At 39.3% G+C, this 60,948-nt stretch overlaps 4 protein-coding genes across 10 annotated transcripts in view; 2 read left to right on the forward strand and 2 right to left on the reverse strand.

The window, feature by feature from the left end:
• Window positions 1-827, forward strand: part of LOC113069647 (putative nuclease HARBI1) — a 2,483-nt gene extending 1,656 nt beyond the window's left edge. For both annotated transcript variants that reach the window (XM_026242807.1, XM_026242808.1), the window contains one exon: window positions 55-827. In XM_026242807.1, coding sequence (XP_026098592.1) covers window positions 55-425 — 371 coding nt within the window. In that variant the 3' untranslated portion in view covers window positions 426-827. The remainder of the gene's footprint in view (window positions 1-54) is intronic.
• Window positions 828-30,796: 29,969 nt separating this feature from the next.
• On the reverse strand, window positions 30,797-44,037 carry LOC113069650 (uncharacterized). The gene is made up of 7 exons (XM_026242814.1): window positions 44,011-44,037; window positions 43,146-43,206; window positions 37,145-37,176; window positions 34,930-35,247; window positions 33,417-33,563; window positions 32,913-33,040; window positions 30,797-31,713 (listed from the first exon to the last, which is right to left on the reverse strand). The coding sequence occupies exons 3-7, from the start codon at window positions 37,167-37,169 to the stop codon at window positions 31,621-31,623; spliced, it is 711 nt and encodes a 236-aa protein (XP_026098599.1). The 5' UTR covers window positions 37,170-37,176; window positions 43,146-43,206; window positions 44,011-44,037; the 3' UTR covers window positions 30,797-31,620.
• Window positions 38,570-42,454, reverse strand: LOC113069637 (zinc finger MYM-type protein 1-like). Its single transcript, XM_026242802.1, has 2 exons — window positions 41,769-42,454; window positions 38,570-40,397 (listed from the first exon to the last, which is right to left on the reverse strand). Exons 1-2 carry the CDS (start codon window positions 42,201-42,203, stop codon window positions 39,129-39,131), a joined length of 1,704 nt encoding a protein of 567 aa, XP_026098587.1. The 5' UTR covers window positions 42,204-42,454; the 3' UTR covers window positions 38,570-39,128.
• A 1,295-nt stretch (window positions 44,038-45,332) lies between the features above and the next one.
• Window positions 45,333-48,352, forward strand: LOC113069651 (uncharacterized). 6 transcript variants are annotated; one of them, XM_026242818.1, is made up of 9 exons: window positions 45,333-46,434; window positions 46,527-46,586; window positions 46,681-46,731; window positions 46,836-46,907; window positions 47,011-47,088; window positions 47,193-47,275; window positions 47,339-47,375; window positions 47,459-47,542; window positions 47,684-48,352. In XM_026242818.1, the coding sequence occupies exons 1-9, from the start codon at window positions 45,975-45,977 to the stop codon at window positions 47,851-47,853; spliced, it is 1,095 nt and encodes a 364-aa protein (XP_026098603.1). In that variant the 5' UTR covers window positions 45,333-45,974; the 3' UTR covers window positions 47,854-48,352. The 6 variants fall into 6 exon arrangements, with proteins under 6 accessions (XP_026098603.1, XP_026098605.1, XP_026098601.1 ...); XM_026242820.1 differs by having other exon boundaries at window positions 47,193-47,254; XM_026242816.1 differs by having other exon boundaries at window positions 45,334-46,434; window positions 47,318-47,375.
• Window positions 48,353-60,948: the final 12,596 nt, after the last annotated feature.

The raw sequence follows: 60,948 nt of genomic DNA on the forward strand, positions 1-60,948 counted from the left end.
TCAAGAATATCACTGTGTTTATGAGGTAGTAATGATGAGATTTTGTGTTGACAGGTGAATTCTCTGGTGTGTTGCTGGGAGACCGGGGATATGGCTGCCAGCCTTTTCTCCTGACACCTTTCACAGACCCCCAGGAAGCACAGCAGGCCTACAACCATGCCCATGCCAGGACCAGGGCCAGAGTTGAAATGACCTTTGGCCTCCTGAAGGCACGCTTTCACTGCCTTCACAAATTAAGGGTCAACCCTGTTCGGGCATGTGATATTACTGTGGCTTGTGCTGTCCTCCACAATGTGGCCTGCCTGAGGAAGGAGAGGGCCCCCAGAGTGCCACCAGCCATGGACTGGGACAATCCGGCAATCTTCCCTGATGACGACAGTGGTCGGCTGCTGAGGGACCAATATGTGTTGAATTATTTTAGTTAGTATGTGTGCTTCCAATTTAGGTAAAAAATGTCCTGCTGTGGCAGAGGAAATAGGGTTTTTTTGGGTTGGTTTTTCTACGAATTTGGCCTCTTATGATGTTTGTGCGGTATACTGTGTGTAATACAAGGCTGCAGGGAGGCTACTGCATCCATTCATTTGTCTGTTCAGTTGATGTGTATGGATTTGCCCTGCATTTATTTTAGTGTGCAGACATGCAGGGTGTGTTATATACATACCTTTGAATGTGTATGTATCATTTTGTATAATATGCTTTGATTCTGTGCTTTCCATCTTGTAGAGTCACTGTGACTTCAGTTTCGAAAGGAGCTGATAGTTTACCTGCTTTGTTTTGTCCTTATTCAATAAAGGAACATAATGTTACACATTGTGTTTTTATATTCATATGGAATGTGTATTTGTTTATATGACAGAGTACTAGGGCCCCACTGAGGAAAAAGGATAAAGTCATAAATTTATGAGGCTGGTTCTTTCTGCAGAAAAGCAACATATTCTTTTTACAGTTTTGATAGTTATGACAATGTGATACTTCATATTCTTGCACATCAGCATGTCTTTGTTTATGAAACCATACTGAAGTACAATTTCATGAAATGCCCCACATCTGTCATTTTAACAACTGTCCTCCTTTAAAACAACTGGTTACAATATTATGACTTGTCTTTTTTTTTCCCTCTGTGGCCCTAATATTCTATCATTTTATAAATAGCCTTATAGTCTATGGGAAACTGTAAATTATCTAATGATAGCAACATCATCTAAAAATCATTATCCAAAATGATTGAAATTAATGATCACAAACGTTTAAATAATGACAGTGGGTCTAGTTATATGTGATAACAATGTATAGTGAGCAGTGAAATAACTATTGGTTTCCATTTGTGGCGACTGCTGACTGACATTAGGGATGAGATTAAATAGATCCTGAAATTTAGCCTGGTCTGGAGCAGGCTAGCTCCACAGAATAAATCTCCATGGTAATTTATACCATAACATATCCTCCTGCCCCCTATCCAGCTTTAGTGCAACCGGATTAGGGATCAATTGAGCCAGGATCACCAAAATATCCTGGCTTAATCCCTTATCCTACTTTTGTGCAACAGGCCCCAGAATACGAGATCCTCATATATAGATTAAAAAACAACAACAACAACAAAAAAACATTCTATTTATCAAAATCAATAACCCTTTTTACAACATCAAGTGCAATAATAAACAATGATTTTTTTTTTCATGATATTTCAGCTGGACTCCTGTGTTTTTCATGTCTAGGCTATTTCCATTATGTAGTTTTTGAGTAAATACAAGTACATGATCAGAATTTAACCACCTGTGTAAATCATTTCAAATGCAGTCTATAGTATTGTGCTTGGCTGAAGAAACTGGTTTGATTTAAATAATAATAATAATGAATAATTCCTTACATTTATATAGTGGTTTTCTGGGCACTCAAAGTGCTTTACATACAGTAGAAGAAGGAAAACAAAAATGTCAGAAATATTTAATAAGGTAATTAATTTTAATTATATTAAATTATATTGTTATAAAAATTACCCATACAAAGGTAAAAATGCTCCTGGAAGTATATTCCAGGGAGAGAGAGAGAGAACGCAAGAGAGAGAGAAAGAGGTTTAAAAAAAGCAGGGTGATTCTAGCCATTCATTTAGGGCCGTTCAGGGTCTTAACCACAGACTGTATAAAAATAGGTTCTAACCAGTACAAACACAACATTAGGCTGTGGAATTATAGCCTTGACTCTTAGAAATGCAGAAAACAGACTTTCTTAAATTTTCCTTAAGCCTTTCCTTGTCCTGTTTGCAATTGACTAAAAAGGAAAATAAATATAATCAGTTCACAGATAAGCTGTGAAATCCTTCTAATCAAGTGCTGATAAACGTAATCTCTGTAAATAAGTAACGTTAGTGAAATTAAAGAGAGATGCTTTAGCTCCATCACTAATGCTGACAGTCCGACGTTGCCTTGTCAAAGTGCTCACTGTACAGTACATCTTGTGCTCATAACACCATTTAGCTTATGATATAATCTACCCTACAAGTTAAAACTTAATCAGAATTCATTTAAACTTGCGATTTCTTATAAAGTCTCTGTTTTCACAACTAACTGTGGGCTAATTAAGCTGTCAACATAATATTAAAAATGACAACAACAACAAAAAAAATCTGTTGAGTCTTACCTGTGAAAGATAATACTCCGAGATCTGTTTTTATAATCGTGTGACGGTTTGTAGATGCCCAAGCTGCCGATGAGTCAGGTATGGTTTCCTCTGTCCAAATATGAGAGTTATGGAGAGTTGCCCGCTTCAATATGGCAGCTATGCTATCGTGTGGTCGAGCAGCTAATGAGGGGTCTAGGTATTTATGTCTATGACACAGAGTGTGAGAATGGACTGAAACGTACAGGTTTTGATATTCATAACCCTTATTCAGAAAAAACCCTCTACGACACAAGAGAAGTTCCTGATTTCTGAAGGGAGCTGCTGACAGAGATAATGAAAACACAGGTGATCTGAGAAAGCTTATTAAATAACCTTACATGCATCTTTCACAATATTTCACTATTTTGCCTATTTCACCATGCATCTGTAATTATATATATGGGTCATTCTACAAAAATAAAATAGTCTTAAATGGTTTTCTTTTTATAACATTTAAACTTAGACCACATTATTAGTGTAAGACTCCTCTTGTAATGAGTCTCCAAGCCACTAGGGAGCGCTGTCTGCTACCATGTGTAATTACTCTCCCAACCATTGGTGGGCACCCCCCTGCACCTTAATGAGAGAACTTTCCAGGCCACTGGGTGGCACTAATGGCCGTGAACTCTTTAATTAAGACTGCTCATTAAGTTAATGTGTTCCACCTGTTCTTTGACCTATTTAAGTTTGGCAGTTTCATTGTGCTGTGTTCAGTCTTGAGCCTACCCAGTATGTATTACCTGTGTTGTAGACCTGTTAAGTTTCATTTTCCAGTTGCTTATTGGATTACCTTCTGTTTTGTGCTGTAAAGCTGTAACTGATATTCTGTTTATATTTAACTACTGAGATCAAGTAAAGACTGCCTGCCTTTGGGTTACCTGAGCCTCTGAGTTTGCCCTTCCTTCTGCACATGGGTCTTCTAAGCAACTGTTTTTCCCAGTAGACCAGAGGTAGAGAACTAACTTACCCTGACTGGGAGACCCGGGTTCGAGACCCACCTCAGACACCTCGTGCCAGTCCACCGTGACAGCAAGACTGAACCATGGAAGTAGACCCAGCAGAGGAACAGACTCCTCCCTCCAATGTGGAACAGATACTATCTGAGCTCTCTAGTAAAGCTGCGGCCATTCATAAGCATGAACAAATCCTGACTGAGATTCTGCAGCGTCTGAGACTTCAATCTGTATCTCAAGCCTCTACATACCAACAAACCCAGTCCATACCTCAAAATACTCCAGTTCTGCCAGTCCTGTCCCAAGGTACTGCTCCACCACCTGGTCCCCTGCTTGAGCCTAGACTTCCAGCCCCTGAGAGGTATGATGGGAACCCAGAGAGGTGTCGAGGATTCATTACCCAGTGTACCCTTGCTTTCCAACTGCAGCCTAACAGTTTCCCTACAGAGAGCTGCAGAGTGGCTTATATGACAACCCTTCTTGTGGGAAAGGCACTGGATTGGGCTACAGCTCTCTGGGAGAGGAGGTCTCCTCTCACGTCCAACAGTGATCTCTTCATAGCTGAGATGAGGAAGGTCTTCCACCACCCTGTTAGTGGAGCAGAGGTTGATCATCGACTTCTTCAACTTGCACAAGGAACCCGCAGTGTTGCAGAGTTTGCTATCGAGTTCCGCACCCTGGCTGCCGAAAGTGAGTGGGATCAGCGGGCCCTGAAAGCTGCATTCCATCGTGCTCTATCACATGAGTTAAATGATGAGCTGGCCTACAGAGACCCAGCCCCTGATTTGGAGTCTCTAATTGATGTTGCCATCAGACTGGACAACCGCATTCGAGATCGTCAAAGTGAACGTTGTCATGAGACTCGACTACCCGCGATCCACACCCCCACTGTTTTTGTGGAACGTTCCTCACTGATTGGGTGTCCTGAGGAGCCAATGCAACTGGGAAGAACCCGGTTATCACAGGCTGAGAGGGAGAGACGAATGAGAGATGTGTTGCCTGTACTGTGGTGAGTCCGGTCACTTCTGGTCCAATTGTCCTGAACTGGCGGGAAAAGGCAGCTCTCGCCCAAGAAGAGGGCGCCTGGAACGAGAGTAATTACTTACCCCCGACCAGCAGCTTCTGGCCTTTTGATTGATGTTTCAATTTCCTGGGGCAATGAACGTCACGAGCTCATGGCTTTCATAGACTCTGGTGCTGCCGGAAACTTCATGGATTCCGCATTGGCAACACAGTTAAAGATCCAGCCCATTATTTTCCATGATCCTTTGACTGTTACCGCATTGGATGGAAGGCCCCTAGGTTCCGGCCAGGTAAGCCAGTGCACCACATTGCTCCATTTTCAAGTAGGTTCTCATAGAGAAGAGATACAGTTTTTTTTTAATTAATTCTCCCGAGTTCCCTTTGATCCTTGGGTATCCTTGGCTAGCTCTGCATAATCCAAGAATTGACTGGTCTTCCAACCAGATAAGTGGGTGGGGGCCTAATTGCTGTGTGTCTGGCTTGTCTCTCTGCCATTCTCTTGAGTCATAGGCAACCTTCCCATCCAAAGAGTGCCTGACTATATCTGGAATGAGACAAGTGGCTTCCACAGATCTCTCTACCTCTCCCGAGTTATCCCGTGTCCCCCAAGAGTATGCAGACCTCTGTGAAGTGTTCAGCAAGGAACGTGCTGCCTCTCTTCCTCCCCATAGACCTTATGATTGTGCCATTGAACTACTCCCTGGCACTTGTCCACCTCGAGGGAGGCTATTCTCTCTGTCTGCCCCAGAAAGAGCTGCTATGGAGGAATATATCAACAAGGCTGTTGACCGTGGATTCATCCACCCTTCAACCTCACCGGCAGGTGCTGGGTTTTTCTTTGTGGGAAAGAAGGATGGCAGTCTCCGTCCATGTATTGACTACCGGGGTTTAAATCGTATCACTGTAAAGAATCGTTACCCACTGCCATTGATGACCTCCGCCTTTGAACTTCTACAAGGTGCCACAATATTCACCAAACTGGATCTTAGGAATGCCTACCACCTGGTCAGGATCCGTGCCGGGGATGAGTGGAAGACTGCGTTCAACACCCCAACTGGCCATTATGAGTATCAGGTAATGCCCTTTGGTCTAGTCAATGCCCCAGCCATCTTCCAGACATTCATTAATGATGTTCTACTAGAGATGCTAAACAAATTTGTATTTGTTTATCTGGATGACATCTTAATCTTCTCCCGCTGTTACCAAGATCATGTCCAGCATGTCCGGCAGGTTTTGTCTCAACTATTAAGAAACAAGCTCTTTGTGAAGATTGAGAAAAGTGAGTTCCATGTATCAACTGTCTCATTCCTTGGGTTCATTGTCTCCAACGGCAGCATTCAGATGGATCCTAGCAAGACCCCGGCAGTTCTGAACTGGCCTCAGCCTTGCTCTGTCAAACAGGTACAGCGCTTCCTTGGTTTTGCAAATTTTTATAGGAGGTTTATAAGAAATTTCAGCTCTATTGCAGAACCCCTTACAGCCCTTACCAAAAAGACCTCAAAGCCATTTCAGTGGACTGAAGGGGCTAATCAGGCATTTGAGCTGCTCAAGCACCGCTTCACCTCTGCACCCATCCTGACCCTCCCTGATCCAGATTTGCCTTTTGTAGTAGAAGTGGATGCATCAGATGTCGGCGTGGGAGCTGTTTTGTCTCAAAAGGCCAAGAGGGACAATAAGCTTCATCCTTGTGCCTTTTTTTCACGTCGACTCACCCAAGCAGAAAAGAACTATGATATAGGTAACCGAGAGTTGCTGGCGGTGAAGCTAGCACTGCAGGAATGGAGACACTGGCTAGAGGGGGCCAAACACCCATTTGTCATTTGGACAGATCACCGGAACCTCACATACATCCGGGAGGCTAAGAGGCTGAACCGCTTTGAGTTAATCCTCTCTTATCGACCTGGCTCAAAGAACTCAAAACCTGATGCCCTTTCGAGACCGTTTGACATGCCAGATGTGGAGGACAGACCTGAGCCCATCATTCCCAGCTCCAAGGTGGTGGCAGGGGTTCAGTGGGGAATAGAAGTGGCAGTAAGGAAGGCTCAACGACAACAGCCTGACCCAGGTAATGGCCCCCCAGGCCGCCTTTTTGTTCCTAATGTTGTACGCTCTGATGTGTTGCAGTGGGGACATCTCTTCTTTTGGGTCACCCTGGAGTTGCAAGAATTTTGAAGCGCATCCAGACACGGTTTTGGTGGCCCAGTATGCAGGTGGATGTCCGAAGATTTGTGTCTGGCTGTTCTGTATGCGCCCAGAATAAAGAATCTAAAACCCACCCTCAAGGGCTACTCCATCCTTTGCCCATCCCAAGACGTCCATGGTCCCATATCTCCCTGGACTTTGTTACTGGACTTCCTAAATCACGAGGTAACACAGTCATCTTGGTGGTAGTAGACAGATTCTCAAAAGCATGTCATCTGATACCTCTGCCTAAGATCCCCACAGCTTGTCAGACCGCAGACCTCATGATGCAGCACGTCTTCAGGATCCACGGGTTTCCTCAAGACATGGTCTCTGATCGGGGGTCACAATTTACTTCTCGATTTTGGAAAGCTTTTGGCGGTCTGATTGGAGCATCCATCAGTCTGTCTTCTGGATTCCACCCTCAGTCTAATGGTCAGACAGAACGGGTCAACCAAGAGATTGAGAAGACCCTCAGGTGCCTGGTGTCCAATAATCAAAGCACCTGGAGCTCCCATCTGATCTGGGCCGAATTTGCTCATAACACCCTACACCATTCATCCTTGGGCATGACTCCATTCGAATGTCAATTTGGGTTTCCCCCAGTTTTGTTTTCTGAGCAGGAACTGGAGGTCCAGGTACCTGCTGCAACTCAACTAGTCAAGCGGTGTCGTCAGGCCTGGCGGAAAGCACGTACAGCCTTACTGAGAGCATCACAACAGCAGCAGAAACAGGCCAACAAGCACCGTAGAATTGGGCCATCACTACGTCAAGGTCAGAGGGTGTGGTTGTCAACTAAGGATCTTCCACTTCATCTAGAGTCTCGGAAACTGGCACCCCGATTCATTGGCCCTTTTAAGATCCTTAGGAAGATCAACCCTGTGTCCTACCAGCTACTCTTACCAAGGTCTATGCGCATCCACCCCACTTTTCACATTTCACGTTTGAAACCGGTTGTCTGTTCTCCTCTTTCCACAGCCAAGAAGCCCCCTCCATTACCCCAAGTCGTGGGTGGGCAGCCAGTGTATACGGTCCGTCGACTGCTAGATTCACGTCGAGTCTGTGGAAGTGTGCAATACCTAGTGGACTGTGAGGGTTATGGCCCAGAAGAGCGGTCCTGGGTGCCAGCTAAAGACATCCTAGATCCAAACCTGATCAGAGAGTTCCACCGCCATGACTCCAACCAAAGCCAACGTTCCGTCGGGAGCCGTTCCTGAGAGAGGGGCTCCTGTAAGTCTCCTCTTGTAATGACTCTCCAAGCCACTAGGGAGCGCTGTCTGCTACCATGTGTAATTACTCTCCCAACCATTGGTGGGCACCCCCCTGCACCTTAATGAGAGAAATTTCCAGGCCACTAGGTGGCACTAACGGCCGTGAACTCTTTAATTAAGACTGCTCATTAAGTTAATGTGTTCCACCTGTTCTTTGACCTATTTAAGTTTGGCAGTTTCATTGTGCTGTGTTCAGTCTTGAGCCTACCCAGTATGTATTACCTGTGTTGTAGACCTGTTAAGTTTCATTTTCCAGTTGCTTATTGGATTACCTTCTGTTTTGTGCTGTAAAGCTGTAACTGATATTCTGTTTATATTTAACTACTGAGATCAAGTAAAGACTGCCTGCCTTTGGGTTACCTGAGCCTCTGAGTTTGCCCTTCCTTCTGCACATGGGTCTTCTAAGCAACTGTTTTTCCCAGTAGACCAGAGGTAGAGAACTAACTTACCCTGACTGGGAGACCCGGGTTCGAGACCCACCTCAGACACCTCGTGCCAGTCCACCGTGACAATTAGATAAACTTTTGACTTTATGAATGCATATAAATGACAGCTTAATTATTATAGATTTTTTTTATTAATGTGAATTTTTTTCAAAACCACTTTCAACAATATTAAAAGAATTTTAGACAAATCTTTTCTCTTTTTTTTTTTCTGAACATGTATTCACTCATATGTTATTCTTTAACTATCTATGCATACTGCGATTCAAGTAGCACATTGATTACCCTAAAATATATCCAAGTTTAATTTCTATAGTATTGTCCCTTGAAAAGATGTTCTAAAATGGTTGCTGAGATGTGAGGGATGTACTCTCTTTTGTGAGACTTTTTTTATTTGTATATTCTGTAAATTATTATTTTTCTTTTCTACATTTCACCTCTTCTGTAGTTTATTTATAATAAGCCTGGAATTGTATAATATTGTTGGCTCTGTGACAGTATGTTTATGTTCCTAGATTCTTCCATGCTGATGTCTGTGTCCTAGACGCATCTCCTTAAAATTATAATTACATTTTTATAATACATTTTTAAATAATTTTTAACATTACTGTTTTTATTTATGATCAGATAAGTGCAGTTTTTCTTGGTGAACATGAGAATTATGTCTAAAACATTAAAAACGGACCACAAACTTTAATAACACGAGGGATTTGAATATTAGTCCATTTATTGTAATAAAGTGCAGGAAGCTCTTAAAAATAGCAATGTAAATAGTCATTTTTTAAACATGGTGTTAGAACTCTTATTAAAGGGGGGGTGAAATGCTATTTCATGCATACTGAGTTTTTTACACTGTTAAAGAATTGGATTCCCATGCTAAACATGGACAAAGTTTCAAAAATTAAGTTGTACGTTTGAAGGAGTATTTCTGTTCCAAAAAATACTCCTTCCGGTTTGTCACAAGTTTCGGAAAGTTTTTTTCGAGTATGGCTCTGTGTGACGTTAGATGGAGTGGAATTTCCTTATATGGGTCCTAAGGCACTTCTGCCGGAAGAGCGCGCGCTCCCGTATAGCAGAGCACTGAGAGCACAACAGGCATTCACTGATCAGAGCGAGAGCATCGCGAAATGTCACAAAAGAAGTGTGTTTTTGGTTGCCAGGGCAAGACAACCCTGCACAGATTACCAAAAGAGAAACAGCATTAAGGGGATGGAGTTTATTTTTACAGAGCATCAACGGAGTTGTGCAAGTGTTTGTGTTTGTTCCCTGCATTTCGAAGATGTTTGTTTTACAAACAAGGCCCAGTTTGATGCCGGATTTGCACATCGTTTAAAAAAAAAAAAAAAAAACGACAAAGTGGAACTTAGTCATTTTCCAAAACCGCTAAGCAAATATATACAGTTTCAATACATACCACATAGAGACGTTGTTGCTGATGCTGCTCTTGTTAAATTTCAGCCTCTTGATCTGATTCTGGATCATAAATATACACTGAATCTGACTGTTAGCCGTGGTTTGTTTTGGTTGGTTTTGTCCTCACGTAAAGTGACAGCTTCCAAACGCTCTCAACGCAAAAGCCTACTGGCACTCGTGATTCTTTAGCTCCGCCCACACGTCACGCCTACAGATGCTCGTGTTTTTCCGGGAAAAATCGATACAGACTATCTTTCTCTTATGAATATAATAAAACTAAAGACTTTTTGGAGTTATGAAGGATGCAGTACTACTCTATAGGTACTCAAGATTAACAGGAAATTGAGTGAAAACGAGCATTTCACCCCCCCCTTTAAATATTATTACATATGATGTATGTATGTGTTACGGATCACTCAGGAGACAGAGGAGTAACAGATGAAGATGTTATTTATTATAGACACCAACAGAAGAGCAGGTAGTGAGGAGTGGATGGGTGTTGGGATCCGTGCAGGGAAGGTAGTGACCTCGAGAAGGGTAGGTGAACCACACACACGCACTGTTGGGGAACTTGAGGACTTTGGAGGCAATCCTTGGAGAGAAGATAGAAGAGGAGTCTTCGGAGGTAATCCTTAGAGAGAGAGTAGAAGAGGAGTAAGTCCTAATAGTTTGCACACAGGAATGATCTTGTCGCGAACATGACCGGACGATGATTGAGTGCGTGTGTGTGGCTTTTGTGGTGTAGCGCTGATGAGTGGATGATGAGGAGGAGGTGGTGATGGTTCAGTATTCAGGTGAGGGTGTGCGCTGTGATTGTGTGGAGGTGGAACCTGGTGTGTTTGTAACAGTATGATGCCATCCATCATTGATAGATATTTTCTATTTTAACCAGGTGCATTGCACCTGAACACATATCAAGGTCTTCAGTTTTACTAACTATTAGTGTTGTCATGGTTTTCAGGATTCGGTACCAACACCTGCGAAAATCCATGGTTCTCTGTACCAATTTCAGTACCAAATTAAAACACAAAAAAATGCTAAACACATTTTTAGAATTATTATTATCATTATTATTAGCTGTGCTTACGCTAACGTTTACCTACTGTAATAACAGTGTTCATTTCAATCTGATTAATTAAAATATTGAATAGTATTTGTAACAGAAGCAGTGTTTATCACAGACTTGCACTCTATTTGTTGCGGCATATATACAGTATGCAAATTCATTCTCTGCCAGCAGGAGGCGCTTGTAGAGCAGGAGAGAGAAAGGTTTGGGTTTCCCAGTAACGGCTGTAATCAAACAACCACTGCTGAGGCATTACAGGCAAGGTGAAATGAAAATGACATCCATAATTTTCAGAAGACCGTTTACTTCAGAAATACAGTGTTATAAAAACACCCATACTAGGTTTTGACATTGGAAAATCTATTTGTGGCGGTCTGTTTTGATATTATGGCTGCCACAAATAAATCAATGTATGAGAAACACAATGAAACGTACCTGCTTGAACTCTTTCATTTGATCTGGGTGTCTGTCTTTAGCCTGCTAGCCAGCACCCCCCATTATGGGACTCACAGCTGAAAGTGCCCTACCTAACCTAAATTTGTAACAGTTCCTTACTTCAGTGTGTTACAAAAAGAGATTTGTTCCACCAACCAGAAACAAAATAGTAGAGTTGTTGTTGTAGTTGTTGATGTAGTAGAGAGAAAACTCCCAGGGCTGTACTTTTTATCAGCAAAAGTTATAGACGCTGAAGTGCCTTGAAAAATGGTGTACAACACTGAATTTATTTTATTTTATTATATAAAAATACCTGAAATCAGTCCTGGAGCAATTCAGAAAAGTAATGATTGAAAGTCACATGTCTCATGAGATTTTCTATTTCAAATCTGAAGAAGATACCATGACAAATGAGTTACAGTCAGTTCCGGTCCTGGGTTTTATTCTCTCGCCTAAAGGTATCCGAATGGATCTTGCCAAGGTAAAGGCAGTTGCTGATTGGCTCACCCCAGATAGTCATAGAGCGGTCCAGCTTTTTACAGGTGGTTCATTCGGAACTTTAGCCAGATCGTCCTTCCTCTGAAGGAAACGATTCTGTTGGTCGTCACAGGCCCAAGCTGTGTTTGAGAACCTTAAGAGTCTATTTATTTCTGCCCCCATTTTAGCAACCTCTGACCCATCTCGTCAGTTAATTGTGGAGGTGGATGCGTCGGAGGTGGGGGTTGGGGAAGTTTTGTCTCAAAGATCATCTTTGGACGAGAAAATACATCCCTGCACCTTCTTTTCTCATCGTTTAACCCCAGCGGAACGGAACTATGACATTGGGAATAGGGAGTTACTACTGTAGCTGTCAAGCTGGCCCTGGAGGAGTGGCATCACTGGTTAGAGGGAGCGCGATTTCCGTTTATCGTTTGGACTGATCATAAGAATCTTGAGTACATTCTCACCAGCAAGAGAATAAATTCTAGGCAGGCTCGCTGGGAATTATTTTTTGGACGTTTCAGTTTTACCAATTCTTATCGCCCGGGCTCTAAGAATGGAAAACCTGACGCCCTGTCGCGGGTTTTTGAGGCTGAGGCTAGTCCCACCCTCCTGGTGGCCATTTTGCAACTGATTTGTTCAACACATTGTAACGATATAACCTTTGTACTCATCGGGAAGAAGGAGGCGGGAAGAAGGAGGCGGGAACCGGCAGACAATCAAAACATTTTAATAATTCATAAATAAATACAAAATTTACATAAATAAAAAGCAAACACATAAAATATTGTCCAGGCCTGGTCCTCTCTCGTCCTTCACGGTCGTCGCTCCAGTTTTATATCCTTCCATCTCCTATGTGGGACTCGATACTGGCGGTGGGGCGCAGGTGCAGCTCATCTTCAATCACTACACCTGGCCTCACTCCTCGTTCCCACGCCTCTCGGCCCCGCCCCACTCGCCACATACCCCCATCGCCCCTCGCAGGCCGGGGGGTAGTCCCGAGACTGCGCTCTACTCCCCCCCCCCCTCCCTCCGGGGGGACCGCTCACTGGGACCTGCAGGAACCCGGGGGTAGGACAGACGAGGCGAGAGAAAAGGAGATGGAAGGAGGAGAGACAAGGACGAGAGAGGGGAGAAAAAAAAAAAAAAACGGCAACTCGCTCCAGCCCACCGCCTCGAGCGTCCATGGCGGCACATACCTCGCCTGCTCGAGGGCACCGCGGATTCACCACAGCGGCGAGGGATCTTCAGCAGCGCGTCCCTCCTTCTCCCGGGTTTCGGCACCACTGTAACGATATAACCTTTGTACTCATCGGGAAGAAGGAGGCGGGAACCAGCGGACAATCAAAACATTTTAATAATTCATAAATAAATACAAAACGGCGCACCAGCCCCTCACAGACGACTGGTGCGCATAAATAAAAAGCAAACACATAAAATATTGTCCAGGCCTGGTCCTCTCTCGTCCTTCACGGTCGTCACTCCAGTTTTATATCCTTCTATCTCCTACGTGGGACTCGATACTGGCGGTGGGGCGCAGGTGCAGCTCATCTTCAATCACTACACCTGGCCTCACTCCTCGTTCCCACGCCTCTCGGCCCCGCCCCACTCGCCACACACATCCAGGTGAATTATATCTATTAAATATCATGTTAACACTATATAGTTATAGTTACTGAAGGAAATGCCAGTGCTTGTAGGAAATAAATGGGCAGTGAAGAGTTTTCTGTTGCAGCTAAGTGTGTAAATTGAACACAGCAAAAAAAAAAAAAACATTCTGTCTGCGAGGTCAGCAGTTTGATGTAATCGGTACACTTTTTAAATATATCACCATAATATGGTTTAGTATTATTGAATGTATGTTATATAATGCATATGCATTCATCCTGAAATCAAGAATAAGTGAAAATCACAAATAATTGTTTTGTTTAGTTTATTTATTAAAAAGAGAACAGAAACACCAACTAATATTTTTATTTATTTATTTATTTATTTATTTTTGGAAATCCAACATTGTAGTTAAGCATAATATGGATCAATTCAAGATATTATGTAAAAATATAAAATCCAGTCACTATGAACCTCTTACATCATGAACATCTAGTTCTGCTACTGACACAAATCCTTCACTCAGTGGGTAAATGTCCACCTCAGTATACTGAAATATGATTTATCAAGCACGTTGCAGTTAAGAGACTGCAAAACTCTTATTTTATTTAATTTATTATTCTGAAATTAATAACTCATATTAATCCGACTTGCACATAATGTATCAGTGTTTGTGTTGAGTCTTCAAGTTGTTTGAGACTCATAAGAAGATCTGTATCTTCCGGGCGTTGTGGTCGTCTCTTACTTCCATCAGCAAAAACCTTTAATAGTCCTGATAATGCTAAGAAGAAACACATCTTAACACATTAAGAACAACTTAACCAATGTACCAAAATATGTATTATGTTTATATTTTACAGATGCTACGGTCATGCTTTACGTTTAATTGTAATAAGTCAGAATCCAACTCACCAAACATCCCAGCGACCAGAACAACACAGATCAGACCAAACACCAGAGAAACAGTCTGAATGGAGACCAAATCTATAACACAAAATTACAATTAGTACACATTAAATGACATCAGAAATTGGAAAGTAAAATCTATGACAATGATCAATGAATCTAATAAAATACTGAATTAAAAAATAAAAATAAACACATCGGTCGCTTGAAATGGGTTCAGAAATAGTTTGATATTTGAATTGAAATAAAAAAATAAAAAATAAATAAAAACAACACTAATTATTTTTTTTAATCATCAAAAACCAGACAGCTGACAGAGATCAGCTCAGTGAATAACACTTATATGATCAGTATTGTACCTGTACATGGCTGACAGAGATTAGCTCAGTGTATAACACTAATATGATCTCTGATGTACCTGCACACGGCTGACAGAGTTGACTGATGTCCAGATGTTTGGTCTGGTTGCTGATGTTGTTGTTCAGCACACAGCTGTAGCTGTTTTTATCCTGATGTTTCACGTCCAGAGGTAAAGCGAGACTGATACTGAGATCAGACACACTGATGCTGGAGATTAAACTGTTTCCTTTGAACCAGGAGAGAGTGACATGACTCACATTCAGCACTGAACACAGCAGTGCACATTTAGACTCTGATGAAGATGAAGATGATGAAGAGCATCGTGAAGAGTTACTGATGATGACAGGAACGGGAAGAAGAGCTGGACAATATCAGACCATGAAGATATGATCATAGACATGCAGAGGGGACAGAACTAATAAATCACTTTTTCCCTTGTATTTCATTCACTTCAATCATTCACTGATCATATGTGTTAAATATTTATGGTCAAAAAAAAGTTCTGGAGAGAAAAAGTCTACTGCTGTACTCACCATAGACAGTAACACTAAACATTATCTCTACTTCTTTATTTGTGGTGATCTCTACTTTGTAAAGTCCAGAGTGTGTGGTTCTGATGTTTGTGATGGTGAGAGATCCAGTCTGAATGTCCATCTTCACTCTGTCTCTGAATCTCACATCAGTAACATCACTGATATTTGCATCTCTGTTGATTTCAGCAATGACAATATCTGGGTTCTGAGCTCCAAACATCCACTGTATCACTGCATCATTTCTCTGTGTGTCAGTATCAGTGTGTAGAGTGACTGAATCTCCCTCCATCACTGACAGACTCTTCATTTCACCTGCTTCAACAAACACTCCTGAAACACATTCATACATGAAGTCTTAATTCTAAACATATTTTTTTTTTATCAAACTGAATGCAAGAATAACATTTTGGGGCTGTTTGGAGAAATGTAGAGAGAATCAAATGAAATATACTTTTACAAATGATTAAAGTGACCAAGTTTTACATAAGAAATCTATCCGCTTGTTAATATGTAGCTCCTTTCTGATTACATAATGTTATTTTAATCGTATTGCAAGAAGAATACAAAACTCACCATTAAAATGCCACAACCATAAATGCAGCAACACTAAAACAAGAATCATATTCCTTCAGCAGTTAAAAGTGTCAGAAACCTCTGATACAAACAACAAAGACATCGACTGAGGTTTCTAGACAGGACTGCACTTCCTACCACGTGAATGTGCACAAGCATGAAAAAGGTTCTTTTTTTATGCATCCTGCTGGTATTTAACTACTAACAGAAAACAAGCTTTAAATTCTTATGTTTAAACATTTACACATTTTGAACACTCAATATTTAGTAGGCTACACTACTGTTTGAAGCTTAGTTAGGAGCTTTATACAGAACCCTTAATTTTGAGTTTCATTTTAAAGTGGGAATAAATCGTTTTCAATTCTGCTTTATCTTTTTATTTTCACTATAGTGCTACCTTTACATTTTCAGTACATGGATAATTCACAAATAATTGTAAAACATCTATGAAATATCTGTCAGCTGACAGAAGCCTAGAGCCTTGCATCTTTTGGAAATATCTAATAGAACCATTAAATGGGAATCAGTTCCTCCAATCTTGCTTTAATCTTCATCATATAAACAGATTAACTCATTTTTTTACTCTACTCAGGTATCACTTGGATGGTTGTTGTTTTAAAAAAAAAACACATTCACATGTTTCATTTGTTCATCCAACTGAATAAACCACATTCATGTAGCTGAACTTGTGCTACACTTACCACAAAAAAAGCTCTGACCACAACAGGATTCTGTCTGACTCACAAACGATGCTGGTCAGAGAGCCCTCATATTTATGACCAACAAAATAAAAAAGAAGAAGAAGACTGAGAAGATTTTAACAGCTGTATTTACAATATTTGTTTAATTTATTAATAACTTTGGTGTCTGCATTTACCATAAAAAACAGAGCTTCATTAACTGTTCAAGGGATCTGGTCTTATTTTGTTAAGATTTAGTTATTCAAGAAATAAAAAATTATCTATAAGAAATACATAGGAAAAATATGAATAAAATCATAATAAATATTAATAAATACGAGATGACTAGTTGAAATATATAACATTTATGGTTAATAAAAAGGTCAAGCATAAATTAACTTAATAGAGTGCACCAGCCATGATGTCAAAATATAATATAGTTTTATGTTAAACAAGGCCTGTGGTAAAATATACATGAACGATACTTGGATGTTTTTCCCTGGAATGTAAATTGCCCACACCCATACTGAAAACACAATTGTTGTATTGATTAAGCTTATTAAAATAATAAATAAATAAATAAACAAATGTATACTTATGTATATAAGACTGTTGTGTGAATGTTGTGTCTGCTCCAGTTTATTGTAGTCTGAATGTGACTGGGTTTGACAGGGTTGTAGGTGTGTGAGATGTCAAATATAATCAGCCAACAGTGTGTTTACGTCTATCACTTGCCTTCTGAGTGAATGTGACCACAAACCTTCTTCATTTACTACACATTTTTTGATGAACATTTAAAAAGTGACAAGTTAACAATTGATGTCAGCACTCTTCAACGTGTACGTCCAAATATTCACAATAAATTGCATCAAACTGAGTTGACAAAAAAGACACTGTACTTGATAAAATGTTCCATGTTTGATTATTTGAGTTTTATTCTGTCTCTGATGTATTGAACCACCAAAAGTAGCAACGCCCACCCTAATAACACTAATATGATCTCTGATGTACCTGCACGCGGCTGACAGAGATCGGCTCAGTGTATAACACTAATATCATCACTGATGTACCTGCACACGGCTGACAGAGATCGGCTGAGTGTATAACACTAATATGATCACTGATGTACCTGCACACGGCTGACAGAGATCGGCTCAGTGTATAACACTAATATCATCACTGATGTACCTGCACGCGGCTGACAGAGATCGGCTGAGTGTATAACACTAATATGATCACTGATGTACCTGCACGCGGCTGACAGAGATCGGCTCAGTGTATAACACTAATATCATCACTGATGTACCTGCACGCGGCTGACAGAGATCGGCTCAGTGTATAACACTAATATGATCACTGATGTACCTGCACACGACTGACAGAGATCTGCTGAGTGTATAACACTAATATGATCACTGATGTACCTGCACACGGCTGACAGAGATCGGCTGAGTGTATAACACTAATATCATCACTGATGTACCTGCACACGGCTGACAGAGATCGGCTCAGTGTATAACACTAATATGATCACTGATGTACCTGCACACGGCTGACAGAGATCGGCTCAGCGTATGACACTAATATGATCACTGATGTACCTGCACACGGCTGACAGAGATCGGCTGAGTGTATAACACTAATATGATCACTGATGTTCCTGCACACGGCTGACAGAGATCGGCTGAGTGTATAACACTAATATGATCACTGATGTACCTGCACACGGCTGACAGAGATCAGCTCAGTGTATAACACTAATATCATCACTGATGTACCTGCACACGGCTGACAGAGTTGACTGATGTCCAGATGTTTGGTCTGGTTGCTGATGTTGTTGTTCAGCACACAGCTGTAGCAGTTTTTATCCTGATGTTTCACCTCCAGAGGTAAAGAGAGACTGATGCTGAGATCAGACACACTGATGCTGGAGATTAAACCGTTTCCTTTGAACCAGGAGAGAGTCACATGACTCACATTCAGCACTGAACATTTAGACACTGATGAAGAAGAAGATGATGGAGAGCATTGTGAAGAGTTACTGATGATGACAGGAACAGGGAGAAGAGCTGGAAATATCAGAGCATGAAGAAAATCAGTGAAAACTTTGTTGAGATCTCTTAGTCCACTCACTCAGGGGACAGTATTAATCATTTTTTCTTATATCTTATTAACAACAAAACAGCAATTTGTAATTCTATGAATGATCATATGTGGCAAAGGTTTGTCAAAACAGATCTGAAGAAAAAATACCAAATCCTGATGCTGTACTCACCATAGACAGTAACATTAAATGTTTTCTCTGCTTTTGGATTTGTGGTGATCTCTACTTTGTATAGTCCAGAGTCTGTGGTTCTGATGTTTATGGTGGTGAGAGATCCAGTCTGAATGTCCATCTTCACTCTGTCTCTGAAACACATTCATACATGAACAATCTTAACGCAGATAGACATGAATAAACTGAAAATTGATTTATAATTAATAGTAGCCCATTATTATTATTAATATTATTATTATTACTATTATTATGCTTTCTATGTATTAAAATGTAATTCCTGCAAGTTTACATAATGTTACTCACTGTTACGCAAGACAGAAGCAGGATGTAAATGCAAACCCAGACAGCAAGCAGTTTTGGCCCAGATCCGGCCCACATGGATTTCACGCGGGCCAGATGTGGGCCGGATCTGGGCCAAAACTATGTTGCTGTCTGGGAAGTGTAGTTTATTATTTCAGCACAAAAAAAATCAGATATGACGAAGTAACACAGCAGCACAGGCGGGCGGACACAAAAAAGGGGGGAATGGTGACACAGGGACTTCAGTGGACAACGGATGGTGGTGCTCAGTCCAGTGATGATCCCTCGAATGATTCCCGGTAAGTGAATAATCCTCGTGACGGTGCTCGGTGATCCAGTGCTGAGTGGAGATCCAGGGAAGAACGACGACAACACGGGGACTCCAGCTGACTAATACAGACACGGGAACAGGTACAGGAACAAACCGGGAAGAACAACGATCGGATAACATGAAACACAGGTTACTGAACTTATAAAGGAAACAAACAATTGAAACCAGCTGGCGCTGCTGATCATCGCTGATCAGTGACCACGCCCACGGACACACAAACTCAACAGCACGCTAGACGAGAGAGAGAGAGTGAATTCATGAACCGTGACACTCTACTGCAAGAAGCCTACTGCAAGAAGTGAATACAAAAAAACCTAAAATACTTACCTTTAAGATGCCACAACAATAAACGCAGCAAAACTAATACAAGAATCATATTCTTCAGCAGTTAGACATGTCAGAAACTTCTGATACAATCAGCGTAGACATCGCTTGAAGAGACAGGATTGCACGTTCTGTCGTGTGAACGCGCACAGGCGTCCTGCTGTTGTTGTTTGTTTGTTTTTTTAACTGAGCTGATATTTTATCACTAACAGAAAGCAAACTTTAAATTCTCATATTTAAATATGTTAACATTTTGAGCAACTGTGTATTACACAATACCATGGCGGCATTTATTTTGTTCAAATTTTACTTATGGCATTAGAAAATGTAGCCTATAAGCCTTATTAGACTTACTACACCCTAAACTTTGCTTGCTAGTCTATGAAAAAAAAAATATTTTAACAGCTTTTAATTACTCTGTTATATTACTAGGCCACATATTTACATTTTTAGATTAATCCTATCAGATGGTATACCTATGTAATGGCTGTCTTAATTTTTTTTTTACTGAAAAGCATAACAAATGAAATGTATTAAAAATATAACAGTGATCCGATGGCTGTAGTTCTCTAGTCAACAGCAGTATAGTGATAATGGTTCCCCCTATAATCATGAGTTGGTAAATGGTTGCAACAGCTCTTGAGTCAAGAATTAATTTAATCGAGGAAACAGTTCAGACTCAGACCAAAGAACTGATGAAATGCTGGTACAACCATTTGTGATCCGAGCACTGGAATAAAGGGGTGAAATTTGTTTTTATGACTTCTCATTTTTATGTAAAAAAAAATTGAGCTTATGAATTCAGGTTTATTCATCTTATTAATTTGATACAACTTTATGAGTGCTTTAATAAGAATTTTAAGACATTAATATATCATCATAAACTATGAGTATTGATTTTGTATTGCCTGTATATGCTTTTTTAACTCTCAAAGTGATGGCAGTCATGTACCTGTATAGCCATTTTCACACTGTGATTCCAGAAAAAACACGGGTAATGTGTCCCGGCAATTGTTCGTGGTTTTATGTTTATGCAGTGCCATACGCAATGCATAAAAACACGGAATAAGTGACGTGACATTCAGCCAAGTATGGTGACCCATACTCAGAATTTGTGCTCTGCATTTAACCCATCCGAAGTGCACACACACAGACCAGTGAACACACACACACACTGTGAACACACGCCTGGAGCAGGGGGCAGCCATTTATGCTGCGGCGCCCGGGGAGCAGTTGGGGGTTCGATGCCTTGCTCAAGGGCACCTAAGTCATAGTATTGAGGGTGGAGAGAGAACTGTACATGCATCTCCCCACCCACAATTCCTGCCAGCCCGGGACTCGAACTCACAACCTTTCCATTGGGAGTCCGACTCTCTAACCATTAGGCCACGACTTCCCTAATAACTAATTATAATCAGTAAATATGTCCCCACTGGATGCTACAAATGGCTCCTTTGTAATGGGTTTTATTGGTTTTGTCTCACCCTGCTGGGAGATGGCATCACAGTATGGTAAGTGGCATAAAAAAATTTTGTTACACACTTGCATTCGGCCAATCACAATGCACTGGATAGCTGTCCAATAAGCGTATACCTCATCTTTTTAGAATGATGAGCTTTGTAAAAATCGACACATTTCAGAAAGGCGGGGCATTTGGGAGTAACAATAATGTACATTATGTGGAAAATAATGGGTTTTTTTTTAAACCACATAAACACTGCATTACACCAAATACACCAAATAATGTTATTTTTACATAAACCATATGACTCCTTTAAAATATCTGTATTGATATATTTTTATCTTTATTTCATTGTAAAGCTGATTGTTTAGAGCAAAATACACATCAGACTGCAAGGTTTATGTTGACGGTTGGGCAAGATCTTTTACCTACAAACCATGCATGCAAACCAACCAACCACACACATCCATTAATAGACACACTATCAGGAACAACTACCATTTGTTCAACCAAAATAATTAACCACATTCATCTAGTTTTCTTCTGTGCTATGTTGACTCAAATAAAGCTCAGACCACAACAGGTTTCTTTTTGATTCAGAAACTTGTCAGAGTGCCTTCATATTCATGACAAATAAACAAACTAACTAACAAAAATAAGTAAATAAATAAATCATAGCACCTTTGTTTTAATGTGTGATCTCAGTACTTCTAAATGGGAAAGCTGAACCTTGATAATTGGTAAGATAAGCTTTGATTGACAAAGACTTTTTGTAAGCTTTATAAGAATTGTTATCAAGAAATAGACAGACATTGTTCTTCTTTTAGAGTATCTGGTTTGTCCATGTCTGATGATGGTAGTAGTTTTATTTTGGCTTGGATATCATGAACCAAAGCAGCAACATCAGACACACCACCGGTGTCTTTTGCTCCAGTTTACTGTAACGTAAATGTGACTGGTTTTGACAGGATTGTGTGTGAGAGACATCAAACACAATGACCCAGCAGTGTGTTTACTTGCCTTCTGTATGAATGTGACCACAAAGATATCATCCCATTTATGCTCAGTAGATTTTTATCCTCGATAGAGACCCTAAACATGATGTGCTGAGTATTTTTCTAAACCTAAAATCATTTAAAAGTAAAAAGTTGACATAGTGATCTCAGCCCTTATTAATGTGTAAGTTCTGCTTTTTTGCATTTATTTTGAACCTTGGTAAGGTAGAAACTCTAAAGCTAAACTTCTAAATCTAAATCTAAACCTGACCTAAACCATCAAAAACGGTTTCTGACGTAACCCTGGTTCCCCGAGATAAAGGAGTGTTGCATTATGGTCTGTCCTCCTGTTTACTCTGTTATTGAAGCCTGATTCTTTAATATTTGTGTAACTGCACAAACCAATGGTGTTTTAGCCCACCAGAAAGGGCAGAGCTGACCTCTGTGTAAGTCAGCTTAATGTGCCATTTCACCAGAATCACTTCGACTGAAGCGACAGTAATCAATTTGTGTGCAGATAATAGTACAGCAAGTAAATGGACTGCATTTATGGACTGGAAGTGACAAAATGCTATTTCCTTTCTCTCAGGGAATGGAGGTTATATCACCTTGTGTTACCTATTAAAAGTAGACTTCATGTTGTGTTATGGGAATGAAATCCAACCATGCTGTGCTATGAGCAGAAACATAACGATCTGCTCAACGAGCCCAGTATAGAAGCAATAATTCAAGGGCCCCTGAAACATGAGGACTAGACTCAGGATAATTAGCCAGGGATAGTTTCCATCTCTGGGAGAAACTAGCAGTTTTAATGGATAAGATCCATGACATAAGGGATGTCCATATTATGAAACTGACAAAATGTGGATGCTGACGACCAACCAACAGCCCCACAAATCTCACTTATGGAAATCCCGCTGGCCCACGCCCAGGAGGAGACCATTCCTCTAGTTGAATGGGCTCTCACGCCTATAGAGCACTGCGAGCCCACTGAGGAATAAGCCAGGGTGATCACATCTACAATCCAGTAAGATTGTCTCTGCTCTGTGACCGGCAAACCCTTAGAGTGGCGTCCAAAGCACACAAGAGCTACTCAAGACTGTTCTAACAACTTAAGAGTGCTCAAACTCTGAACTCTGAGTGCCCGGACCAGGCACAATAAGTTCTGACCCTGTTCAACCCACCACTACAGGAAAGGGCAGCAGGGAGACAACCTGGTCTCTGATTCGAGTTAAAAGCACCTTAGGCACATAACTTACTGGACCTGTCTGCTGCTTTTGACACTGTTAATCACAAGATTCTCCCGTCCACCCTCAGAAAGATGGGCATCTCTGGAACTGCTCTCCTGTGGGTTAAGTCCTACCTCTCTGACAGATCCTTCAGTGTGTCTTGGAGGGGTGATGTTTTAAAGTCACACCACCTTGCTACTGGGGTTCCCTCAAGGCTCAGTACTTGGACCACTTCTCTTCTCCATCTACATGACATCTTTAGGATTTGTCATTCAGAAGCAAGGCTTTTCTTATCACTGCTATGCTGATGACACCCAACTCTACTTCTATGAAAACAAGTGATGAGTTGTCCAGGAGGCCACAGCTTTGATGTCGAGATGGGTTACTCTGATGTGAAGTCGGCACAGGCACCAGGCGTGGATCGGTACATAGGTCTTCAGCCAATACTGAAGGGGCTGCATGTGAAGTAGGCCCAAGGGAATAACCATGGAGGCAGCTGCAATGAGACCAAGAATCCACTGAAATGTCTGGAGTGGATGTGTAATTCCCAACTTGAATGATGCTGCCACTCGCTGAATATTCAGGGAGGATTCCGGCTAAAGTCTATAATTGATCCCAGAAAGGAGACCCTCTTGTCTGGGAGTCAAAAAACTCTTGGTCGGGTTGATTTATCAACCTGAGGTGCTCCAGATGCTTGAGCAGCAAATAAGTTCCCATTCTGATCTGGCCAATCAATCAATCGTTGAGGTAATTCAAAATGTGTAGTCCCATCTGTCTCAGAGTACACATCTTTCAAATCCAATGTCAAGTCTCCAAGGCAAATTTGTGCAAGGATCTGTTTCAAAGTTAACATTCTGAATGACCGTGACATGAAAGCATGATTCAGAGATCGAGAAATGGTCTGAGCCCACCAAAATAGCAGCTGTAAAATCCTACCATGCTGTCTGCAAAGGGTAGCTGTTCTATGGCACCTTTTGCAAACAACGTGTTAACTTGCAACTGAAGAACATGAGAATTGTTGTTTAAAACCGAGGTTTGAATGACACCTCTGAGACATGGAGGCCAGCGAGCAAACTGAAGCAAGTATCCTTGTTTTATAATTATCAGAATTCATGTTGACATGCTGGGAACGACTTTCCTAGCCATCAGCTAGGTGGCAAAAGGTTCCATTTTTATGAATGAGAGCTCATTGTGTGAATATGGGGAACTGGCATGTGTGAGTGCAGCTAGAAGAATTTTGCTTTTTAAGTATGTGGGTCTGCTAACATAGTGATAATTTGATGCGGCACATGCTGGTTCAGCAGGACGTGCCCTGTTAGAAAACCTCCACCACTCAGAGATGTTCAAAGTCACAGGGAGTAAATGTGAACTTTCTTTGAGGGGGATCCAGCTTCTGTGAGAAAGAGCCCTCTCCTATTCTCAGCTCTGAGTCTGTACTGGGGCGCACAGTTTTAGATAGACTCAAGTGCTTCGTTGGAACCAACCCACTCTTCAATATTTTTTTTTTTTTTTTTTTTTTTGCTACAGCATTCAAATAATCATTGCACGCTGATTAACTTATATCACAGTTTATAGTTACATGGAAATAAAAGTGGTTAACATTCAACACGTTCTTTTTCATCAGTAGTAAGCTTATTATTTTTTTATTAGAATTTTGTTAACAGGAGTTCTTCTTTTGCTATGTTATAAGCGGGGCTTCAATGCTTTCACTTTCATTTTTGTGATCTTGTCATGTTTTACAATGAAATATAAATATTATTGTCCATTTTGTTTAAATCTATACACCTTTCACTTTTTTTCACACCACATGCTGTATTATATAATGACTAATAAATTATAGAAATCAATCAAATAAAAATAAATTAATAAAAGAGAGCCTCCATCGCATAACATGAGGTACAATGCAAAGATAACAAGCTTTTCAAAATGAAAACTAAAAGAAAAGTCAAACTAAACTTGCTGTTGGTGACAGTGTCCCCATGTTCACCTTCTCTGGTTTAAGAAACAGTCTTTTACTTTACTTTAGCGTGAAAACCAGCCATTGTTTCCTCAATATTTGTGTAATTTTTGCTGGGCTCAACTATGCGCTCCTGAGTATAAACCATGCTCTACACTTTTAAGCGTACAGTTCAAACAAATAGCACTTTTCGTTATGTGTTAGTTTCATTTGCCCTTTGATGTTTCTCACATGCAAGAGAAAATGGCAGCGCTTAGGAGTTGCACAACACGGTGGTCGCACCAGTGTGACCGCTCACAAAAAAATAAAAATAAAACGGTTATTATTATTTTTATATGAATAATAAAACAAATATAAAGGAAAACTACCCCACTAGATTTTTTTAATAGTTTTTAATTTTGTAGTCCATATGAAAAGGTGCATTTCTATTAAAGGCACATCCATGTGGAGATCACATCTGCATTCAACGTCTGCATTCAGCAACTTCACCTTTGCACCTGACACGACTCAGAAAGCACTAGTTTATTAATAAATAATTTAAAAAAAAATGTTTTCCATGATACATTCATAATATATACTATAGCCTAAAACACCAGCCTATATATTAAAGGATGGTTAATATATTTAATATAATCAATTTAATATAACATACGACTAGTTGACTAGAACAATTTTTAGTCAGGGACAGGCCTACTTAGCACAAGCAAACACTCCATTTTTAAAATAAAAAACTGTAATGGCATTACCAATGTGACACTGCAAATCACTTCGTTATTGAATTGCACGAGTTATGAATTAAATTTCAACTATTCTAAAAAAAAAATATATTATAATAGTAATTAAAATAGTAATTAAAAAATGAGGATAGAAGGGAAAACATGAGTTATTCTCTAAATTCCAGCCGGTTTAACATCTCATCCAAAGGACAGTGCTTTTTTACAGTATAGTGTCCCTGCCCCTATACTGGGCCCTTAGGACCCAGACAAACCACATTAATATATATTATAAAAAGTATTAATCTTAAAATAAAGGATAAATTATATACAAGTACTTTATTTATTTATTATATCAAAAAAATGGAACAGAGGAATAATATCAGCCAATAAACATTTTTGGAAATCCATCATTATAGTTGAGCAAAACATGAAGCAATTCAAGATATTATGCATATTAAATCCAATATGGAAAAATATCAACTTCAGTGATTTACTATGAACCTCGTACACCTTGATCATCTTGTTCTGCTAGCTAGGCTGAAATCGTTTACCCAATGTGTAAGTGTACATCATTATATTGAAATATATCAACTTTATCAAGCAAGTTGCAGTTAACAGACAGACAAATGAGCAACAAAACTCTGAAATATATTATTTGGAAATTAATAACTCATTAAATCACACTTGCACATAATGTATCCTTGTTTGTGTTGAATCTTCAAGTTGTTTGAGACTCATTAGAAGCTGCTGTAGATCTGTATCTTCAGGTTGCTGTGAGTGTTTCTTAATTCTAAAAGCAAATACCTTTGACAGACCTAAGAATGATAAGAAAAAGTAAACAAATCTCAACATGTAAAGAACAACTTAACCAATGTACTGGAAAAGAACATTATGTTCATAATTTTACAGATGTGTCATATTGCTGTACATTTAATTGATAAAGAAGAATTCAACTGACCTATTACCACAGTGACCAGAACAACACTGACCAGACCAATCACTAGAGAAATAGTCTGAACTGAGACAAGATCTACGAAACAAAATGGAAATCAATAATCATTAAATGAAATCATAAACAGTAAAAGAAATGGACACAGCGACCCCACTGGAACTCAATTGAGACAAGTGAAGCCCATTTTTAGTGTTTTTTAGCACTTCCGTTTCTGACGCGCAGACTCAAACGAAGCTTGACGACGTCAGCAACCTGTCTGCCAGATGTAAATCTTCTAGTGGCTGTGCGTGCAAACTGCCGTCGTTAATCTTGCAGAGACGGCGAGCTTGAGCGGGGAGTTCTTAGTCGTGAGTGAGTAGGAGTAAGTATTCTGATTAATTATTTTGTATAGTATTTTAAAATGTAACGCCAGTACGCCATATTAAGTTAATTGCCTGCGAGCTTCTCCTCCTGTCTGTACGGTAATGCGGCAGAGAGACGAGTGGTTATGACGCAATCGTTAGCCTATTTTTACAAAAACTGTTTATACGGGGCCATAATGTAACATAGAAGGTAATGGAGCCCTTTATATATTGTCGTGTATCTTTAGAAATAAATAATGGACAAACGGATTCTTTAAATACCTCAGATGTAAAGTTATTCGCTGTCAAAGTGACGCCAAAATGAATGGGAGTCAATGGGAATGCTAACGCAAGTAAAGTTCTGCTACAAGATGGCAGCACGCAGCCGACTTCAACTTCCGGTCGACTTCCTTGCCGCCTGAATGAAATAAATCATACATTTGTAAATAAATTAGAAATAAAAAGATGGCGAACGTCTTTGTGTTTTCGTGTGGACTGTGAATCTGTGTATTTTCTGAAACGATGACGTCATCCGCCAACATTTCGCCCATAGTCAGACAATGCTATGTCACGTAACAGCAACATAAACATGAACAAACACTGAATGATTGTCTTTTTATTATCTAACATTAACACAGATGAACAATGTAATGTTCCATGTTCATTTGTATACCATGCGCAAGGTTTACGCGCATAGTCCATGTCTTCTTCTCCGTTTTAAGTGTATCTCTGTGCCAGAATTACAGCGCTACATGCTGGTCTGACATGTTACTACATCGTTTTGTGTTGGTTTTGTGGTTTCGTGTGGATGCAGATATTTCTTGAGATGAAGAAAAAAAAGATCCGATAGGGAAAGCTCTGGCTTCATGTGGACGTAACCTTAGGGGTGTACTCACTTTTGTGGCTAGTGGTTTAGACATTACTGCTGTGTGTTGAGTTATTTTGAGGGGACAGCAAATTTACACTTTTATACAAGCTGTACACTCATTACTTTACACTGTAGCAAAGTATCATTTCGCGATGCATTCAGAAATGTTTTTTGACATTTGAATAGCAATTGAAAAAAACTATAGTATTTTTCCCCAACAATATTTAGGTATCTGAAATAGATTAATTCAGTAAATAAATGCTAATATCATTACTGATGTACCTGCACACGGCTGACAGAGTTGACTGATGTCCAGATGTTTGGTCTGGTTGCTGATGTTGTTGTTCAGCACACAGCTGAAGGTGTTTTTATCCTGATGTTTCACCTCCAGAGGTAAAGAGAAACTGATGCTGAGATCAGACACACTGATGCTGGAGATTAAACTGTTTCCTTTGAACCAGGAGAGAGTCACATGACTCACATTCAGCACTGAACACAGCAGTGCACATTTAGACTCTGATGAAGATGATGAAGAGCATTGTGAAGAGTTACTGATGATGACAGGAACGGGAAGAAGAGCTGGAAAATCAGAGCATGAAGAGAAATCCAATTCAAAGATTATTTTCAGTCAACATGCAGAGGGGACAGAACTAATAAATTACTTTTTTCCTTGTATTTCATTCACTTCAATATACATTGATCATATGTGTTAAAGATTTATGGTCAAAGGAAAAATATCTACAGCTGTACTCACCATAGACAGTAACACTGAATCTTCTGACTACTAGGGAATTATTGATGGTGATCTCTACTTTGTAAAATCCAGAGTCTGTGGTTCTGATGTTTGTGATGGTGAAAGATCCAGTTTGATTGTCCATCTTCACTCTGTCTCTGAATCTCTCATCAGTAACATCACTGATATTTGCATCTCTGTTGATTTCAGCAATGACAATATCTGGGTTTTGAGCTCCAAACATCCACTGTATCACTGCATCATTTCTCTGTGTGTCAGTATCAGTGTGAAGAGTGACTGAATCTCCCTCCATCACTGAAAAACTCTTCATTTCACCTGCTTCAACAAACAATCCTGAAACACATTCATCCACGAACATTACCCTTTTACTTTCTTTAGCCCACTTTTTGGTAAAACTAAATGGTAAAAAGTGATTAGCATTTCAGACTGATTTGACATACTGTATATGAGAAAAACTTCAACACTCTTCTATTATTATTATTTAAAAAAAGAAAGAAACTGCTGGTTGACATGTTATTCCTGCAAATTTACATAACCCTATTTTCCTCTATGTTACAAGAACTGAATGAATAAAAATATTTAAATACATACGGTACCATTGAAATGCCACAACCATAAATGAAGCAAAACTAAAGCGAGAACCATATTCTTCAGCAGTTTGATACAATCAGCTCAATAAGCGCTCGAATCTCCTAGACTGGAGTGTACATCCACGTGTGCACAGGCACAAAGTTGTGGTAACTTTTTTTTTTTCTTTACACAGCCTATATTATATAAGTAGCAGAAAACAAAACAATAACCATTTGTTCACCCAGCAGAAAAAAAAAAGAAAAAAAAAAAAACATTAAAAGTTGACTTCTGTGCTATACACTGACCCTAATAAAGCTCAGACCACAACATGTTCCTGTTTGACTCACAAACTAAGCTGGTCAAATCAAGATCCTTTTTTTAAATATATTTTTTAATGTGTGTATGTGTGTGTGTGTGTGTGTGTGTGTTGTATTTTAAGGCGGTTACACTGGAAATGTGACACACCAGGAAGTGGTTTCATCATGTTTTTGCTTCCAGCTGGTTTGTGGCTCATTTATAAACCACCTTAATACTTAATTTATATTATGTTTTTAGTATTTACTATGGTTTCTTTGTAACAGAGTCAGAGTACTGCATGTATGTAAGTAAATAATCCTTGCTTATTAAGTTATGTTATAAACTAGAGATAATATGATTAAAAAAAAATAATCATTGCATATCTATGGTGAATGTTTCTTATAGACTCACCTCCAGTGATTAGAGTCTACTGACCTCTAGTGTTATAACTGAGGTTTTTATTTCATTCACTGCTTCTCTGGGATCATGTTTCTACTCATCCTGACTCTGTCATGCAGGCGTCTACTTGGCAAAGACAGGATGAGCAGACAAATGATCCCAGAGAAGCAGTGAATGAAATAAAAACCTCCTTGAAAACGTTTGTGTCTTCTTCACTAAAGAGAAAGATGTACTGAAGAGACCATAAACGATCACATAAACGGAAAAATTAATGTATGTTATTTTTTATGATTTTTTTATACAGTTAACTATGAATGAATGTTACATTCAATAGAGCACAGAGCTGTCTGTTAAAATCAGAGCCAGAGTCCATTCAGCAGGCATTTGTTTTTCCAATAAAACCGATCAAACACACAAGTTTTATTCATACAGTCTTTGTATTTAATGGAGAAAACAGAATGGAAATTTAACAAAGTCATTGTCAAAAAGAATGAGAAATCTGATCCAATGCTTGCGTTTTTAGACATTACTGGATGATTTATGTATAATAACAAAAATTGCTGAATTCCAGCTATAGCAGCAGCGTAATTTGAAAACGTATAGCCTACATGTTCAGAACAAAATATTATTCTCAGTTGACAAATATTGCTAGTTTTACTCTGCTTATCTCAGATCTAGACGTGTTTGTGTGTGGCTGTCCCCACCTCCATATCTTCCTTCCTGCAAATTATCACACCTTTTTTAAGCATTCTGCAGAAGTGAGATGATATAATGGGATTTCATGACACTTAAAGTTTACAAATCTTTTAATTAGCACTTTAAGGTCACTGAAAGGCCTTAATATGCTATCAAATCTATAAAATCTATAATGTGTACTATATCATAGCATATCAAACACTTGTGGGGGGGAGGGGGGTTCTGATATACAAATGTTAGCATCACAAAATAACAAACATGTCGATCACAGAAAGTCATGTTTGCTCTGTCCACTTTTTAACCAATCACATGAAACTTCAAAAGTGACTGAAAGATATTAAATAACATAAATGTAAAGATTTACATATATAGTATAACACAAAGGCAAAGAGAAAAACTCTTGACTGGTTCAAGGTGCAGGCCACCAGTCTAGACGCAACACTTTTTCTGAAGCAAACCAAACCACAATACATGTCTATCATCTAAATGTGTGCTTGGAAAACCGCAAGAGTTTCAGTTTGTTCTTAAATGCTGTGAAATACGTATGAGTTCAGCTGTACACTTCTTTTTATGCTTTTGGCAGCTGCAAAGCAACATAAGTGCTGTTGACTTGACCAGGATGAATATTTGTATACAACATAGAAGAATCCTCCTCAGCATGCTGAAAGAGCAAAGAGAAAATGAGTTTAGACAGACAGACAGATAGACAGACAGAGAGATAGACAGACAGACAGACAGACAGATAGACAGACAGACAGACAAACAGACAGAAAGACAGACAGACAAACAGACAGAAAGACAGACAGAGAGAAAGACAGAAAGACAGACAGAGAGAAAGACAGAGAGACAGAAAAAAGGACAGACAGACAGAAAGACAGACAGAGAGAAAGTCAAACAGACAGAGAGAAAGACAGACAGAAAGACAGACAGCGACAAAGACAAACAGAGAGAAAGACAGACAGACAAACAGACAGAAAGACAGACAGAGAGAAAGACAGAAATACAGACAGACAGACAGCGATAGACAGACAGACAGACAAACAGACAGAAAGACAGACAGACAGACAGAAAGACAGACAGAAAAAAAACAGACAGACAGAGAGAAAGACAGACAGACAGAGAGAAAGTCAGACAGAAAGACAGACAGAGCGAAAGACAGACAGACAGACAGAAATACAGGCAGAGAGAAAGACAGACAGACAAACAGACAGAAATACAGAAAGACAGACAGAGAGACAGAAATAAGGACAGACAGAAAGACAGACAGAGAGAAAGACAGAAAGACAGACAGAGAGAAAGTCAAACAGACAGACAGAGAGAAAGACAGAAAGACAGACAGAGAGAAAGTCAAACAGACAGAGAGAAAGACAGACAGAAAGACAGAGAGCGACAAAGACAGACAGACAAACAGACAGAAAGACAGACAGAGAGAAAGACAGACAGAGAAAAAAGACAGACAGAGAGAAAGAGAGACAGAAAGACAGAGAGAGAGAAAGACAGACAGACAGACAGAAAGACAGACAGCGAGAGAGAGAAAGACAGACAGACAGACAAACAGACAGAAAGACATACAGAGAGACAGAGAGAAAGACAGACAGACAGACAGACAAACAGACAGAAAGACAGAGAGAAAGACAGACAAACAGACAGACAGACAGACAGAGAAAAAGACAGAAAGACAGACAGAGAGAAAGACAAAAAGACAGAGAAAAAAAGACAAACAGAGAGAAAGACAGACAGACAGACAGAGAGAAATCCAGAAAGACAGACAGATAGATAGATGATAGATAGATAGATGGTAGATGGATGGATGGATAGATAGATAGATAGATAGATAGATAGATAGATAGATAGATGTACCTGTGATTGGTCTGCGATTGGATCTAGATGCTGTTGAATAAGTTGTGTTTGCTGTAGATCAGTGTTATGAAGTTGTTGTGAAAGTTCTGCAGGCCTTTTATTTCTACAATCACAAACCTTCAATAGTCCTGAGAATTGAATAAAGTAATAAATGTTTATGCAATTACAACACTTACAGCATTGTGTCGATATATTCGTAGATGGATCCCCTGTATATATTTTGGGAAATACACAATATATCGGTATCATATCAGATATCCATATCGGTTATCAACTATTTCACAGGGAGGATTTTGTATGAATTTGTATCATGTGATTCACATAGAAAACAAATTTAATACAATAAATTAATGAATAAACAAATAATCATAAATGTAATCTAAATCTAAATCCAACCATTCGTGGGACATAAAATTTTTTTATGTATATAAACATATGAATGGGATTGTGCAAGTACGATTTACATTCAACATCGAGTTGCTTCATTTATTAATTAAAACTCACCTATGACAACAACAATGACTAAAACAGCATTTATCAGACCAGATATGAGGGTAAGAGTCTGCCATGACGTCTGATTCTGCTCAATGTACTTCACCAGTGTATGATTCTGCTGAATATTCTGCACTACTGTATAGTTCTGAGTTTGTTCTGTAAGGAAGGAATGAAGTCACAATCGGTTAGCAATCTCTAAATAATCACTATACTGAACGGCTTAACCTGTTTAATCCCAAACTTTCCTCAGAAAAGAAGATATCCAAATGATGTGTCATCAGTAACCCTTTGAAATAATTAATACTTTATATATTTATTTGGAAATGTTTGTGAAAAAATTTGATTTATGTTTGGTCACAATTGTGACTGGCGTTGGGATAATGTGTGTACTGAAATAACATATTTCTGCAGTCATAAAAATGGTTAGATATCTTAACCCAGCTATTTTAAACAGTTTGATCACATTCTAGGGTTACTATTATGCATAAAACATTGATAGGAACACAAGTTTAAATTAGTGCAATATTTTGTAATTGCAACATTTTATTGTCATTTGTCACTCACAACTGCAATTAGATTTATACTGTATACCTAAGTTCACTGTTATCCCACCGGTCACAATTGTGACCATCATGACATTTACTCATTCTATGACCACGCTCAACAAAACAAAATATATGTGAACTCATCTATTAATACTAGTCACCCCCTAAAGATCATGTGTTTTAAAAATTCTTGTTATATGTTTATGTTAACATACATTACTAGCCTGTAGTTTTGGTGCTTTGATGCAGCCATCATCTTCTCAAGGTGCAAACAGGAAATAAACTGCTCTGGTCATGTGACAGTTTGCACTAATCATGTGAAACTGCACATATTTAATTAAGACCCTTAATTTTTTTTTTTTCAATATTGGCAGGAAGTGCCCTAAAACATTAGGTTTTTAGAGCTTTATAAATGAAAATAAATTGTTTTACGGTCACCAGTGTTGGGGGTAACACATTACAAGTAACGCGAGTTACATAATCAGTTTACTTTTATCAAGTAACGCATTACATTTAATCTACAAAAAAATGTCTGAGTTACTTTTTCAAGAAATTAATGCCAGATACTTTGTTTCCCCATTTATTGACTGACAAGTCTCCTGTCCCCATATTGGGAGAAACTAAAAGTACAGAGGCGATGTGTGCGCTGTGTGAATGTGATGTAGTTCTTGACTAAATGTGAATGTGCATTAATTCATCCTACTCACAAAAAAAAAATATTTAGTATTCATCAAAATTAATTAATCAGTGAAATTCAAACTCAGAATAGATGAAAACCTGCAATAATTAAATATGTTAACACAAATTTACAGTATCTAATCCCATTTTATTAACATAAAAAGTAATGAATGTAATTGGATACTTTTTTTACGAGGTAACACACTATTATAATATGTTACTTTTAAAAGTAATTTTCCCCAACACTGACATTCACTATTGTGATGGCCGGGTGATACTATTAGCAATAGTGCACTTACCAGTGATGTACAGTCTGGTGCCGTTGCTGAATTGTGGCTTTGAACAGTCTGTGTTCATGCAGAAATAAACTCCTAACTCATCCGAAGTGACATTATTAATAAACAGATGTTTAGAGGCCACTGAATATTTTTGTCTGTAATGTTCATTGTAATAAAAAGGACTGCCTGGGAAAGTGCGTAATATAACTGAAAAATATGGAGGTTTCAGTAAAAACCAATTGACCTCATTTTCAAAATCACAGTTTATTGTCACATTTTGCCCCAAATGTACTAGCTGATCTATTAAAGTCTCTGCTGTTTGACACCATATAAGCAGACCTACAAGAAGAAGAAGAAAAAAAAAACCCCAAAGACTATAAGTAAGTAAAAAATATGTAAGTAAATAAATACATAAATGAAAAAAAAAATGTTGGCTGCTTTTCCTTTACTATCCACTTCTTTTGAAAACAATACATTAGTCTACCTATATACAGTATTGTTCAAAATAATAGCAGTACAATGTGACTAACCAGAATAATCAAGGTTTTTCGTATATTTTTTTATTGCTACGTGGCAAACAAGTTACCAGTAGGTTCAGTAGATTCTCAGAAAACAAATGAGACCCAGCATTCATGATATGCACGCTCTTAAGGCTGTGCAATTGGGCAATTAGTTGAATTAGTTGAAAGGGGTGTGTTCAAAAAAATAGCAGTGTGGCATTCAATCACTGAGGTCATCAATTTTGTGAAGAAACAGGTGTGAATCAGGTGGCCCCTATTTAAGGATGAAGCCAACACTTGTTGAACATGCATTTGAAAGCTGAGGAAAATGGGTCGTTCAAGACATTGTTCAGAAGAACAGCGTACTTTGATTAAAAAGTTGATTAGAGAGGGGAAAACCTATAAAGAGGTGCAAAAAATGATAGGCTGTTCAGCTAAAATGATCTCCAATGCCTTAAAATGGAGAGCAAAACCAGAGAGACGTGGAAGAAAACGGAAGACAACCATCAAAATGGATAGAAGAATAACCAGAATGGCAAAGGCTCAGCCAATGATCACCTCCAGGATGATCAAAGACAGTCTGGAGTTACCTGTAAGTATTGTGACAGTTAGAAGACGTCTGTGTGAAGCTAATCTATTTTCAAGAATCCCCCGCAAAGTCCCTCTGTTAAAAAAAAGGCATGTGCAGAAGAGGTTACAATTTGCCAAATAACACATCAACTGGCCTAAAGAGAAATGGAGGAACATTTTGTGGACTGATGAGAGTAAAATTGTTCTTTTTGGGTCCAAGGGCCACAGGCAGTTTGTGAGACGACCCCCAAACTCTGAATTCAAGCCACAGTACACAGTGAAGACAGTGAAGCATGGAGGTGCAAGCATCATGATATGGGCATGTTTCTCCTACTATGGTGTTGGGCCTATTTATCGCATACCAGGGATCATGGATCAGTTTGCATATGTTAAAATACTTGAAGAGGTCATGTTGACCTATGCTGAAGAGGACATGCCTTTGAAATGGTTGTTTCAACAAGACAATGACCCAAAACACACTAGTAAACGGGCAAAGTCTTGGTTCCAAACCAACAAAATTAATGTTATGGAGTGGCCAGCCCAATCTCCAGACCTTAATCCAATTGAGAACTTGTGGGGTGATATCAAAAATGCTGTTTCTGAAGCAAAACCAAGAAATGTGAATGAATTGTGGAATGTTGTTAAAGAATCATGGAGTGGAATAACAGCTGAGAGGTGCCACAAGTTGGTTGACTCCATGCCACACAGATGTCAAGCAGTTTTAAAAAACTGTGGTCATACAACTAAATATTAGTTTAGTGATTCACAGGATTGCTAAATCCCAGAAAAAAAAAAATGTTTGTACAAAATAGTTTTGAGTTTGTACAGTCAAAGGTAGACACTGCTATTTTTTTGAACACACCCCTTTCAACTAATTGCCCAATTGCACAGCCTTAAGAGCGTGCATATCATGAATGCTGGGTCTTGTTTGTTTTCTGACAATCTACTGAACCTACTGGTAACTTGTTTGCCACGTAGCAATAAAAAATATACTAAAAACCTTGATTATTCTGGTTAGTCACATTGTACTGCTATTATTTTGAACAATACTGTATATATGTAACATTAAAATTAAGACATCAAGACATCATCATAAGACATCTAGTTTGTCTAAACTTTTGACTGAAATAAAGTTCAGAGAGCACATTAAAAGCTGTAATACTCACAGAGATGGAGCTGCAAAATCCTCATGTTGTAGCTGTAAATAAAACACTTGATATGAAACCTGAGTTCGTCCCAGACAGCACTGAATGCTAGTACACATGCAGAAAAGAGAAAAAGTTCAACCACAGGAAGTCTGCTCTGATCAGTTTTTTTTCTTTCACCTATCGTCTACATTTCATGAGTAACTGCAGGGAGATATTACATCATATAAATCTAAAGGGTAAGATATGGAAATAAACATGGGGAGTGAGGGGGAAAAACCTGAATAGAGACTATCAAGACTTAATAAAATGCTGCAATTAATTTCTGACCTGATGGCACACATACATTGCGGAGACAACTGTTTAATGCACTGTTTTTTTTGTGCGTGTGCAAAAATATATATATTATACAGACACTCAATATTTAATTGTATTAGATCATTCATTCATTATATTTGGTAGATTATACCCCCATTAATACATTTGCAATGATTTTAAAAAACTAAATACTGTTTTTGTTGCAGTACCATTCTGACCAGCAGGAGTCAACAACGTGACAAGTTTTGAGCACTTTGATTCAGTGAATCGTTTTGTTTAATTGATTCATAGCTTCAAAAGATTTCTTTCTCACGCCATGTTTCAAAATAACTTGTACGTCACAGTCTCTGCAGGCATGCTGGCAGCCGTCCGGTGCCATCCTCTTAAAATAAGGAGAAGGGTCTGTCTGCAGACTTCCACTTGCACTCTCAGACACTTGCGCTTCCGCTAGTGACATCACTTGCAGTCTTTTTTATTTTGTTCTATTTATTGATTACTTTTGTTTGAATCTCTCAACATTTTACAACAGTAGCCAGGTGGCGAAGACAAGAAAAAATTAACTAAATTACGAAGTCACTTGCAATCTTCCCTTGCATTTTCTGCTACCTGCGATGTCACTCGCTATTGCCACAAATTGTAATTGTTGCCAATGGAGACAAGATGCTGTGGTGGTGAGTACAACTAATTTAGTACTATACCATACGGGGTCCTGCAAGAAAAAAGAAAAGACCCACAAATCTGCGGCCTTAGAACAGCAGAATATGAACGCAATACGAATGCAGGGATGAATTTAGAAGCCACCAGACACTTCCATTTTTTCCCTATTTAAAGACGGTTACATTAGTAGTAACACGAGTAAGTATAGTTACAAAATAAAACATGATGATTTTCTAAGCTAATAAAATATGATAACTATTATGTATGGCAGAAGAGCACTTTGACCTCGGCGCAGTAATATCATCACTCCTGAAAATTCTCCCTCTCCTTCTTACTTCCGACTAGGGATGTAATGGTACACAAATTCCTTATCACGATTATAGTGACCAAAATTATCACAGTTATCAGTAATATCACGGTATTGTTAAAATGAGCTGGAGATGTTAAAAAAGTACTGACACACAGGGGCGATTCTAGGATTTTGATTTTAGGGGGGCTCAGCCCCCAATAAGGGTATGATTAAAAAAATATTATTTGACTATTAGGGTAGGGTGGTATGCTACTAACCTTACTGCAATCCACTATTCCATTGTATTCCCTGTATTTCATATATGGGAGTAGGAGTACTGACTGAGCCATATACAACACTGTAATAAAAAAATAATTATTGGATGTGACCACTAGAAAATAGGGAATGTTGATTTTTTTATTTTACAATGAAGACCACCTGATTCATTCACTGTACAAACACACGCACACGTTTCCAGTACAAACACAACATTTTACTGTTTGCATTTCTATGCTCACATACAAACCTCAGATAGGAATTTTTCTGACAAAATTAAATAACATTTTAACCAGAAAATAACATAAAAGCCATAAACTTTGATCATCCATATCAGCAATATAAACAACAGGTATGAGGCTGGACAATGGATTAAGTGGGGGCTGTGGTTAACTATCAGAAGTAATGGAAAAACAAGCCAAAATGAAGAAGCAGCCGGTGAGAAGCAGCAGTCTTGCAGCCCAGTTACTGGTCTTTCATTGGGAGCATCAACCTGTGTCTTCTCTCCTTAAGAGTAGCAAACCTGTTGATAATTTTATCATGATCCAATTGCTCAACAACATCTTTCTCGATGGCCATAACTGCCAGCTGATGGAGCCTGCTCTGACCCATTGTTCTCCTTAGCCAGTTGCGGAGACGGCGAAGAGCACTGAAAGACCTCTCGCACGAACAGCTGCTAACAGGTACAGTGAGGGCAACCTGGATGACAGATTTCAGTGATGGAAACATTTCAGAATCCAGCAGGTTATAAAGTGAAACCATGTCTTGTGGAGCTGCACCAGCTTGCTTTTTACGTGTCAAAAAGTGCCTTGCTACCATGACTTCCTCTGTCTTTAAATCAATGTTGTAATGGTGTGCTAGTTCTTCCAAATGTGACTCAGACAGGAAGTTTTCAGACACTGGACTGCATGCTTGAATACCTTGCAGCAATGCGCCATTTACAGCAGAAAAACGGTTCTCCAGTTCAGTTATCATTCTATCCAGATATGGATATAGTAACTTTGTTTTGACTTGTTCGGCATCTATGCTGATTCTCCTATGTGCACCATAAGTTGTTTCAACAACAAAATCATCCATCCTTTTTTTTTTCTGTCTCTGGCCAGAAGGTTGCTCCTCAACTACAATGTCATTATCTTCACACACTGCCTTTGCTCTAGCATATATATCTGCAGCAGTGGGATCACTGCGTTTCTGCTTTAAGGAGTCACACACAGCATCTTTGTATGCCACTGCCTGGGGAAGGTCAATGGTCTCTTTTTGGAGATATTTGTGCAAGCCTGCTACTACAGATAGGAGATCCTTGAAAAGAATCAACAAATACACAAATGAGAATTTGCATATTTTTGTTTTCAACCCCACTGCAGTTGCTGTATTGATGGCAGAGAGGCAATCAATGATGGCAGGCAGATTTTCAAGCACAGCATTCACTGAGTGAAGCTGGCACGCCCACCGTGTGTTGGACAGCTGCACCAGTTCACATGGTTGCAATCCTAATTTTGCTTGTGCTTCTTTAAACTTGTGGTGGCTGACCAGGGAAACACAAAAAAATGAATACAAACTTTCCAGCAGGCTAAAGAACTCTGCGGCCTCAGTAATCCCTCTGCATGTGTGGCACAAGACAAGATTCAACTCATGAGCATAACAGTGAACATATATAGCCTCAGGGTGCTTCTCCCTGAAAAGAGACTGAACACCTCCAGCTGCTCCACTCAGAACTGCTGCTCCATCGTATGTCTGGGCAACACACTTCAACTGAGCAATTCCTTCTTCTTAGGGATGCACCGAAATTTCGGCCACCGAAAATTTCCGGCCGAAAATGGCCTTTTCGGTTTTCGGCCGATAGACTTTTATCACCGAAACAAAACGGCCGAAATGTTGTGATGACGCAAAAAGAAACCGCGACCTGCACGTGCACCTGCAAAGCGCAGACCACGAGCTCCACGCGACATTCACTTAACACCAGTGAGAACATTCTCACTCTTCGTATTCCTTTATTCGCAGCACTAAAACGTCTCCTAACAAAGAGATTAAGACGGACCACGATGTAAAAACAAAGAAAAGTACAGTCTTATAGAGTCTGTTAGCACACGTCTCACTGAGATCTTTTCGGATCCTCTGCACTTCATCGCGAATGTGCTTGATCCGCGTTATAAAGACCATTACTTGGATGCGGAAATAAGGCAGCGCGCACAAGAAATGATCCAGGCCGCGCTAGATGCGGAGAAGCGCCAAGCGCAGGAGACAGATCAGAGCGCAGAAAAGACTCGTCTCTGCACCAGATGAGTGGCATGCACCATCGTGGTCTGATATGTTCAGTGGAATTCTGCAAGAAAGTGCCTCAAATAATAATAATACGTTGGCTATTTTGTTCTTAGGCTACTACACACACACACACACACAAACATATATACATACATAATATCAGATTGTAGCCATATTTATGCTAGATTTTCTGCTAGATTTCTGCTTTAATTTGATAAAAATGTTTATTTATGCCCTGGTCCTATTTAAATACACTCTCTCAAATATGTCTCAAATGTCAGGCAGATGACAAGCTCAACTGCTCAACAGCTAGATGGTTATCTGTCTGAAGTCCCCATCCCCAGAAGTGACAACCCTCTTGCCTATACTGGAGAAGTAATGCACTTTCTAGTCCTACAGAGAACAATTTCAAATGCACTTCACCTAAATGCACTTTGTTTTTATGAGAGAACTGTTCATTTTAAAACCTTTCTGCAGGCCAGTAGGCCTGTACATTATTATTAAATATACACATGAGTGGGATACATTTTTAGTTTGAATTTTATTTTATACTGTGCATTGTTGCAATGTCCTTAATAAATATTTGCATCATTTGTAATTTTTTTTAATGTTTTTTTTTAAATAAGTTATGTAATTGTAATTATCTTTGAAACTTTAATATTAATTTATGCAATTGCAATGTCTTAATTTTAGTAAAGTTAGTACACTGTCATAGCAATAAATGCAATGGTACTAATAATTGGCATAATTTATTTCGGTGTTTCGGTTTCGGTTTTCGGCCTTGGTTTTCTCTTTTTCGGTTTTCGATTTCGGCCAAGAATTTTCATTTCGGTGCATCCCTACTTCTTCTTGTAATTTTCTTTCTAATGCCTCGGTTATTGACTTTGCGTCGAAACTTCTCAGCTCTGTCAGGGACAGGAATCTCTCTTTAACTGTTCCCTCAGTGACATACCTCACACAAATTGCTAGCTGTTCTGTGTGTCCATCTCTGGCCTCGTCCGCCATAATGGCAAATATTTTTGACTCATGCATTTCTTTGATAAAAGTTGCTGTCACCTCTTTCGAGCAGCACTCTATCATTTCATTCTGACTGACAGGGGAGAGGTATGTGCTGTTTGATGGGGCAGTGTAATGCTGCAAGAAAGGATCAAACTTCTGCAAAAGCCCCATGCATTCCAAGAAGTTGCCCTTATTATGACTTTCTGCTGTTTCATCATTACCCCTTAATGGTAGCCCTTGCTTCCCCAACATGCAGGTCACAGCCACAATACGTCGCATATACTCCCTTCTTTGTCTAATTTCATCAGCATTTGCTGCTTCAATCTGCTGTATAACATTTCCCTGTAATGCACTAGCCTTGTAACTTTTCCAGGAGACAATACAATCCTTGTGTGACTGAGTCCCCTCATGTTTGTGAAATGCTTTGAGTGCCTTTTTCCAGTTTTTGTATCCACTACTCACAAATACATCATGCTTCAAGTTTTTACCAAAGACACGGCAAGCAAAGCAGTAGGCAGAATCTGTCTTCTGTGAGTACTCAAGCCAAGCAAAAGTTTGAAACCAGCTTGGCTGGAATTATCTTTTTTGTAAGCCAAAGTTCTCCTGGGGATAATAGTGTAATTTTGCCTGTTTTGGGCCTGTGTCCTTTTCACCTACGTCACACTGATCTAAAGGTGCAGCTGCTGTCTGTGCTTCATCTGACATTTGTTTCTCTGTATGTCTGTCCTCTCTCTCCTGACTCATGTCTTCCTCTTCTTCATGCTCTCTCTGTCCCTGTACTGTGACAATCACGTAAATATAGTTTGGTAACTAAAGAAATCTTAACTTAATTTGTATTTATTAACTGACCAGACAAATTATCCAAAACAACTGTTCACTTTCTGACCTCGATCATGATCTTGCCCTTTCTCTGATGTGCCTTCATCAATCTTCTCTGCCTCCACTTCATTCACTTTTTGCACTGACTTTTCTGAGAAACCAAAAAAATAGTTTCAGTTCAGTTGACTGAAAGACAGTTAATAATTTCTTGTTGAGTGTCAATAATGTCAGGAGTCAGGACATTTGTGTTTATCCTTTGACGATACCACTGCTTTTTCTTATAAAATGTACAGGGAAATTGGCAGACAATTAAAACAATGTCAGGGTTCAATGACTGAAATGAGTCTTGGGAACACAGTGGTATTGTGTGTGTGTGTGTGAGGCTGTCTGTTCTATTCTCACCTGACTGTTGCTCATTTGCAGACCTACTCCCGCACAACAAGAAGAAATGTCGTATATCCATCTACGATGAAATATAAATTATTTTAGTTTTTTAGCTTTTTAGCCTTTATAATCAACAATACGGTTGGATATTCATAAAGTCACCCCATGAAAATAGATGTCATTTTAAGTATTTTAACTAACCAGCTAATATTCATTAAGAATATAGACAAACCATGTATTAATGTAATTGTCTATTGGCGATATAATTAATTTGTTCTATATTTATTTCTATTTATTAAAAATAACAACATGAATTATCAATTTGCCACTTCTATAAATCAAGTACAAAACTAGTATAAATAGTATAAATCAAGAAAATCAAAAATCCCTTTACTCTACGCTTACTCTAATTTATGTATCATGACACTCCTCCTGATTCATTACTTAATACAAAACTATATTTAATAATACAAAACAAAATAACTCCACATTCTCTCTCTGGGCCATCTAGTGCTTTCAGACAATGTGTCATTTCTGTGCATGGCTGCATAATGTAATGTCAAAAATACATTATAATATGTCTGTAATTGTAAAAAGTAAATTAAAATAAATCATGATCGTTTTCTGAATCTAAAGTATGTTTTCATGGGTGTTAATCACTTCATTTTTGTAGGAATAAAAAACAACTATCACCCAAGGGCTGAAGGTGAACGCAGCGAAACGTATTGGATGAGAAACCGAGCCGTCCCGTGTGCTCCCAATACTCCAGTAACATTACATTATGTAAACTACAATGCATTTATGACAAAGAACTGCACCGATGCAGGTGTAATATCATAGCATTAGCAATCTATCAATAAATGCACGCACACACGACACACACCTTGATGTTCGCTCTGCTCGGCGCCCCTGCAGATTGAAAAATGCGCTAAAACCAAGCAGACTCAGATAAGGGGAGGAGCCGAAACTTGACGCAGCTTGCCGCCATTTCAAATGAGTTTTTTTTTAAAGGGGACTGAAGCGATAAAAAATTTATTAATCAAATATATTTTTTAGGGGGGCTGGGCAGAAGTTTAGGGGGGCTGAAGCCCGCCTCAAAAGGGCCTAGTGACGCCCCTGCTGACACATCAGTTCACCAAGTTTAATATTTAAAAATCAACAATCAACAAACAAAATTACTTTTTAAATTTGATATTTTAATAGCATCTTTATACAATAAGCCATATTAAGTGTTTATGTTTTCTACGGGGGAAAACGCTTAATGAGAGATACATTGTGTTCAAATTCTGCAGTTCTGTGGCCACAGATTTGTGGGTCTTGTCTTTTTCTTCTACAAATGACTTGCAGGACCCTGTATGCTCCAGTACTAAATTCATTTTAATCATGTCTATGGTTTAATCACCACCACAGCGTCTTGCCTCCATCGTACGATTTGTGTCGATTGCAAGTGATGTCACAGGTAACATAGCGGAGAGTGCAAGTGGAGATTGCAAGTGACTTCGTAATTTAGTTATTTTTTTTCTTGTCTTCACCACCTGGCTGCTGTTGTAAAATGTTAAGAGATTCCAATAAAACATAATAAATAAATAGAACAAAATAAAAACATAAAGACTGCATGTGATGTCACCAGCGGAAGTGCAACAAGTCTGACGCATGTTTCACACATACTCCATCTGCTGTGCGTATAAATTGTGTATTTTTTTTACACACCCATGTTAACGGATTCCAGCGTCCAGGAGCGGTGAGTCTGCAGCAGTGCAGCGATCGTTTACGTACTGAGTCTATTTTTGCTGTGCTGCACACGCTTAAGTAAAGTAACAGCACATTGTTCACGGTAAAAATTAACATAGAATGATACGGAAATGCAGTAATTTCATAATAAATGTTATATTAATTAAAGCCTACTGTGTTTCACAGTCAACACATGGTTTTTTGGCTATAAGTTTAATCAATCAAAAAAAGAGCTTACATAACCAAGGCAACATAATACCTATATGCACTTTTATGGAAGCAGAAAAACAAAGTTAATTAAGACCCGTGGGATTACTTGTAATAAAGATTTAAATGCAAAAGATACGAGAGTGGACTGTTTCTGTCAGTGGTGTTTTTGCGATATCCTAACAAGATTAGTGGACTAAATGTTATGTTTATGTGTTGCTGCTTGCTTCAGCAACATATTATACAGTACAAATCTAATACGCAATATTATGTTTACATTGTTTTTAGTTTATCTTTGTAAAATCTGTAGTCATCTTTGTTCATGCCTTACTAGTCAAGCTAAAGTAAGGCTAAAGTAAGTTAGCCTTGTTTACAAAGTTGCCGCCATGTTACAATTAACTTTCTGTAATAGCTACTTTGTTTCTTCCAGGCGTTGAGTTTTTCTTTTCTTCTAAGATACGTATGTTTATACGAGTGTGAGTACGTATGTGTTTTAAGTTAGTTTTGGTCAGTCGAATTAACTACAGTTACTTGTATGGACAATTATGCCGCCGCCCATGTGGTAATGTGGTTCCAGCAGTAGGTAGCAAAATCTACGACAAGACTGATCAGTATAACTTGTGTTGTTTTCTAACTAAACCGAATGATGATACCAGTAACGTTAGGTTGTTTTCATTTGTTTGTTCCGACACGCACGCTGCTAGTCTAGTTCAGAGTGTTAGCTAACACATGCTGTTTCGCCTTTTTTACACTGTTCAAGCATGTTGAAATGTGTATAGCTTCAGTACGTAGCAAAAGCTTTACATCTAGTGTTTTCTTACAAAACTAACGTTGTATATAGGTTGTTTAAATGATTTTGTTTGTCTGAACAAGTAGCTGCTAGTCCAGCTAGCAATTGTTAGCTAACACATGCTGTTGTGCCTTTGTTACAGTAACTTACACACTGAGGTTAAGCAATGTTGCTTGGTTCTGACTTATGCATTTGATTTTCCTGCATTTCATCTGTGTATTTTCTTTGTCTGTTTATGGTGGATAACTGACTTTCATTCATTATTCCCTGCTCTAGAATGTTGGCAAGAGGCGATGAGATATTTGGTGCGCTTCCAAACAGGTTCTAGCGTTGAAACGACGGACGATGACAAGAAGAGAAAGAGAATCTCAAATTCCAAGTACAGACCCCAGGCCTCTTCTGATGAAGAGGAGTCTAGTCTTCCAGATGCACCAGCAGTGCTGTCGTTTGGACAACCTCTTTTGAGCTTTGAAAACATTGTTCCTGGTAACAAGGTTTCAGTGCTGCCCGATGCTCCAGAAGTTGCATCGATTCCAGAAAACCAGGAAAATGTTGTGCCATCTGTAGACTTCAGAGGTGGTATGTAAAATTGCTGTGACGCTTGATTTGTGATCCTGCCACTAAACTATACCCTTTGTTAGATTTTCAAATTTCTGTTTCCTCTTTCTCAGAACCAGGTTTCTCCCCAGAAATTCAGACTCCACTTCACAGAGCCAAGAGTTTGAGTACAAGTAAGTGATGTTATTTGTGACGTTTTTTTGTCTTGGAAACTATTGCTTCTATTTAAGATAAGGAATCCTTTAATCATAATCTGTTTTTCATTAGGACACTTGACTGGTTACTCGCCGCAGCAGTTTCTGGATGAAAGGTGTCGAGGTGTGTTGTACATTCCATTAGCATTGCACAGTTCAATTATAGTTTCATTACTGAATATGCAATACTCTGCACTGAAGTTAAAGCTGTTATGTTTGCTCTTCCAGCTCGTCAAGTACTAAGCTTTACACCCCCAGCAGCAAATTTACCCTGGCAGCATATGGGTGAAAACGCTGGAGGTATGTAATATGTTGCGCTAAACTAAGTGTTCCATTTTAAGTCCAATTCATTAAATGTATGCAATAACTTCAAACATATTTTTACGTCAATGATTATCAATAGGAGAAAGTCATTGCTCTGTAATTGGCCCTTGGACTCCCCTGGCATCTCGTGTACAGCATGAAGTTTTCAGCTATGAAGGTATATTTTAGGCCTATGTCTTAGTGTCCAGTGTTTTAAAAGTATTGAAAATAGTGCCTTTAGGTGTTTTTTTTTTTTTGTTGTTGTTTTGTTTTTTAATGTAGATTTCCAGAGACTCCAGAATGAAAAACAAGCCGTGATGGAGGAGAACCAAGCCCTTAGGGAGGAGAACCAAGCCCTTAGGGAGGAGAACCAAGCCCTTAGGGAGGAGAACCAAGCTCTGAGGGAGGAGAACCAAGCTCTGAGGGAGGAGAACCAAGCTCTGAGGGAAAGCACTGCACGAGCAGGTAAGAACATGCACAAAAAAGTCAAACTTAGGAAAGAGTATGTGATGTATGTACAAAATTACCATATGCCTTTCATTTTGTAGCTTCGGATGACAGCGGCTCACTTCAAGAGCAGGTGAAGCAAGTTGGGACAATGTTGAAGACGTTTGCTCGCACTGGGCAATCAGGTACAACTTGCAAACAACACCTGTGGTTGTTGGTTTAATTCCCACTGGGGCCACCTATACATGTAGTAGACCTAGATATAAATGTCATAGTTTAGTAGTTGAGGGACCAGGACTGACTATTATTTTATTTAACCCCTGTAGGTGCAGATCAGACCTTAATGCTGCAACGTCTTGGAGAGTTTGGCGTGAAGGCGGAAAAAGGCGCCGCACAGCTGAGAGGGACCCACAGCCGACCCCTTAAACCTAGGCTGACTACTGACATCCCAGCATCACTGACAACTGGAACCCTTTCTTTATCCTGCAGTCAGTAACATCAAGACCCCTAAAGAAGCCAGAAGTGTCAGACTGCACTCCCCAATCCACACTGTTCACTGTGGATATTATCATAGTGCTTAACTTATTATATTGTTAAATATAGCTTGTAAATCCTTGTGCCACAGGTCAGCATTGCAGTTATATCTGTTCTACTACTTTTTTTACCTCAGTATTTTTTATATATATTTGAAGATGTTTATCACAGATACAAGAGACATCTTGTACCCCAGGTCAGCAATGCCATTATAATGGTCTATTCTACTCCAGAGCTTTATTCTAAATTATTACCACTTATCTTATTGTTAGAAATGGCTTGTAAATGTGATGTTATACCTGAATTTTTTTTGGTGTCCTGCACATTCTTTGGTACCAGATATACTCATTACTTATGTTTACTGGTAATTCTTTTCATGCCAGAGCTGACCTCTTTATATTATTAACAATTATTGTAAGTGTTATAATTTGCTTGTAAGCTAAGGCTGTTTTTTTTTTTTTACAATTTAATTGGAAACCTGCATGTGTGTGTGTGTGTGTGTGTGTGTGTGTGTGTATTTATTTATTTTTTTTTCTCTTTTTTTCTGTTATTTATATTTCAGGGATCTGACATCATGTTTCAATGACAGTTACTGTACTTTGAAATGTGGAATTAAAACTGTCAAATGGAAATTTGTCTGGTTTGATCAATCATTATTCTTGATAAACTGCATAATATATATATATATATATATAATATATATATAAATAAATAAATAAGCAAGCGGCGACCGATCGCTCGAAAATAGCGTTTGCCTCCGACGGGCCGCGGAAGGGTCGCCTTTGATACAATTAAAGTCTACTGTGTCAAACAGTCAACATGTTGCTTTTGGCTAGGTTTAAAACAAGAAAAGGGGCACTTTAAGATAAACAAGGTAACATAATATATGCACTTTTATGAAGGCAGAAAAACAAACGCTGCGTCTGAAATCGCATACTGCATACTGGGTACTACATTTGAATTTGAACGTTCGACCGTTAGAACAGTACATTCTAAATAGTATGAATGTGGGTAGTATGAATTAAATTCGGACATACTACATCTGCCATTTTGACATTGATACGTGACATACATCGTCACAACAGCGCATACATTTAAAGAGCCCAATCTACAGAGCGAACATCGGCGATGTTTTTCGCTATTCTTACTGCTTTCGTCTGTGATTTTTACGTCGTTTGAATTAACAGTTGAAAGCAGGTATCGGTTAGCTGCTTGCAGAAAAATGTGTAACCTATTGAAATTATATTCTAAAAAACAAAAACTACATATTTACAGACTGTGAGCAGCATCATATAGGCTGCTGTCACTGGCCTTTGACATCCAAGTCCTGCATGACATTGTGCACAAAATGAGCAGGTCGGGTATGTCATCTGGGTTTTGAGGGGCTGATTGCCTTCCCCACCACAGATGACCTGGAGGCAGTGGAAGCAGCTTTTCTTCTGGTAACTGGAAAAATAGATGGCTGTCACATACAAACTAAACCAGCAGCAAGTGTAGCCTAATGTTATTTTAACAGGAAGCAGTTTATCCTGTTCAGCTGCAGGCCACCAGCAGGGGAAATACTTTATATTTTTGTTGAGTATCCCGGGTCTGTGTATGATGCCAGGGTGCTGAAGAACAGCTCTTTTTACACTGGAGGCCTGTATCCACCTGCAGGAAAAGGCATCCTGGGAGATGGTGTATGTCCTTGTTTGAGTGCACCCATCTGCCTCATCACAGTATACAGAATCTTGTACAGGTTTGTTTCAACACCAATGATGCTCGTGCAGAGAACATTGTTGAGAGAGCCTTTGGGATGCTGAAGACAAGCTGGTGCTCCATCTTCTTCTTCTTCAAGGCCCTGGAAGTGAGTTCTGTCTTTGTGCCAAATGTTGCTGCATGCAGTACAGTGCTCCACAACCTCAGTCTTCTGAATGAGGACATTGCTGATCCAGAAGTTGTGGAGGATCATGACTATGACCCACCGGAACCCGAAAAACACAGAAGCTAGCATGGAGAACATGTGCGGGACAATCTATCCACAGCTGTGTCCCACCAGATGACCGTGTGCCAGCTCTTCAAGAGCAGGATTACCTGTAGGACAATTGAACAGGTTAAGACTCTGCAAATCAGTTTATGTTCTCATAGTGCTATTGTTTAAGCTTGTGTCAGTTCAGACAGGAACCACTTTGGCAAGTTTACTTGAGTTTATTGAACACAATTTATCTTTGGCGGTATGGTTCCTTATGGGGGTTCTTGCTCCCAGAATAATTGAACATACAAGAGCTTTAACATTAACCCCCCGGAACCATAAATTTAGAAATACATAATAATTAAGACTTTTAATAAAGTCTTTAAAGCAAACGGTGGTAATCATGTAGATGTGGCAGTGGTACGTCTATCCTGTAGCCTGCTTATAAAGATGGGTGTCTCTCCGCAATGAGGTCCATGCCAGCTAAGATTTTTGGAAGCCTTAGTGATCTGAAACAAACAAGACAACAGCCAGAAGGTGTGCAGTAATGTGCTCATGCATATAATGGGGAGGGAGGGAGGGTTGCGAGTCGTTGAGCATACTTACCGAGCAGTAGTGGCACGTATATATATGTCCCGTGTCTAATAGGAGAGATGTGGTGATTGGAGCGATTTGACAGCTGACCGCATCAGCTGTTCACAGCCTTGCCTCCGTGGCCTGACTGAACTGACGCTGTGCTCGATTTCAGACAGGAACCACTTTGGCAAGTTTACTTGAGTTTATTGAACACAATTTATCTTTGGCGGTATGGTTCCTTATGGGGGTTCTTGCTCCCAGAATAATTGAACATACAAGAGCTTTAACATTAACCCCCAAAACATAATGAGAGTATTACGGCCTGAAGAAGAACCCCCAAAACCCACCTTGTTCCAGTCCTGCAAAGAGAAAAGACAGTGTTATTGAGATATCCTTAAATGTAACCTACTGGCTAGCGAAGGGGTATCTCCCTTCTTATGAGGCAGAAAATAGCGGGCCGCTCTATAATTAAGGTAGCTGGTAATAGCAGCGAGGGTATTTTCTCCAGCGGGAGAACCGCAAACGAGCAGCATGTCCCTGAGCTTGGTATGAGTGGTAGGAGAGTAGCGTTTCCTTGTTTCCTTCCTGCAAAAGAGAAAGATAATGTTATGGAGAAGTCCTTAAGCAGCCTATGGTAGGAGAGGCGTGTTCTCATGTCTAAAGCGAGGGAGAGAATAGCAAGTCCCCTCTTATTTTAAGTAGCAGGGGTGTTCATCCTCTGCTGAAGGATGAACAGCAGTCTCCTGCAGCCAGAGCAGCAAAGGGTGCTCTCTCCAGCTGGAGAGAACAGCAGGTCCCTTTCTTCTGAGGGGGAGTTCGTCCCTCACTTGAGGGATAACAGCGGCCCCCTCAGGTATCGCGGCAAGGGGTGATCTCCTTCGAGAGAAAACAGCAGCCCCTTTTCCTTTATAATTATTTGTTTTATTTTTTATTTTTTTTCATTTCCTTTCTCATGTCCTTCTCATTCAAGTTCGCCTTCTCCATCTAAGTAGCAGGGGTGTTCATTCTCTGCTGTAGAATGAACAGCAGTCCCCTGCAGCCAAAGCAGCAAAGGGTGCTCTCTCCAGCTGGAGAGAACAGCAGGTCCCTTTCTTCTGAGGGGGAGTTCGTCCCTCGCTTGAGGGATAACAGCGGCCCCCTCAGGTATCGCAGCAAGGGGTGATCTCCTTCGAGAGAAAACAGCAGCCCCTTTTCCTTTATAATTATTTTTTTTTTTATTTTTTTTTTTTTTCATTTCCTTTCTCATGTCCTTCTCATTCAAGTTCGCCTTCTCCATCTCCATTTAAGTAGCAGGGGTGTTCATTCTCTGCTGTAGAATGAACAGCAGTCCCCTGCAGCCAAAGCAGCAAAGGGTGCTCTCTCCAGCTGGAGAGAACAGCAGGTCCCTTTCTTATGAGGGGGAGTTTGTCCCTCGCTTGAGGGATAACAGCGGCCCCCTCAGGTATCGCGGCAAGGGGCAATCTCCCAGCAGGAGAAAACAGCAGCCCCTTTTCCTTTAATTTTTTTTTTTTTTTTGTATAAAATCTCCTTCTCATTCAACTTTGCCTTCTCCATCTCCATTAACAAAACAGCAGCCCCCTTTTTTTTTTTTTTTTTTTTTTTTTTTTTTTACGTAGCAGTGTGGGTTTTCTCTAAGCAGCAGTTCCTTCCTCATTCTTCTCATTCCTTCTAATTCGCTTCCTCATTCTTTTCATCCTCCATCTCCTTCTCCTCATTCTTCTCCTTCCTTATTTCCTTCTTCTCATCCTCCTCCTCATCCTTATTATCCTCCTCATTTTCCATCTCCTCATCCTCTTCCTTATCCTTATTATCCTCCTCATTCTTCATTTTCCCCTCCTCATCCTCCTCTTCATTCTTCATCTCCTTCTCATCCTCCTCCTCCTCCTCCTCTTCATTCTTCATCTCCTTCTCATCCTCCTCCTCATCATCCTCCTCTTCATTCTTCATCTCCTTCTCATCCTCCTCCTCATCCTCCTCCTCATTCTTCTCATCCTCCTCCTCATTCTCCTTTTTCCCTTGCGGTCAGTGTCGTATTTTATTATTATTGAATGTACGTAGTACAAAATATCCACTGGTTATAACCAACAATATTTAGCTGTAGATCAGCTAAAAACATTACTCTGCTTCAGAGACTGTCCAAAAACGGTTCATGGGAGAAACAGACATGTCTATAATCACATACTTATCAATATGAAGTAATAAAATCCAGATTGTCAAATACGCAGGCGTTTCAGAACATTTTGTGAGCACAGATACTCAACACTACTTAATAAGGTGCCATATATTTCAAGAATAAGGTCACTTGATTTATTTTTTTTTTTTTTGGATGACGTGACTCAATACAACAGCTGACTACATGAACGCTCTTACCTTCTAAACGCAGATTTGCGGCCATTTTGTGGACTGAAATGTTGAATAAACCCCGAAACACACGTGAACGTAGTCATGTGGTGAGTCTGGCCAATCGTGAACAGCTGTATTGTCATAGGCGCTCCAGCTGTCACTCTGGAGAAGTGCAGGCTGAATCAGCCGGCTGCTCTCGAACACTCTCGCGATACTTGATGGCACACGTGACGGTCATGTGCGTCGGCGCAGTCTTAGTCAGACAATATTCTACTCGGTATGCACTGCTGCAGTCAGATTTGCGATTGGTTTGCATGGTGCTGGTTTGTCGAACACACCTGATGCACTTCGAGTCAGCTGCTCAAGATAGGATGCAGCCAGTAATTCTCACTAATGATTCCCGATGGTTTCAGAGGATGGTTAGTCATTGTCGCCCTCTGTTGTTCCAAGAGGTACACCAGGGTTCTTACGGCCTTGAGTAAATCCAAGCACTTCCAAGACATTTAATTTTCCAGCACTTCAGACTGGGTAAATTACCCCTTTTTTTTTTTTTTTTGCGCTGCATAAATACTCTTACCTTAGTTAAGCACATGCACAGATACCCAACGGACACCCTTACTTGTAAAACGTTTGGATTTTAAGGTGCATAAGCAATTCCATAGTTCTAGACAAATCATCAAATTGCCAACAGGTGGCGCACTTGGCCCTGTACAACGGTTTGTATAGATGTCCTTACAATAATGATATCCTTAGATTTTGTCCCAATAACGATTAATGTTTGTGGGAGAATGACACATCATGCTCATACATCCTTCCATGTGATTTTTGTAGCATAACAGATGGTTAATCCATTCGGAATTTAATTTACAGACTTGTAACATTTCCCTGATTGATGACTGACGATTCCACTGCATTTCGCGGACTAGCCACAAATTAATTCTTGTTTACATTATTCCGCTGTTGTGATGACGATGTTCGAGAGAGTCAGTCCAGTGACATGATCTGACACGACTGTAGCATTCAACAACGTGTGTGATTATAAAATGGCAATAATAACTTAACCTGATGCTGGGGAACCCTGCATATGATTGTATGCATTGCAGTCTTAGAATGTGGTTTAACTGAGCAGGGAATATTTATTTATTTATTTATTTTGCGTAATAGAGCACTCCACAGCCACAGGCGCAGACTCGAGCGGAGCTGCTTATAAAATGAACCATGGTTACCCATAAGAGCAAATATTAACTCAAATATGCACATTTCCAGGCAATTATTAAATCCAAGCGCTTATACAATTAACCCTGAAAACACTGCATTAATTTTCAGCATTTTGGAGGATTCGAACACCCGTACTATGACCCTGTACGATGGCGAATGTGACGCGTATGAGCCAAAGAGTTAGCCAAGCGTTTGATCAGGTGCGCGCTCAGTCAGCGGAGGCTCGCAGTTGAGGCGGCAAAAGCATTAAATACCTCCGATGCACGGCAGGACTAGCACATGATTTTGGACAATATAAACCTCACAAGCAAGCAGTCCCATATCTTGATAGCTTAAACGAATATCTTCTTAGTGTGTGGAGTGGGGCGGGATCGCCCGCAGTCGGACATAGGAGTAGCGAAGGGTGCTCTTTAAACAGCTGAAATCAGCGTGCACCTGTAAAGCAGGAAGCCTTTTTATATATATATATATATATATATATATATATATATATATATATATATATATATATATATATATATATTTTATATGGTCAGACTTTAATTTAGGCAACAGCATAAGCCCTTTGTCTGATACGTTTTAGCATTTATACGAGCAAAATTACGATCTGTACATGTAGTATAAAGCACTTGATCGTGTTTGAGCAACAGCAAATCGCGGATTAAACCCAGTGTGTTGTAGTAGTCAGATAAGTTTGATGAAGCATCCCTGAAGCAGCAGCCGTTAATATCGACAGCCTTGACCACAGATTAACGAGGCTCGTGGGTATATTAACTGTGTTACTGGTGTGGTAATATATAGCATGCCTCACAACGTAACTGAACAAGCTTTTCAATAAACAATGTCTGAAGCATGTTCGCCAAATAGCACTAGTTTGTAAAAAATGAAATACTTTGCTTAGCTTCGTGAAGACGTCCAAAGATGAATTAAAGTTGAAATTGCCAGTTGTTCGTGGATGCTTTGATTCGTTGAATATATGGCTTCTTCCAGCGAGTAGCAGATCTCGTGTGTGATTTGGTCGTATTAGTACACACTGACGATGAATCGCGTGCTTAGAGTCTATATCAAGCTCACTTGTATCAATTCAGTCTGTTGCTTGACAAACAAACACGGCGAATTCGCTTAAGTTCGCGACTGAAATCTGGTGAGATACTCTGTGGGAATCCTGCCAAACCTGATTTGACGCTTCGTATGGAGATAGATTCGCCGTCTGATAGATCCTGAGCGAGCAAAGGCTCTCGTGAGCAGTTTGAGCCTTGCGAGTCGTTGAGCATACTTACCGAGCAGTAGTGGCACGTATATATATGTCCCGTGTCTAATAGGAGAGATGTGGTGATTGGAGCGATTTGACAGATGACCGCATCAGCTGTTCACAGCCTTGCCTCCGTGGCCTGACTGAACTGACGCTGCGCTTGATTTATGAAGGTAATTTTAAGACAGTCAAATCAATATATATATATATATTAGTTATTTAATAAGTATACATATAAATATATATCACATAAATATGAATAAATACTAGTGCTGGGCGGTATACCGGTTCATACCGAAAACCGGTGTATATTTTCGTTTATGATATTAATTTTTAAAATGCCGCCATACCGGTGTATTTAATTACTCAACGTTGGAAACGAACGTTATGCTGCGCTGCAGTCGTGCGACACTGTTTCAGATGGACCCTTTACAATGTTGCACTTCTAAGCAGCGACTGCGAGGCATATATATGTATACAGTACAGAACAGACCAAAAGTTTGGACACACCTTCCCATTCAAAGAGTTTTCTTTATTTTCATGACTATGAAAATTGTAGTCACACTGAAGGCATCAAAACTATTAATTAACACATGTGGAATTATATACATAACAAAAAAGTGTGAAACAACTGAAATATGTTATATTGTAGGTTCTTCAAAGTAGCCACCTTTTGCTTTGATTACTGCTTTGCACACTCTTGGCATTCTCTTGATTTGCTTCAGGACCTTAGCCGCAAACACGTCTTGGAATATCAACCAGCAGAAAATGCATTGTACAACTTATGCATGAAAAAAAAAAAAACTCAATGAATATCAGTCCATCGCTTCACTCCATATTCATTTATATGTAACCCACACAATTGACTATCATGTTATAATCACTTACTGTGTATGTCTTTTAATAACTATTGGATAGCTTAAGGATACATATTAATGTCTAGTATGTATGTATTTGAATCTGTTAGCTTGAAACAGTCCTGACCATCAGTTATTTGTCAAATGTATCATATTCTTGTTATAGGAATCATGTCCAAAATTATACCCTGCAAGAGCGGGAATATTCGGACCACATGCTTGAAAAGATAACATATGATTTATGATACCCCAAGCCAAGACAATATCTGATTGATCAACACAACATTTGAGGTGTGGCCAACAGGCCAGTTTAAATACTCAGGACACCATAAAATTTTGATTTTAGTTTTAGCTTTGCTTTTGCTATCAGTCATGTCAGCTTTTATTATGCTTTTAGCTTTCTGATAACAATAAAAATAATAACCCGCAACGAACTGTTGCACACTGTAACATTAATAAAACATATCGGTGTTATTGGTTACTTCAGTAACACAAGCTTACTTCAAGCTGCCTTGAAGGACAAGCGGAAGAGTAAGATAATGCCACTCTGTGTCTCTCCTGAGAGCTCATCTTTACAGACTGAGACGATGGAAGGTCAAATATTATAAAAAATATTTCGTACTACAAAGCACGACGTATTGCATACAAATCACCACGAAAGCGTTCCAATATGTGCCACTGAGTGACGTCTGTACTTCCAAGTCAGAGAGCACCTGTCCATCAAAAGCTCACTTTCCGAGTATTTTCAAATCTTTGAAAAACATTAACAAAGAATGCGGCTTATTTGAAGAGCCTGTTAAATTTGTGAGACTGAGTTTTTTTTTTTTTTTTTCATATTCATTGTGTATTTCTTCTTTTGTAATGGCATATTTTTGATTGTTTCTGAAAAAGTTATGTTCGGTTTTATAAAGTTACGTTCATTTTTCTTTAAACAAATATAAATTCCATAGGGGACGCCCTCTTCAGTCATTTCAGACACACGTCAGGACTTCTTGGCTGAGGACTTCCCCGGACTTCACCTGAAGTACGCCCTCCAGAGCCGGCTTAGGCTTGGAAGTCTCTGGCCCAGAGCGTTCCCAGCAAACATTGGTCTGATGGCGATGTTGTGTACCCGGCCAAAAATAGTTGCGGTAGGAAGGCATAAATCGGTAAAAATATTTAACACAGAACATTTCCTAAGAATGCATTCAGATACGTTTGTACATGTCTATAGTTCTATGGGCTTGTATGTATAATTGTTACTTTGACTTTTATCTACGTGTAGTTCAATATATACCCTGTTGAGAATCAGTTGTGAGAGGACATCATTAGGTGACGTCTTTTAGACGTGCATTACACTTCCATCATGACCCTCTGTGAAATCCTTGTTCAATATGCAAAAGCTGTGCTTACACCTTGATTGACAAATAGTTTTTAAGAGATTTTAAAGAGGTTGTGACAGGGATGGAAAGTAGCACCCGCCACCAGCCATTCAGATACCGATTTGTTTTTACAAGTAAACTGGCTGATTCAGATATTGATTTCCGCGAAATCTTTAAGCAACAAACAAGAAAGAAGCAAAGTGTGCATAAACAAGATGTTTATTTGGTATTTAATAGGCCAAACTGGCTTTTGGCTATTGAAAACAATAACCGTAATCATCTGAAATTAATGACAGTAACTGCACATTAAGTAGCCTACACTCAATACAAACATAAATGGTACAGACATCAGCATTCAGCTTTTGCTTTTGAATTGGGTTGAAACTAAATAGAACTGGCCTTAAATTTAAAAAAAAAAATAACTGTAACCATGTGAAATTTAAAGGCAATAACTGCATAGTTCTACAGTACAAACAACACAATCAACACACATTCAATAAGAGGTTTCTTAATCAACAGTCAGTATTTGTTTTAGTTTTTAAAATTGGTTTTACATTTAAAAGAGGTTCTTTACCAGTGAGTCCAAATAAAATGATGCTATATAAATATTACTCCAAAAAGTTAAAATCTAATTATGTTGGTGCAAATAAAACAAAGATGCAAAGTGTTTCAGTAATCCAGTTAAAAGAAAAAAATAAGGTAATGATTCAGATCTATATTTTTTTACTTGAGCCAATGAAAAATAAATAACTATTGTCTCAAGTTAAAAAATATAGATGTGTATAATGAGAGCGGGTCAACCAATGGCTTAAATGAAGGGCAATCATCGCCAATGACATTATGTCGAGTGCAAAAGAATCCGTGAACCGTTTTTTTCAACTGGTTTATTGAATAGAACTGTCCGAAAGAAGCGGTTGTGTGTGTGTGTGTGTGTGTGTGTGTATATCTTTGCCAGTAGGTTTCTTCAAGGATCTTGGAGACATTGCCTCATTTCTTCTGAATTTCGTCTGTCTCAGTTTGTTCTGTCTCTTCATGTCATTCCAGATTGACTGGATATCGGTGAGATCAGGCCTCAAAACCATTTCTTTTTTTCTTTTTTTGTTGGTGAAAATACTAATGGCCTAAGACCCCCAGTATATTGTACTGCCTACTGAACAGTACTACATACATATGTATGTATGTATGTATGTGTGTGCATTTTAGTGTGTCAAGTCAACTTTATTTATATAGCGCTTTAAACAAAATACATTGCCTTAAACCAACTGAAGAACATTCATTAGGAACAGTGTGTCAATAATGCAAAATGATAGTTAAAGGCAGTTCATCATTGAATTCAGTGATGTCATCTCTGTTCAGTTTAAATAGTATCTGTGCATTTATTTGCAATCAAGTCAACGATATCGCTGTAGATGAAGTGACCCCAACCAAGCAAGCCAGAGGCGACAGCGGCAAGCAACCGAAACTCCATCGGTGACAGAATGGAGAAAAAAACCTTGGGAGAAACCAGGCTCAGTTGGGAGGCCAGTTCTCCTCTGACCAGACGAAACCAGCAATTCAGTTCCAGGCTGCAGCATAGTCAGATTTTGCGGAAGAATCATCTGTTTCCTGTGGTCTTGTTCTGGTGGTCCTCTGAGACAAGGTCTTTACAGGAGATCTGTATCTGGGGCTCTAGTTGTCCTGGTCTCCGCTGTCTTTCAGGGCAGTAGAGGTCCTTTCTAGGTGCTCATCCACCATCTGGTCTGGATACGTGCTGGATCCGGGGGACTGCAGTGACCCTCTGATCTGTATAAAAACTGGATCTGGTGGCTACGGTGACCTCGGAAAAAGAGAAAAACAGACTAATATTAGCATAGATGCCATTCTTCTAATGATGTAGCAAGTACATAGGGTGTTATGGGAAGTGTCCCCGGTTTCGGTTTACCTAATTAATGCAGTCTAAAAATCCTTTAACGGATTTGGATATTAAAAGCATATTAGTATTTTATGTGTAAGCCAGGCCAAAACGATTGGTCTTTAATATAGATTTAAACTGCAAGAGTGTGTCTAACAATGTTAGGTAGTTGATTTTAATAGCATTATGATAACATAGCAGACGTAGAGGATTATAATGTAAAAGGAGCTCATTCAAATACTGAAGTGCTAAGCCATTCAGGGCTTTATAAGTAATAAGCAATATTTTAAAATCTATATGATGTTTGATAGGGAGCCAGTGCTGTGTTGACAGGACCGGGTTATATGGTCATACTTCCTGGTTCTAGTTATAATTCTTGCTGCTGCATTTTGGACTAGCTGTGTAGTTTGTTTACTAAGCATGCAGAACAACCACCCAATAAAGCATTACAATAATCTAACCTTGAGGTCACAAATGCATGGATTAACATTTCTGCGTTTGACATTGAGAGAATAGGCCGTAATTTAGGCATATTATGAAATGGAAAAATGCAGTTTTACAAATGCTAGAAACGTGGCTTTCTAAGGTAAGATTGTGATCAAATATCACACCTAGGTTCCTAACTAATGATGAAGAATTGACAGAGCAGCCATCAAGTCTTAGACAGTGTTCTATGTTATTATATGCAGAGTTTTTAGGTCCTATAAGTGTGTGTAATAATCAAATATGATCAAAGACTATAGAAAGGGACTTTGATATGTACAGGGCAACAACTCCATTAAGGCAGATATGCCCTAAAATTCAAGATACCGGGTCAAAAATGCTCCTAATTTTTTTTTCATCTATTTGTCATCTGATTACCGTATTTTCCGGACTATAAGTCACACTTTTTTTCATAGTTTGGCTGATCCTGTGACTTATAGTCAGGTGCGACTTATTTTTCAAAATTAATTTGACATGAACCGAGAGAAATGAACCAATAGAAATGAACCAAGAGAAAATTTTACCGTCTACAGCAGAGAGAGGGCTGTAGACGGTAATGTTTTCTCTTGGTGCTTGGGTCTAAATAAATGCGACTTATAGTCCAGTGCGACTTATATATGTTTTTTTCCTCGTCATGACGTATTTTTGGACTGATGCGACTTATACTCAGGTGCGACTTATAGTCTGAAAAACACGGTAACTCATTATAATAAAATACTGACTTGATGTCAACGTCAAGTCTATATAAGCTAAGTCCAGATAGGTTACTCTTATATTTTACATTGATGAAGCGAAAAACATAATGTAGCACAAGCACAGCAGTGTTACGCAACACTCATTCCCTCATCTAGAGAGAACCGAGGTTACATTAGTAACCGAGAACATTCTTTTATGAGAGTCCTCTCGTCCTCTACGGAAACCCAATGTAAAGTTCTTGACAGGAAGGGAGCCGGCTTTGCATGAGGCATCGAGCGTCACCCGAGCTCTCTTGTGTGGAAGGGGCGGAGTCCAGGAAAGAGCTACACGGGGCTACACAGGTACCTACACGGGGAGTTACCTGGCATGCGAATGCTCTAAGGAATGTCTTCCGGTGTTCTCTGTGAACGGCGCTTTTTTACGGCGCGG

This window comes from Carassius auratus, unplaced genomic scaffold (genome assembly GCF_003368295.1).
Source record: "Carassius auratus strain Wakin unplaced genomic scaffold, ASM336829v1 scaf_tig00002013, whole genome shotgun sequence".
NCBI classification, from domain to species: domain Eukaryota; kingdom Metazoa; phylum Chordata; class Actinopteri; order Cypriniformes; family Cyprinidae; genus Carassius; species Carassius auratus.

Bases quoted from the DNA above. Each gene is read 5' to 3' on its own strand.
- LOC113069650 (XM_026242814.1), bottom strand. From the start codon at position 37,169: ATGAGGATTTTGCAGCTCCATCTCT. The intron at 35,248-37,144 runs GTGAGTATTACA...TTCTTCTTGTAG, and splicing joins GATTTTGCAGCTCCATCTCT to GTCTGCTTATATGGTGTCAA. The intron at 31,714-32,912 runs GTACATCTATCT...TTGCTCTTTCAG, and splicing joins CAATCGCAGACCAATCACAG to CATGCTGAGGAGGATTCTTC.
- LOC113069637 (XM_026242802.1), bottom strand. From the start codon at position 42,203: ATGCGACGTATTGTGGCTGTGACCTGCATGTTGGGGAAGCAAGGGCTA. The intron at 40,398-41,768 runs GTAGGGATGCAC...TGTGTTGCCCAG, and splicing joins AAAGAAAATTACAAGAAGAA to ACATACGATGGAGCAGCAGT.
- LOC113069651 (XM_026242815.1), top strand. From the start codon at position 45,975: ATGCTGTTGTGCCTTTGTTACAGTAACTTACACACTGAGGTTAAGCAA. The intron at 46,908-47,010 runs GTATGTAATATG...GATTATCAATAG, and splicing joins TATGGGTGAAAACGCTGGAG to GAGAAAGTCATTGCTCTGTA. The intron at 47,543-47,683 runs GTACAACTTGCA...TAACCCCTGTAG, and splicing joins TGCTCGCACTGGGCAATCAG to GTGCAGATCAGACCTTAATG.